The sequence below is a fragment of the Miniopterus natalensis genome, chromosome 19 (genome assembly GCF_054644295.1).
Source record: "Miniopterus natalensis isolate mMinNat1 chromosome 19, mMinNat1.hap1, whole genome shotgun sequence".
Classification (NCBI taxonomy): domain Eukaryota; kingdom Metazoa; phylum Chordata; class Mammalia; order Chiroptera; family Miniopteridae; genus Miniopterus; species Miniopterus natalensis.
This window is the reverse complement of record NC_142099.1, coordinates 29,721,472-29,793,560: the sequence shown is the minus strand read 5'-3', so window position 1 is coordinate 29,793,560 and position 72,089 is coordinate 29,721,472. Positions and strand designations below refer to the sequence as shown.

General features: G+C 39.4%; 1 protein-coding gene and 1 non-coding gene across 2 annotated transcripts; both read left to right on the top strand.

Moving 5' to 3' along the window:
• Positions 1–41,049: 41,049 nt before the first annotated feature.
• Positions 41,050–71,570, top strand: CD55 (CD55 molecule (Cromer blood group)). The gene is made up of 9 exons (XM_087827729.1): positions 41,050–41,146; positions 41,924–42,106; positions 43,756–43,947; positions 45,201–45,300; positions 46,313–46,398; positions 54,277–55,350; positions 60,629–60,649; positions 67,592–67,664; positions 70,593–71,570. The coding sequence occupies exons 1-9, from the start codon at positions 41,050–41,052 to the stop codon at positions 70,750–70,752; spliced, it is 1,986 nt and encodes a 661-aa protein (XP_087683855.1). The 3' UTR covers positions 70,753–71,570.
• On the top strand, positions 46,862–46,968 carry LOC148090938 (U6 spliceosomal RNA). Its single transcript, XR_015716162.1, has one exon. It is a non-coding gene; the product is annotated as a U6 spliceosomal RNA (small nuclear RNA).
• Positions 71,571–72,089: the final 519 nt, after the last annotated feature.

Here is a 72,089-nt window from a genome sequence, read left to right as displayed (position 1 = left end):
TCAGAGATTCTGTTGGAGACACTTTCTTCTCAGAGGCCCTGATTTTTGCAGCCCTCCTTCCCATTTCTCCCAGGGCTCCCCCTATTCCAAACTGTAGAATTTGTATGGAGAGTAATCTAAAGTCGTCGTAAAGCTTATTACACAATTTCTATCTTTTATGAGTAATACGGATTCTCGGGATGATTGCAAGAAACTGTATTTTTAGTGTCTTGCCTGACAGGGACAATAGAAGAAATTAGTGGTCATCCACATAGAACCTAACAAACATCCTGCTCCCAAAGATCACAGATGGTTCTGAACACTGTTTGGGGGCATGTCTAACAGGGCATCTTGGCTTATGTTTTTATTCCTACCAAAGTGAAGAGGATCATGGTAAACAATATTGGGTAACTGCTTACCCAGAACCTATGCATGGATAATGCAATCAATCAGGATACACTTCCAAAATGCTGAACAGGGCCCAGGGGGTCTCTGATAATGTGACTACAATTGATATCCTTTAATTCCTCACCAACTGTGACACATACGCCCAGGCCAGGAGTGCATGCACCTATCCCTGCCCTTGTGCCCCAGGAAAATCAGCCCTACAATACCATCTCAGTGGTATGGATACCAAAGATGCACCTAGTAGGCTCAGAACTTGGCCACAATTTGCTATTCAGCATGGTCAAGCAGAAAATCAAATAGATAAATGTCTTTTGCAATATAATTTCTGGCATCCCTGAAGGCCAAATCTAATCAGACTAACAATTATAGTAATGTATAAAAAGAACGTGATTCAGGTTTGTAGTCACTGTTGGACATTCTCTTTTAAACATAGGTAGGTATTTTACACGGACTCAGGGCAAAAAAAATCTGCTTATGTGCTTTATATTGAATCTATCAGTTGAAAAATAAATATACTATACCTGTATTATTACAAATAATACCTTATATTTGTTACTCTGATTAATGATGACTATTCAAGTTATTGATAATAAATACAAAAAACTTCTAAATATTTACATTAATAGAAAATAGTTTGATAGTTAATATAAATATTGAGAGTGCATTATATAGATAACTTGAGGGAAAACTTTTTCAGCCAACAAACACCTAATGAAGTTAAATAATGATACAAGACAGAACAATAGATTAAATTGTATCAAAGTGATAACTTTTATAGAATTTCTTGATATAGTGGCACTCACTGTGTTAAATGAAATGAGCTTTAATAGCTGCATTGAGTCATTTCATTTTATTGAGGCCACTACATTTTTAAGAACATGTACTATAGGGACTCACCAAAGCAGAGTGGAAAGGAGAGTGTCAGCACTGGCACTTAAAATCTGACAAAGAAAAAAACAACTAAATCATACATAATATTCATGATAAAGTATTATTAACCTGAATATAATAAATTGTTATAAGTCATATGAAAAGAAGAAATTGCTAAGGAAAAATTAAGTAATCCTCAAATAGCTTGCTCGTCTTCTGACATGAGTTGAAGGGGAAGACCTATGAAGTGTCACAGGAGCAGTATACTAACCATAGAGCAATCGAGCAGCTGGCAGTGCTAAAAAATTCTTGCTCTTGCAAGAGAATATCAAACTTTAAAATTTGGCTATTAAATTTTCATAATATATTTGCAGTAATTATTAAACTGTTTGGGGTAAAACAGATACTGTTTTTTTCCTTACAGCATTCAAATGCAATTCATAATACTGATAGTAGGCCTTAGCCTCCTTTTTGATCAAATATTATACTTTAATACTTGGCCGTTCGACATTAGGCCAAAATGTATATTTGGTGCACCCCCCTAGCGACACCCTTTCCAAAGTGGTGCACTTCTAACTAAAAGCCAAATATCCAGCTTTTCCAAACTTCAGTCTGCTTCCGGGCCACCTTGCCATTAGCCTAGCTTCCCCTCTCAAGGTTCAAAATTTACATCAAGATTCCTTTTAAAAGCTCTCTTTAGTGCTCTCCACATCTGTGCTCACTGGACAGGGTCGCATAAACTGTAACAAACTGATCTGGGAAAAATTCCTTTTAGTTACCCAGAATGCAGGCAATGATAATAGGTATCGACTTAGCAGCACAGTTGTTTTCTACACCCCTTTTATCATCTTGATAACAAACTCAGGTTTGGTTGGCCACAGCTTCAAAAGCCAATGCTCAAGAGATAGGAGCTGGTTCAAGGAAAGAGTTTATTCAAGTGCCAGCAGCCTGAGAAGATGGCAGACTCCTGTCCCAAAGCCCATCTTAACACCTCCATGCAGGCCAGGGTTTATATTAGGAGGAAGAAGGAAAGCTGAACAAAGAAATCAGGGGGAGGAAGGTTGAAAGTTTTCTATTTATAAGTCAGACAGTCCATTCCAATGATTGTCTCAAAGCTGGTCAAGCAAAGGTCTGATTTTTATGGCTGAGAGCCAGCAAGTCTCCCTGAGCCAGAAAGTCTGGTTGCTGGGGTCAGCCTCCTCCCTCAAAGCTAGTTCATGGAACTTTTATACAAATGTGCCACTTATCCACAGGTTAGATATTCATGAACAATTCATCTTTAACAAAAACACTTTTAACAATATTAAAAGAATAGAGGGGTGGGTTACATTCTTACTCAGAACACACCCCTTTTATATAAAGTAATATTTTTATCATTTACACTTCACCAAGCCAGTGACCATCACCAAAACTTCAGCTTCTTGTAAATCCATGGTAGATCTGCTGAACAAATTCAAAAAGAGTTCTGGTTAGAAATAAATGACAAAGGTCTATTCAAGGGTATTAGAGTTTTCCAACCGGGAACATAGCTAGGCAAAAAACTAGAAATGTTCCAAAGTAGAAGAAAAGTTAAGCGTTCTTACAGTGTGGGTGTTGGGAAAGAGTCTCCCCAGAATGTGCCACACTGGCATGCAGATTATTTCCAGCTGAAAACAATGAAAGCCCAAGAAAAAACTCAGAAAGATTATTTTTTCTTTCCCTTTACCTGCCTAAAGAGAGTCAGAAAAACCTAGTTCAGGAAGGGAACCTTAAGATGTTCACCTAAGCACCTATGAATTAAGTGCAGCAGACAGGGCGGATCCAAGCAAAAATCTGTTTGCCGGATTCCCCTTTGTGTCCCATTGTGTCTGGGTGGCCCAGAAAGAATTTGTTTACTAAATGGTTGCTCTTCCTCATTTACCTGTGAATCACCTGCCCTCCATAGTCCAAACTTATGTATAAATAATTTTGCCTCACAGTCTTTGGAATTTTTATGCTATTTGAATTCCCCATGCACAGGTATTAAAATTTGACTTTTCCTGTTAAGCTATTGTATGTCATTTGACTTACTGGACCTCCCAGAAGAACTAAAGGGGTAAAAGGAAAGTTTTCTTGGCCCTTGACAATTATAAAAAGTGCATTCTGAGAATAATCAGCTCTGCATTTTTAGCCCTAGGATTAGTCCAGGGTTATGTCAGATGTCAAGAGGTCTGGATGGTGGATGCCACGTAATCTAGAGTTTGAGTAGCATGCACGTCATGTGGTCTGGATAATGAATGTCCAGTGGCTTGTATACGTGAGTCCTAAAGGAGGCAATGAGAGGGTTATCTGGAGGTCAGGAGTATGTCCAGGTGTTAACACAAAACAAATAATGTGTATCCGGGCAATGACACAGGACTGGAAAGTTCAAAAGTTTAAGTTCCTAGGCTAGTTAGAACAAAAATAAAATTGTTTCCTCACATCTCAACCTACTCGATTTTGTGAATTTAGCAGTGTAACAGAATGAAATGCTTGATCAAGCCTGCTTTATCCCCATGGCTTTCAGGCTAATAGTTTCTGCTTTCAGCAGAGGACTTCTGCTTGCAGCTTGAGATGATAAGGGAAGTATGTATTGTTTATCAAAGATTGGCAGGAGGTTTTCCAACATAGTGGTGGGCAGGACCGAAGGGAGGGTGAGAGTGAGTGGGTGAGGGTGTTCAAGAGAGAGCATGCACACGTGTGAGTGTGGGTGAGCATCTGTCTGTTAGTGTGGGGACTCAGAGTAGGTAGGTCAGTGGCTCCTGGTGAGGGAGCCACCGGCTGTTACCCTGCACTGCTCTGCCAGACACTTCACACCACTTGGGATTGCAGAGAGCCATTTTAAAAGATCGGCAGAGTTCCTCTTGGGAGGCTGGGGGCATTGGCCTTGATACAGCACCCTGAGGCCATAGACTGGCACCCATTGCCGTGACCCAGTGTGCCTGGAAGTATGGACCTGCCACTGCAACCCAGCATGCCTAACCCACCACTGTGACCCAGTGCCCCTGGCCACTGGGACAGTGACTCACATTGGCCTGCACCAGAGAACTCCTGGGAGGCCCAAGACTAACACACCAAGGGGGCAGAATTAACAACATCAGAGCAAAATCCACTGAGCGCCACAAACAGTAGATCCAAATACCTGTATATCAGCTGACACGATGGTCAGTGTTGAGTCTTACAGTCAGCAAGCCTGAGGGTGGACCCCACCCTCAAACAAGGCATCAGCAATCAAGACCCAAGCACAATTGTACAGCCCAAATAACCCACATAAAGAACGCTGCTAAGCATCCAGCTCAGGAGATCAAAGAGGAACCACCACTAGATCCCACAAGACACTTTCTACATAAGGCCACCCAGAGAAGACCGGGAGTTATAGCAGTTTTATCTAATACATAGAAACTAACACAAAAAGACAACTAAAATAGGGAGACAAAGAACCAACTCCCAAATGAAAGAAAGGGAAGAATCATGAGAAAAGGATCTAAAAAAATGGAATAAAGCAATTTATAAGATATAGTAGGGTTCAAAGTAATGGTTATGAAGATGCTCAAACAACTTAGTGAGAACTACAAGCAACTTAATGAGAACTACAAGAAACTTAGTGGGAACTACATCAGCATGAAAATAGATGTAGAGACCATGAATAAGAATGAATAGGAAGTGAGGAATGACATAGCTAAAGTAAAAAAATACCCTGGAATCAACAGTAGATTAGAAGAAACCAAGAACTGAATCAGCAAATTAGAAGACAAGGCAGAAAAAAAACCACCCAATAGGAGCAACAATTAGAAAAATAATTTAAAAAGCAGGATAATTTAAGGGAGCATTGGGATACATGAAACATAACAACATTGGCATCATAGGGGTGCCAGCAGAAGAGTCTGAGCAAGGAATAGAGAACCTGTTTGAAGAAATAATAACAGAAAACTTCCCTAGCCTGGTGAAGGAAAAAGTCACTCAAGTTCAGGAAACAGAGAGTCCCAATGAAGATGATCTCCCAAAAGCCCACGCCTAGACACATCATAATTAAAATGGCAAATGTTAAAGACAAAGAAAGACTCCTAAAGGAAGCAAGAGAGAGACAGAAAGTTACCTGCAAGGGAGCTCCAACTAGACTGTCAGCTTATTTCTCAACAGAAACTCTTCAGGCCAGAAGGGAGTGGCATGAAGTATACAAAGTAATGAAAAGCAAGGGACTAAATCCAAGACCACTCTATCCAGCAAGGCTATCATTTAAAATTGAAGGTGAAATAAAAAGCTTCACAGACAAAAATAAAAGGCTAAAGGAGTTTATCACCACCAAACTAGCATTGCAAGAAATGCTAAAGAGACTGCTTTAAGAAGAAAACGAGAGAAAAATTAACAAAGATATAAAGAAGAAAAATGGCAACAAATAAGTGCCTAACAATAAAAACCTTAAATGTAAATGAACTAAATGCTCCAATCAAAAGACACAGGGCAGCCCAGCTGGGCGTGGCTCAGCACTTGAGCTTCAGCCTAGGATCCAGGAGATCGGGGTTCGATTCCCAGTCAGGGCACATGCCCAGGTTTCAGGCTCCATCCCCAGTTGGGGGCCTGCAGGAGGCAGCCAATCAGTGACTCTCATCATTGATATTTCTATCTCTCTCTCTCTCCCTCTCCCTTCCTCTCTCTGAAATCATTAAAAATATATTTAAAAAAAAAAAAAAGACACAGGATGGCTGAAGTATGTCAAGTCTTATTCTTTAAATACATCATGCCCCTTTCCCTGTTCTTTTTCCAATGTCAGTGTTGCAACAAGTTGAACGATCTGACCTGGGAAAAAGAAAAAAAGGTTATCAACTTACAAGGGACATTTACTGATGTCTCACTGTTACAACCCAAACCACAGCACAACAGTCAGTCACATACAGATGACACATTACACTGGAGTTGGCCATGTTTTCCTCACAACATAGGAGAAGGTGGGGGTCCTAAGGCCCAGGGGTCACGTGAAGACACATTTGCTTTTTGGAGGCCTTAGGTGCCTGGGATATCTTCCAGCGGGGAGGCTGGAGGCAGGTGGCAGGCTTTTTCTCGTGGTTCAGCCGCAGGTGAAACTGCTCCTGCACATTGACATCTGTCCTGGCAGAGTTCTCCGTAAAAGCACCATTCCACTCCAATGCCTAGGCAGGGCCATCCCTCGGGGCCAGTTCTGGTGGCGGCTGTCATTGCCTCTGCGGCCCACCAGCACCATAGGGTGCTTATGCAGATTGTTTTCTTGGATCTCACAGATCAGCTCAAAATCTGCTGCTTAAAACCTGTAATGACTTTCCACTGCCTGTAGAACAAATTCCAAACACCATAGTATGATTCACAAGACTTCATATGATCAGAGTCCTAGCTAACTCTCCAGCTTCATTTGGAGGCACTTTCTTGCTTGCTCCCTCCAACACTGGCGTTTCCTCAGATACACCCAACGTTTTCCTATCTCAGGCCTGACATACATATTATTCCTTCTTGTTCCTCATACATGAGCTTAAGTGCCATTCAGAGAGCATGCTGAAGACCTCCCAATCTAGAGCAGCCCCCCTCTTAGTCCCTCTTTCTACCCTTCATAGATCTTAATTAGCCATTTATTATTTTGTAATTATATATTTATTTGTATATTCACTTGTTTAATATGCCCCTCCTATTAGATTTCAAATTCCATGAAGGCGGAAATCATGACTGTTTTCTTCCTTAGTCATAGCCCAGCATTTAGGATTTAGTGAGTGCTCTAAATATATTTTTTTGGAAAAATAAATCAATGGGTAGATTACAGGGAACTATTGAAATACCTAGATTTAGAGTTAAATTAGGAATTGTGTAACTGTAACAGATTGAGTGGGGAAAAAAGATTGAGATACCACGGATTATGGTGACAGTTAAGAGTTGGTCCAGTGGTTATGAAAAAATGGAATGTATGTGGGTAAAGATAGAAAGAAGCAAGAGAATGGTCCAGTAGCAAAACATAGGGGTGTAGTTCAGGAGTTTTGAGATCATTAGTGTCACAGTGTGGACACGTGGGCGGGAAACGCAGAGTCGAGGAAGATCGGATGAGCTGGAGAAACAGGAATTGGGACATAAAGGTGTCAAAGAGATCATCAACACAGTAAATACAAATAAGTCTGACCCACAGATGTTTCAAAAGGGTTAGTCCATGGTATGAATGCTAATAGCAGGAATCTGGATGGAGAAGAAAATGGGAGAGCAAATGTCATCAATAGAAGCCACAGGCACAGTGCACTTACATTTTTGAGGCGAGTTAATGTGAAGGTGAGGATTTGGAAAGACTAGCGTTGGCCAGTGTGGCTCAGTTGGTTGAGTGTCCTGCCCTGCACCAAAAGATCGCCGGTTCAATTCCTGGTCAGGGCAGAGGCAGCCGGTGGATGTTTCTCTCTCACATTGATGTTTTTGTCTCTCTCTCTCTCTCCTTTCTTCTCTCTCTCAAAATCAATAAACATATATTTTTTTAAAAAACAAAAAGAGTTGGAAAGACTTAAGAAAAGTAAATTTATGGGTGACAGGCACAACAGGATGTGATTTTTCCCCCCCATCATAAAACAAGTGGGAGTGGAGGGTGGGGATTTCATAAGAAAAGGCAATAAGGCGTAAGTGTCGTCAAGATAACAGGGTTTCTGTTGAGATAAGAAGAAATGAAAGTGAACCTGTTCAACAGGTGAGCTGTGGTGTGGGCCTGGGAGGAAAGTCTGATGATGGAGAGCAGGGTTCAAGTCACATATATTATTTTGAAGGAAAAGCAGGGGTGATGTTTGGTGTTTTTTTAAATGGTAGGAGTAAATATCAGGGATGAAGGAAACTGAAGACTTAAGTAGGAGGCTGGGAACAAAATTTGGTACTAGGGCAGGGAAAACAAGCCGGAGTGGATCCTATTGGGTAAGGGCATTGGAGGTGGGTGGCAGTAAGATCCCTAATTGATATATTTCCTCATGTGGGCATAGTTTATTTTATTTTATTTTATTTTTTAAATATATCTTTATTGATTTCAGAGAGAGGAGAGGAGAAGGAGAGAGAGATAGAAACATCAATGATGGGAGAGTCATTGACCCCAGCCCGCAACCCGGGCATGTGCCCTGACTGGGAATCGAACCCTGATCGCCTGGATCCTAGGTCGATGCTTAACCACTGAGCCACGCCTGGCCAGGCCATAGTTTATTTTAAGTAAACACTCCTGAATTTGATTAGATATTCAATAGAGCTGTTTCTTTTCCTAATGAATAGAAAATACTTTGTTTTTGTCTGAATTCATGCTATGAATTCCACGGGATCAATAGGTCAGAAGCCCACATATGGCTTTTCTCAGGCTTCAGAGGCCAGACACGAGAAGTGTAGTCTTTTATCCCAGTTCATTCACCACTGTTTTTAAAGAAGAAGATTTTCTTGCCATAATCCAGCAGGTTCCTTTTCCTACTCACAAGCTTCCTGACATTTGTCATTCAGTCAGAGTGAACTTAGAATGACGAATACACACTCTTCATAATGACCAAATATCAAATCCTCTATTTTGGGAACTTGAGCTTGTCCATTGCAAGCCCAGTTTCTCTTGACTCCACATGTCTTCTCCTTGCAAAGGCAGATTCAACCTTATCAAACAAATTCAGGATTCTGTGTAGGTTTGGGCAAGCTGATCTCACAAGAACAGAGAACAGGAAAAATTTTAGTGATGGAAATCTTATACAAATAGATCAGAAGTAGTCATTTTACATAAAAACTATAATGGTGGAAAAGTCAGCAAGCCTCTTTGCGTCAATTAACACTCTAAAGGCATAAGCCCACTGATGAGCTGCTGGGTAAGAAAAAATTAGTAATTTCCATTGTTAATTTTGGGGTGGGGGTAACTTAATCTGATTTTCCATAGCTGCCCTCATCTCCTCACCCATTCTCATTGTATGGACATGGGAATGGTGTGTTAATTCATTGTTTATGTATTTTATATTATTGAACCTCTAAAATACAAAGGCATCTTCTGGTGTATGGGGGTGGTAAGGAAGGGGGTTGTCCATGGCATCAATCACTTGACTAAAATGTGTGTTTCTCTGGTCAGGACGTAAAAGGAGACCTTGTTGGTGCTGGTGGGAAGGGGAAGGGAGAAATCTGGTAGTTGAGTAGAAATATCTCTCTCTTGACCTTGACCACAATGTTGCCAAGATGTCCAGAAAGAGATTCAGGATGTTCAGATGATTTTCATCATAGGAAGCTGAGCAGGCAGTCAGGACACAGATATGATGGGGTTTGGGTCGAGCTGCCCTAAACTGCGGCACCTCGGCACACTGAATAGCTTCCCCTAAGGGAGTTTGAGGAAAAGCAGAATCAGGAAGGTCACTCTGACTGCTACCCTCACATTTTTTCCCCCTGATAAGCCACCCTTATCACCAGAGAGCATCGAGGATTGAGAAAACAGTATAAACAAACCTTGTTACTTCACCATTTCACTAGCCCACATTCCTTCGTCTTGTCAAATTCTTCACAAATTTATTGTTTCTTTGACTAAAAGGTATAAAAGCTTTCTGTTCTGGTCACTTCTTTGACTCTGCATTCTCTTGTGAAGGTTCTCACGTACGTGTAAACATTTAATAAAATGTGCATGCTTTTCTCCTGTTGATCTGTTTTTGTCAGTTTAATTTTTAAATCCAGCCAGGAGCCCTAAGAGGATCAGGTAAAATTTGTGTCAGCCATTTAGGGTTAAGTAAAACCATCTTGGAGAGGGTGTAAAACAGGACAAGGTCTATAAGCCCTGGGTACACAGCAGCATATGAAAAGCTAGAGAAATTGTATTTTATGTGTTTTCATGTATTTATATAGTTTGTGCTCCTTTTCTCTTTTTGTTTTAATTGCTATTTAGAAAAGGTTTTGTGAACATTCCAACCTGTCTTAGCCATGTTAAGGTGGAGGAACAAAGAACTGAGCTTGTGTCCACATTTTGTCCAAAATTAAAGGGCACAGAGTTCAACTAGGAGTCACTCACTATCTGGTGGCAGAAACACCCAAAATGTGACAGCCTCGAGCAGAAGGTGGATTGGGAGGAGCAGAGCCACTTGGCTACGTGTGGGCCCATTTGAAGATCCCCTTACAAAATGAAAGCTTAGAGGAGCTGCATTTCCTTTTACTGATGGATGGAGCTGCCCCTTTCCAGGTGAACCCAGCCCTCGAAAGTGAAAGTATCATAGTTGCAGGAAGTCATTGCAGACCTTCAGCTGCTCTCATTCCAGGATACTCTTCTCCAAATGGCTGGGGGAGATAACCTCTCCCTTGAAAGGTAAAACAGCACTGAATGCTTTGTGCAACATTCACCACTTAGCTCTGCCACAGACATTTGTCTCAAGTAGTGTTGGCCTCTTTAAAACTCACTGTCAGCAGTTGCTTATCTTAAATAAAAAATGCAAATTTTATGTATTCACCTGGATTGGGCTAACGATTGAATTTCTGTCATTAACAATGTATTCGTGTTAACTACCACTCTTTTTCTGCATCTTCTTAAAAGGATATTTTGCTCGTAGGGGAAAATAGATCTTTTGCCAAGATCTATTTGTAACAGATGTTTTTCTGGCGTCAGGAATGGTGCTAGAGAAGCGGCCTATTTGCGGTGGAGAGAGCATGGAATTGAGGGTAGGGCATGCAACAAGGAGTACATGAGGCACACTTAGGGCTTTCCCCATGTTTGGTCTGCTCAGAACGGGTCATAGTTGTTTTGGTAAAATCCGATTTCTTTTCCTAGAAAGAGTATTAACAAAGCTTTTTTTGTCTTTTTTTTTTTTTTTTTAAATATCTTTATTGATTTCAGAGAGAGGAGGGAGAGGGAGAGAGAGACAGAGAAACATAAATGATGAGAGTCATTGATCGGCTGCCTCCTGCACGCCCCCGACTGGGGATCGAGCCCGCAGCCCGGGCATGTGCCCTGACCCGGAATCGAACCATGATCTCCTGGATCCTAGGTCGATGCTCAACTGCTGAGCTAACAAAGCTTTTAATCCCAATTTAATCATAATTTAAGTAATTTCATACTACTGTTTTAATTTGACACTGTAGTTGGAAAATAAGTTCTGTGTGAGGGCTGTTGCTAGTTGAAGAATGAGCTTGGCAAGAGCAAGCTGAGCCACTAGTGTTGAGAATATCACTGGCTTGCTCTTCCCAAATGAGGCCTATTTGATTTTACTGCAGTCAGACTTGTGAAGGTTAAATACTCAGAAACCTAAGCATATACGTTCTTTTTTACAGGCAAAAGGAAAGAAACCATTATTTGTACAGTTGATCCTGGAAAATATATGGAGTTTGTATGATGCTGTCTTTTAAATGCCGTCTTTTAAAGGTTAATAGCCAGAAATACAAAAACAGTTTACTGTTAGTTGGACTCCAGAGTGTCAAATGTTGAGGGAATCAGTTCAGTCTAATGGGACTGTTAGAAGAGAAGGAGGGAGGCTGAACTGTTCATTAATTAAGCAAGCACTTAATGAGGGCTTAATATAGGCTTATTAAAGCAGGTGTTACTAAGAAATAAAGGAAAAGCTAAAACAAGGCCTCCTCCCTCTAGCAACCCAAAAACCACTTGGGGAGACAAGACAACTTGCCAGAAAAACTTAGCAGAAAAACCAGGCAGGGGTCAGAGCTGTTTTGGTCAACTGTCAGTGCCGTGTATAGGATTCAGGCTAAGACAGATACGTGAGCTGGACGGTTTTGTGGAGAAGGTGGAATTTTGGTCACGAACTTTATATTTACTAATTGCCTCTTTCCACTGAGCAAGCCTAAGAATGTTGACTATTGTCATTTGCCAGGCCCCTGTTAGTTCAATTAAGGATGGAACAGAAGCAACTTGGTAGTTCTATGGGCCTACAGGATTGGTAGAAGAATCAATACTCTTTTGACTTGTAACTGACAATGTTATTGATGAAATAACTGACTTTTTTTTTGTTTTTTTGTTTAACATTTACTGAGTTCTGTTGATGCTCAAGCCTCAGGAGGAAAACAGTTTTGGGTTTTTTTCTTCTGAGGAATATTTAGAATAAAGCAAAAAACATCTCTCTATGAATCTGAGAATGTGCTTACACACAGCTGGCCCTGCTCCACCTCTGCCTCCCAGCTGTTCCTGGAGCTCGGCCCAGGGCATTTTAAGGCATCCAGCAGCGTCTCCTTCCACAGAGGGAATGAAAACCAGGCCTCCTCTCCTCTCTGAACAGGAACCCGTTCCAGCGTGAAGCTTGCCCAAAGCTGGGTTCTTCAGATGTTGGAAAGAGATATGTGGATTTTAACGACATGAGATTTCAACATGTGCTGGGCACGGGGCACAGGAATGCTAGGGATGCAGCGAGAGCAGTAAAAGAATTTGCAGAAAGAAAATGATGCCTGGCCTTGCAGGAAATGCCTGTCAAGTGCACTATCTCTTACTCCTAAAACAATGATCACAGGCCATGGTCTCAGAGGTATCGGAGCTCATACCTGTGCTTGTGTTTTTAATGTTCTTTTTCACCTTTTCTCTGCTCTAATAAATAAAACCCTCTCCTGACCTCAGGGAAGAACTTGGGTCAGAGTTATTCTTTTGGGTATGATATGCATCCAGCGTAGCACCCTTTATAAGCACTTTCCCTTAAGCAGCAGATAATAGATGTCTCCCCACTTTCACCAGCAACTAATATTTCTTTTCTGTATTACAGGGTGGGGCAAAAATAGGTTTCCAGTTGTAAGTATGTGAAATACAGAGTTTATTCTTATATTATAATTTATTAATTATTGTATTATTTTCCACACGAGCACCTATAAACCTACTTTTGCCCCACTCTGTATTATTGGCAGGCCCCAGAGACAGGAGTGTTCCCAGAACTCACCAGGTTTAGCAGAGGCTGAGCCACTGTGAGCTTCCTGGTTGAAAGTTCCAGGTTCTCACCAGAACCTGCCCTTCCCAGAGCTTTGCCCTCTAAATATTGTGGTAAGGGACTTCTCAGACCACAGTACGATGTCTCCACATGAGAGAAAATGTTAACTGAATCAGTGAACTAGAAGGATGTGGCACTTGGTCAGTAGTTTCTTTGTGGCTTAGAGTCAATAGTGACAAGATTCTCAGCTTTCCCTTTCTGGCAGCAAGACTGCTGATTCCAAAATGTAGCTTTATAAAGCACTTATATAGACACAATATGAGTGTGAGTCACTTTCTAAATTCCCTCCTACGGAGTCCTTATTTCTCCTTATGCATTCTCTTTTTGGATGTTGGTGTATTTGTTTGAAAGAATTATAAATAAAAAACCAAGCCTTCCCCACTAATTATCCCTACAAAGCACAGATTTTTTAAATATATTTTTATTTTTATTTTTTGATGAGAAAGATGTCTTTCCCACAGACTCTTCTGGTTTACAAATGACAAAGGACTTGCTCAGCACAATGTCTTTGAGTGGGCTGGTCACATTCAGAGATGCCCGAAACAGGAAGGATGCTATTGCTACTCTGAAATATTTTGTATTTTGGTTCTGCATCAGCTATGTTTAAATTAACAAGAAAATGAATGTCTTAGTGTTTTTAGTGTCCATAGTTTTGCTCCAGCTGTAATATATTAATGCTTCCAGATTTTGGAACAAAATTTATTAGCATAGCATACACTTAGCTGTGGAATGGGGAGAGGTTCCCAAACAATTTGGAGCTGACAGCATGAATAAACAGCTGTCACCTGATTTTTTATAAATCGGTTGCATTTCTCTTCTTTATAAAAGCTAGATGAATTTGGGTACTTAGAGATGATATCACCACATTACAGCGTTCCAGTAGTCCTAAATCAACTGATAATTTAACAATGTTTCTTCTCCCTACAAGACATCCCCTCCAAAGATAAAATAAGTTCACTGTCAACTCTCCCATTTTCCCAGTAATATTGGGGGGAGGGATTCTGTAAACCACAGAACAGTTTATAGGCCTTGATGTATCCAAAGACTTGTTAGAAGCTGTCAGTTAATAATGACATCTTAATATTTTATACCATTTGTGATGTCAGTGGTTGCACTTGACATGTTGCTCCAATGCCCCTGGACACTCACAGATGTGGTACATTTGAGTCTATGGCAGAGGTTAGAATCCATGTATCAGCTTCAGGTAAATCGAAGACAAAAAACTTCTTCTCTCCCCCTCAGGCGGCTGCTGAGCAACTTTGGAGCATCCCAAGGGCAGAGGCAGCCGGCTGGGTTAGGCACTCCACCACGGGGACTCTGCAGAGCAGCACAGCCTACAACTCCCAAAGTGAGAGTCCAAGAGGGAAAGGGGAAATAAATAGGCCTCACTGAAGTACATTCTACCAGTCATAGCTCCCTTTGGAAGAAACCAGCTCAAAATATCCCTGGGAGCTACTGAAGTTAAGAGTCCAGCAATTACCCCAGGAGGAGAGGAAAACATAGAGGGAAGGTAAAATTTGGTTGAAATGCTCTTAACATGGCCAAGGTCATTGCCCAATAGGCAATTATCTGGAGGAAAGCTTTACAAGTGTGGTCTGTGTGTAAATGGGAGATATATAGTTTAGCCTTTAAAAAAATTGTTCCCAGTGGTGACCATCTCATGAGCCAGAATGAGAGTTGCCAAGCAATGAAAGAAACAAAGGCAAGTTCCAAGAAGTTCATTAAAATCCACAGCTGCAGGGCTTTGCTCGACTGTTCTCCACCCTAGAGGAGGCGACATATCCAGTCAAGCTGGATCCCCCTTCTCTATCTCTCTCCTCCCCACATCACACCCCTCTGAGCTCCTACAGCATTCTGTTTATACCGTTAGCATGGAATACATTTTGCCTGTACCATAGCTTTTAGTATGTCTGTGTGTTTCCCAATTATATCACTGGCCCTTTTAAGGCAGGACTCATGTCTTTATTCGTCTTCTTACTAACTTAGTGCCTAAAACAATATCTTTCTATACATAATATGGTCACAATTAATTGAATGTTAACTATACATTAATTATCTTTGCCTTTTGAAGTTCTAGCCTTGCTTTAAGGCCTATCTCAAATGCTCTCACTTTCAAGAAGTCTTTTCGGATCTCTGATGTGTTGTCATTTCCCTTTGAATTCCTACAGACTTCCTTATACCACTTCTATAACACTTATTTTGCCTTGATTATAGCTATTCTAGTTTGGCCTTCACTGTGTGCTCCTTCGGGATAAGCACAATGTATGTCTTCTTTGGCTCTAAATCCTTGGGTGCAAAGTCTTACACACAGCTTTGCTCATTCATTTATCCATTCATTCCATAAATGCAACTGGGAATCAACTATGTGGAACCTGTTCTAGGACTGGGGTATAAAGCAAATAAAAGAGACATGGTTGTTGTTCTCATAGAGCTTAAACACTCAAGGGGAATTTTGACAAGTAAATAGGAAATTAAAGTTCAGTGCTTTGATGTGATACAGAGATTATGAGATCTTGATCTGATTCAGGGAACCAGAGAAACTTCCACGACAAATGACACTCATGCTGAGGCTTAAAGAATGAAGGAACAGCATATGCAAAGACCAGGAAGTGAGGGAGAGACTGGCATATTTAAGAAGTTAAAAGAAGTTCAGAAGTTCAAACAGGCTCAAATGAAAAATGCTTCATATTTATGTCATATTTTCTGTCTAAAAACCTGAAATCTACAGGGACAAGACACAAAAAGGGATAACCTAGTTAAACGAGCAACAAACTCATGTATTCTGCCTCCCAGATCAGTTCTCTTTCCACTAAATATTTCTTTCTATTTCTGCATTTCTTTCAATGTCAAGCCTCTTTTTCCATCACACTCACTGAAATCTGTTGATGTAGGAGACAAATACATGCACACATTTGATATAGTTTATGTCTTCTTAAGCCATTAATACATTTCTACATTTTAGTTAAACAGTGTTCTCTGATTGTTCATCCTTAAGTAAGAGAATAACTTAAGTCCAAAAATCACGTGTGGAAACTTTGCCACCAGTAAATAGGCAAATAAGTACTTACACGTAAATAAGTAAATATTTGAGGAACAATTTCACCCTCTGGAAGAACACAAACCCCAAAGTGACCTGGACAAAGCTGGTTTCAGGAAATCAGTGTTTACAAGGCTTTGTTTTTGCCCATCTACAAAGTTTCTATGGGGAGGAGGAAATGGAGCTGCAAGTAGGGTGACCATATAATTTGTCATCTGAATTGGGACACTCTGAGAGTAAAATTGCAAACTCATAATAACTATGCACTGAGAAAACAGGAGCAAACTGAGACTATCTAGATAAACTGGGACATGCAATCATTCCATCTATAACCAAAAATTTCACAGATTTAGAAATCTTAATGTTCAGAGTTTCTCTTCTATTTGCCTTTATTCTAGGTCACATTTTATTTAAAATGCTCTGAAAATAGTTGATCTTCAAAGAATGTTGTTAACTACATCTTAAAAACAGGAGAACCATCTCCCGTTCCCTCATTTCTAGCAAACTGGGTCCCTCATCTCTAATTTAAAAATCTCTAGATATTGGCCAACTGCACAGCCAATTTTCATGAGTATGAAGTAATAAGTATATATATGTGTGTGTATATATATGGTTCTCTGCCCTGGTTTCTGTTAATATTGGTCTTGGACTCTCATTTCTGACATAGAACTTCTAAAACTCTTGAAATTTCCTGAGTGATAAGAGCACCTGACACAGAGCTCCTAAGTTCCTTGTAGTTTTCTGGGTTATAGGAGCACCTTTTGTTCTAATGAAGTGACTCTGAGTGGGCTCCTGAATGGGCACTGGTTACCAGAAAGATGAAGCCATGATGAGGAACTTGAGAAACTTTTAGCCCCACCTCCCATTCTCTAGGGCTCTAGGAAGAGGGGGTGGCTAGAAATTGAGTTAATTATCCATCAAGCCTACATGATGAAGTCTCTCTAAAATCCCTAAAGTATGGGGTTCAGGGATTGCCCAGGTTCATGAACACATCCATGTGCTGGGAGAGTAGTATATCCCAACTCCGTGGGGATAGAAGCTCCTGAGCTTGGGAAATTCACAGATCTTACCTTATGTATCTCTTTAAGTGGCTGTTCAGTTGTAACCTTTAAAATATATTTTTGTAATAAGTCAGCCATAGCAAGTAAACTGTTTCCTGGGGTCTATGAGTTGTCTAGCTAATTATCAAACCTAGGAAGAGGGTGGTAGTTAGAAGCTGTGGGAGACTGGGGAACCTCTCATTGCAATCGGCATCTGGAGGAGGGGCCAGTCTTTTGTGACGGAGCCCTTGGCCTGTGGAGTCTGCACGAATTCCAGGCAGTTAATGTTAGAATTGCTTGGTGTAAAAACCCAAACATCGGGTGTCAGAAGTGTGAGTATGAGGAGAGAAAAAACAGTGAGTTTCTCCCAGACAGTGAGCCTATAGAACTACCTAACACTCTAGATCAGCATTGTCCAGTAGAACAATGCTGGAATGTTCTGTACGCGCACTATCCAGCGGAGCAGTGTGAAAATTTATAGCAGACCTTAACAGAGACAGGAATTGGGAGGGGCTATGGGAGAAGCTATCACGGTCAAGAAAGCCCTACAGAAAGAACCTTCTATGGTTTCAGCAGAGCTCTATGATATAACAGCCCCTCCCTTTAACTTCTTCTTTCCCTCTGTATAAGGGACTTCCTGTTTTTTCTTAGCTCTAATTTGTAAATGTGACTCATTATGTCTGCATGTACGAGAATGCAATCCCTTCTTTTTCCCGAATAAATCATTTTTGGTGATGGGCTACGTAGTCAGTCGGCTTTATTTTTATGGTTGGCAGTAGCCACTAGCCACATGGGATATTGAGGAGTTGAAATATGGCTAATGTGACTGAGGAACTAAATTTTAAATTTTAGTTAATTAACATTAATTTAAAAGTAAATTTAAGCAGCTCCATGTGACTAGGGGCTACCACATTGTATAGATCACTGGGAATAACAGGGCAGCAAGTGTATGGTACTAAGATAAAGCCAGAACACCTTACACCTTCCTTCCTTCCTTCCTTCCTTCCTTCCTTCCTTCCTTCCTTCCTTCCTTCCTTCCTTCCTTCCTTCCTTCCTTCCTCCCTCCCTCCCTCCCTCCCTCCCTCCCTCCCTCCCTTCCTCCCTCCCTCCCTCCCTCCCTCCCTCCCTCCCTCCTTTCTCTCTCTTTCTCTTCTCTCCCTCTCTGTTTCTTTTTTGTCCAATGTACGTACACACAGCCAGGATCCTAGTAGGCCAAAGGCTCAGTCGTTCCTTTTGTTTAACTCCACCGTGAGAATCAGTTTCATCTCTAGTAAACGCAGGGAAAGGAAAGACCTAAAAATATAGAGATCAACAGTATTTGCAAAACAGAGCATGACCTGTGTGTTCATTCTACCTGAATCACTAAGGAAAGTATTTATACTAGTGGGAATGACAATGAACGTAATCACAAGACTTCATTCCATCATAAGCAATGCTTTAAAGAAACCCAGAATTTCTAACGTCTTATATCTGCCAGAGGCTTGTATAAAAGGATCTTAAGGTCCGAAAGCTCTATCTCTAGCATGTTATTCCCTTTAATGCAAAAAAAAAAAAAAGGAACAAAGCCAAAGTAACTGATATTAGATCTCTCCATCTCATCAAATGTGTTTCTCTGTTCTGTTTTCTCATTAAACTCTTTGTATCTGTTCTTTGGCTCTTATTACTTCCACGGATGCCAAGGAAGACAGATATAATAACCTCACCTATGCTACTGGACAGTAAGTAGTTTGAGGCTAAGGACTGTGTTTTTAACAGGACCAAGCACAGTCCTTGGCACATAGTAGGTGTTCAGGAAATGCTTAATAGTTAATTTAGAAGTGTTTTGTGTAGATTACTCACATTCTGTAAACATCATGTTTCTGAAGCATGAAATGAGGGCAGGTGACTTCTTAACTCTGATCGCAAGCCCGCCGTCAGAGAGTCAGGGCACCTCAGGAGTGCCTCCCGCCGACGCGCCTCATAGATCAGGAAAGCAGACGTCGTAACTGATCATAGCTTTGAGAGTATGGTAAACCGAATTTTTCTTTAAGGATTGCATGCTAGTACAATTTTTTTTGGAAGTCAATATGGAAATTTCTATCCAAAGACTTTAATGTAGCCTTGGCTGGTGTGGCTCAGTGGGTTGGAGCATAGTCCTGTGGACCAAAAAGTGGAGGGTTTGATTCCCGGTCAGGGCACAGTCCCCGGTCGGGGGGTGCAGACTGATGTTTCTCTTAAGTCCCAAATTGAAGAGTGCCAAAAATATCAACACAAAAATGAGTATATACACACATAGAATATGAATCACTATGTATATTTATTTTTAAAAGTGGGCCTTTGTAAAAGAATAAATATTAGCCTCTCAGGAAAACAAAAGTTAATATAGGCAATGGGGACAAGGGTATATTTATATCATAATGTAAAGCCTTATGTTCCAGCGCAAGTGTTGCCTCCTCAGACCTTCTTATGATAAAACTTATTGCTTCCTGCCCAACAGGTTCAGAAACGGGTCAGTGTTTGTACAGCCCAGAGAGGAAAATCAAAAGAAAATAGCGAGTGGGAGAATGGGAAGCTTGGGAAAGTCCAGATGTGGTTGGACTTTCATCCCCTGTAGCTCCGGCAACCTGTTTGGGAATTTGAATTCCCATTCATTCAAAGTTCACTCCACACAGCTTTGCACAGAGCAGGTCCTCTCTAAGCACTGAATGAATGAAAAGCACAGGGAGTTGCTATTTCATTTACTCAGCTATTTGTTCTTTACAGTTTTCTTCAGGTGAAACTTGCCCTTTTCCAACAAGGTGTAATTTTCAAAGGTAGCAGCCAAAAAGGAGTTCAAATGGGAGCAAAAGCCGAGAAAGGTCCCAGCACAGTATTTTCCTGGAGGATTTGTCATTTAAAACTGCGGCTGTTTTTAGTGCCAGGCATCCTTGGTGGCCGGTGCCTCATGAAAGCTGGAGAGAAGAGGGCTGAAGGTCCCCCTGGGGCACGAGCTGTAGCTTTCCACTCACTACGGAGTCAAACCTTGAGGGCCAGGCCCAGGCCCCTGCCTGAGCCGGTGCAGCCCCGCCAGGGTGAGAGAGGAACTAAGAGGGTCTGAAGGATATTAAATGGAAGACACTTGGACAATGATTAAATTTAAGGGATCCAATTTATTTTTAAATACATGCCTCCTTTGCACATGAAGAAAGGAGCCAGAGAACGTACTATAGGCAGGCAGCTAGGCTGAGGAAAGGGGGAGAAGAGAAGGTGGGGTGAGATTTCCCATGCAGGATTCCTGCAGGTGTGAGGCCTATGGGTAGCTGTCCAAATTCTTTCACAGTCCGTTTCAGGGACATCAGAAGGATGTCATTGCTTTGCTTCTTCCCGATTTTTACTCTATTTATCTCCTAGGTCCCTGGGGGAAGTACAGTGGTGGTCATAATTATGTGGAACATTTCTAAAACACTTTTAACTTAACCAAGACTGTTTGCATGGACAGAAAAAGGGTGTTGGAGCCAGATAAAGTTGAATCTGTTTTCTCCCTCACTACTTCTAAATTTTGAGTTCTCGGGCAGCAGATTAACCTCTCTGGTTCTCAGTCTCCTTAGATAAGAAAGGGGGCTCAGTGTTACCCAGTTCTAAGGATTGTTGTATATGGTAGCCCAGCGCACCCTAACCGCACAGTGTGTTCCAGTTGTTAACATATACTCAACAAATAATGTTTCCAGATTTTTATTTACTTAATATACACTATATACTTAGAACAGAGGTCTTGCCTTTAAGATCAAGGTAATACAATATAATAAACCATCCTAGACAATTTAAAAAAGGAAATAATAAGGATAACAGTAAATAACATAGGAACCTAAGGAGGAAAGATCATAGGGGCAAGCCACTTTCAGACCGCCTATTTCATTTGACTCTCGTTACAGTTGTTATGGAGGCAGGTGAAGTGATGAATGTATTTGACAGAGTGGAAAAACTGAAGCACAGACAGGTCCCAGCTCCGTTTCAGCTGCTGTAAAATAAACTGATGGATTAAGGAAACTCTGAAGTTTCTTCAAAGGCTGCAATTCTATTATTCTTTGACTTCCCTAAAGTAAGTCTGCTCGTTACTATGAGATTTGATACCAGAATTCATGTTTCTTGTTTCTCAGCCCAGGACGTTGTGCCAAGGCCAGAAGTGCCTGGGAAGTAGGAAAAGTTGGCCTCAAAGACAATGAAAATTGCAGCTGTGCAGAAATATCCTTCCTTTTCTATGGCATCATTTTTGCATGGGCTTAAAATCTTAATACAATGGCCCTTGCAGTGTGTGTTCAAGGGTGTTCATGCCTAAATAAGAGTTTCCATCTTTAGACATCAAGTCACTTTCACCCTGTTGTAATTACACCCAGTTCCTATGAACTTACTGATGTTTATTCAGGTCCCCCAGCCCCCGCCACACTCAAGCTTTCCTCCACGCCAAGAGAAACAAAGTTTTCAAGTCTTGGTCTTACTTCTTTGCTTTTTAGTTGTTTATTCCATTACTCTATGAAAATAACTCAATTTTTTTTTTTTCCAAATAAAGTTGAAGTTCTACTCTTCTGTCAAAAGATAAAATAGACACCCCAGCAGAAGAGCTAATTACACACTTAGGATACTAACAGTGGAAACCAAGTAGTTATATTTGTGGGTGTCTCAGTGTATTTATGAACATACACGCTGCCTCTGGTTTACTGTATGGTTGACTTCTTTAGACTCCAGTTTCACCTGAAGTCCAAAGTGGCCAGCTCCCCAAAGACCTTGGGGCCTTATTTGGCTCCAAGAGACAATGCCATAGCAATGTCATGTTTGCCTGGTTACAAAGACTTCCACAGAGGCCAACATATTCCAAGCAAGGTTTAGCAGGCACTGAATTTGAAGTAAGTATAGCATCTCTGTTGTTTGGTTCTGACTGCTTTTATTTCATGAACCTGTCAAGGATGCATGGTGGTAAATCCCTATTCCATGATTAAGGGCAAATATAGTTGACTTACTTTTTTAAGTGAATAAATTACGTTTGCATTAAAGGTAAATAATTGCTTTTGAGTGTGCTACGGCGGTATTTAAAAAAAATCTACTACTTTATTATACTCATTAGATTATAAGCAGCTTCAGGTGTCTACGTTGTTCGCATTGCCCTCAACCGGCACCTAGAGTAGAAGGTACAGAAGGGATGCTACGTGACCCATCTAAATGCTAAGAGCAGTCTCCTAACAGAGACTGTGCAGTGGAAAACTAGAGGGCTTGAATGTTTGTAGGATATAAGTTCTTTTCATTAAAAACTGCAACCTGACCAAGTCACCAATTTCCTCCTATGTAAAGCGGTGATGATAACATCCTCCAAGTCTTCTGTAAAGATAAAATGTAATTATGCCTGGATGTGCCCAGCATAGTGCTTGGCACATAACATTTAATAAAGTTTATTAAATCTGAACTCATTGAATTTAAAAGGACATATTGGAGAAGAGTCATGAGAAGTTTCTTGGAGGATAAGAGCATTGAAAAGCAAAACCAACAACTGAGGCAGGACGTAGTTTTGCACTTGGGATACAGGATGCTGGCGACATCTCGGCGGTAAATGAGGCCGGAAGGGAGAAGACGAGGGGAAGCTTGGCAGGGGTGGAAAGTGGGTCCAGGTGAGGGGCTACGGATATTTTAAGAGTGTTGATGAAAATTTGTGCTTGGTGAAGCCATTTTCTGTAAAACAAATTAATAAAGTGATATTTATAATTGTATATAGATGCGATTAAGCTAAAATAAATTTTAAAGTATTTCTGAACTCATGGTAGCTTTATTGTTATTATATATTTTTAATCAAAGAATACTAAAAACTAAAACTACTATATATATAAGGATTATATTTTGACATTCCAAAAGGGTTGCAGTATTGGGTTGGAAACCACTTGTTCAGATTGATAGCAACTGGTCGAGGGGCTATAAAACCTAGTATAAGTTCTGTCACACCCAAGAAACTCCTTGATTCAAGTTAGACGGTCTATGTGTTCCCCAGGAAATCTAACAGCATCTTTTCATAGCAGCATCCACAAAGTGTATGTTAATTTTACATATTTATATGTTAAATTTAAAAATTTTCTCTACTGAAGACGTGAAATGGTGTTGTATTAATTATCACAAAATGTAGCAACCACCCATGTGGATCTGAGGCCAAAATAGACAAACTGTGGCATGAGTCATTTTTGAAAAATGAGAGAGCAGAGAGGTTGAGAAGTCCAAATTCCTGAAGGGAGACCCTTCTTCAAAGAAGTTGATTCTCTGGGTGTCGGTCTCTTACAGAGCTAGACTGAGTTGGTTCCTCTGATTTAAAAAGTTGTTTATTTTTTGCGCGCAGGTTTTAGGAGGCCACAGTGGGAGTTCCTGGTCTTGCAGTCAGAGCAAGCAGTAGGAGTCAAAAGCTTAGTGTTCTACATACTTGGTTGAACTGTATCTTTATTGTTCATACATTTTTCCATGTATGTGTTACGTTTCCCAGTTTAAAAATAAAGAGCATAAGTTTGGGGGGGAAAAGCTTAGGGTTCTGTTATCATTTGTAACTCTGCTGCCAACTCCTACTCTCCTTTCCCTGCTAGTTTACTTTTTGGTAAGAGATGTGTAAAAATAGCTGCCTTTCAAATTTTTAAGCTCTTTTAATGAGGATGTATTTGTATATGGTAATAGGGAGGGAGTAGCCTAAGTAAGTTATAAGGGATAGTAACAGCAGCTTGGTTCCTGTTGCTAAAATATGTATTAACTTGCTATTAAGTATAGATTTATGGGGAAACTTCAGGAACACAGCACTCTGCAGTGATAATGGATACATGACAAGATCCCCATTTATTCTGCTTGTCATAAGTGGACCAAGAACTTCCAAAGAGTAAATGGACATTGCAGAAGGCACACTTCAACTCCAAAGGGACTAGGTGAGGGGCTAAGGGAAAAGAGGTGAAGGCAAAGGTGGCCTTGCCTGTGTTTGTCAGAAGAAAATAAGAAATACCTAATATAGCCTGGCTGGGCGTGGCTCAGCAGTTGAGCACCGACCTAGGATCCAGGAGATCTCGGTTCGATTCCCAGTCAGGGCACATGCCCGGGTTGCGGGCTCGATCCCCAGTGGGGGGCGTGCGGGAGACAGCTGATCAATGACTCTCTCATCAGGGATGTTTCTGTCTCTCTCTCCCTCTCCCTTCCTCTCTCTGAAATCAATAAATACATATATATTTTTTAAAAACAAAATCCAATATACAACTTATACACCCCAAATCAACAGCAAGATGTTTTTTGTTTCCATCATTCCCTCTTTTCTCTCTTCTATGGCTTCAGGCATTTAATGAAATCTCAGCGTCTCTCAAGCTTCGTGACAGGTCTTAGATTTTAAGAGAGAGCAAACCAGACACGCCCCTTCCCTCCTGGGGGTGAAAATTGTTCCTGGTCATTTCCACACATGGGTTGCCTGGAGGCCAGGGGCTGGATTTCACAGCCAGACCAAACCCCAAGGGTATTTAAACTGGGAGGGGATGTTCACATTGCTGATATTTGAAGAAGCAGGAGGTCCCTGAAGCAGGACTGATCTGTAGCCCTACGGGGCAAGGGCAAGGTCATTAAATGGAGTCTGTCTATGCAGGTTTTTCTTGGGAATAATTCAGCCTTTCCTTCTCTCCTCTTGGACTATGGTTACTAGGATGTTTGGCCAAGAATTTTTGTTTTGTGTTTGTCTGTCTTTTCCATTTCTCCTTACACAGCAGGCTATGTTTTTTAAAAATTTGTTTTTAGTGACTTTAGAGAGACAGGAAGGGAAAGGGAAAGAGAGAGAAAGAGAAACACTGATGTGAGAAACATCCATCTGTTGCCTCCCATATGCACCCCAACTGGGGACAGAAGCTGCAACCTGGACACGTGCCCTGACTGGGGATCGAACCTGCGACCTTTCGGTGCATAGGATGACATCCATCCAACTGAGCCTCACCGGCCAGGGCCACAATTGGATCTCTTTACCACTAACTCTTCAGAAAAAATTTGATGTATCAGGATAGCTTTATGTGATAGTATTGCAAGAAATAAATGGATGGAGAACTTAAAAAATAGAAAAGCACGGCCTTCTGCACATTCGCCCCTCTGCTGAAACCTGGCAGGACTGTGAGGAGGCTGCGTCCACGTGCTCCAGGCGGTGGCCGGCAGCAGAGCCTTTCCCTCGGGGGAGCCGGGAGACGTTAGGAGAAGCAGGCAAGGCAGTGGAGCAGCTTCCAGGGCTCGAGAGACAAGGCCTCCCTCCTCCTAAAACGCTGGCGCAGTGAACCTTGAAGAGTGTTTGCGGGGGGAGGCCGATGCCTTGTATCTGCTAATTAGAAGGAAAAATTCTCTACAGAAAGTTAGGGAAAGATGTGTAGGGGGGAAGGGCTAGATATTTGAGAAAAGCAGAAAAAGTGTGAAGTAGGTGAGAGAGGATGGCAGAGAGTTGATGAAAACAGGTGTTGAAAGTTCGGTCCAGATGGTTTAGCGTCCATGTGTTATCTTATTTTCTCGGGTAGATCATCTGAAGATTGATTTAGAGATGCGCAACAAGGCAGCTCCTCCAGCTTTGATGTTTGGCCTGGCAGGTACAATGAAAGAACAAAGGGGTAAGACAGTGAAAGGCATTAGAAGGAAAAGGGGAGAAGTCCTGGGCCACAGGCTATCTATCAATCGAGAAAGGAAGAGATGAGACAAACAGGAGCTAGGAGAGATAAAGGCCAAGAAATCTGTGTGCGGGCCAGGCGGTCTCAGGGAGGACACAGGAGAGTGGATCGAGAACTGACGAAAGGTTATTTCAGGATCTGAGGTGTGAAAATATTTTCAGAGCTGGAGCAATTCCAGGTGATGATAAGTTCCAGGGTGTGTCTGTGGAAATGGTTGGCTAAAGTAGAGAAGTCACTGGCAATAAATGTCCAGAATATCAAACTTGAATATGAGGTTATCCTAAAAAAAGGGCGGATGGAAAAGAAGTTTGCAATGAGTCAAGTGCAGTGGTGAAAGGGGTCAGTAGTTGACAGCAAGCAGAAGACATGGAATAGTGTTGAAAACAGAACCATCTCCATAGGGGCAGGGCCATTTTTTTTTATAAGAGAGTGGAAAAATTGACATTGTGGGACAAATGTCAATTTGCCTGAAATTCACAGTGTGGAACCAACATACTGTTTACTAACAGAAACCACAGAATTGGTGAGGCTGAGCTGGTACTTTAAAAATTTTCTTTTACAAAGTTTTAAATAGAAAATGAGTTAACATCTTGAAAAGGACATGTGGTTTGTTCTCCTGTTTGTATATTTTCTTTAAGTCATGTTTTCTGCCCCTTAATTTATCATAGTTTTAGGCTCTTCGTTGCTCTGCTCTGTGCCTGGTGGACTAGCTTGTTGGTACGGCTCTGTAATATATTATGACAGAGCATATAATGTACCACACCCAGAGCCTTGTGACTCACAATTTCTAGGAAAGATTGAGGGCCATTTACTCAGTGACCCACAGTTAAGTGACCTGGGATTTTGTTATTAAAAGCCCATGAGATAATGATTACTATGTATGCAACCCCTGAAACAGGGCTAATAAAAGGAAAGATAGTTGAACCACGTCTCTTCCCTCGCCAACTTCACTTACTTACCAACATGTTCATGTTTATTGAATATACCTAGAGACATAAAGTTAGTTGCTAGGGACAGAAAGGTGATTAATCCCTAATTTCTGTCCTTGAGAGACAATGGCCTAGTGACATAAACAAATAATTACAGGTCTCTGTTAAGGGCTGTAATAGAATACTGCACAAAGTGTTATAAATGCCTAGGTGGGAAGGCTGCGGAGAGCCTCACGAAGCTGACAATAGTTAAGCTGCATTATGAGTAAGAGAATCTTAGGTAAAGGGCCTAGCAGCTGAAGTGAAAAAGAGCACAGCGTGTAGGAAAGAATAGCTGGTTGAGCTAGGCTTTAACATAGGGTGCCTGGAGGAAAGAGGCAAGAGGTATCAGTGGGAAAGTACAGCGGGAGCAGATCCTCAAGGGCCTTGAATGCAATGCTAAAGCATTTGGATTCTAATCTATAGAAAGTCAAGGCTATAGAGGATTTAAAATAAATATTTTTAGATGGCAACATGAATTGAGAATAGAGTAGGGGTAAGGGTAAGGGAAACTCAAGGTTAGAAGATCACTTAAAAGATTATTTGGAAAAAAAACACTGGTGATAAAAAAAAAAAAGAATAAGAGATGGTTAGAAGGTAGAACTCAACGGACATGATGAATGAAATGTATATTGGAAATGAGAGAAAAGTAGAGAAATACTAGAATGACTGCAAGGATCTTACCCAAATGTACTTGGTGTCTTGTAGAGCCAATAACTATGATTAAAAATACTGGAGGAGATGGAATTTTGGTTAGAGGAGGAAGAAGAGGTTACAGTTGCTGGTTAGAGAGGGAGAGAGATGAAAATACCACTTTTACAGAAGAATTTGAGATGGCTCTGAGAATTCCCAGCTGTAGTCTCTGCTAAGTAGATGGCTACATTAGTCTGGAACTCGGGAGAGAGTTCAGGCTGAAAGGATAAATTGAAGTCAGGGGAGTAAGGGAGAACAGGGTCCTACAGGATCTGGGGCCACAGTGAGGGTCTGCTATTTTCCTGAGGGAGACAGAAAGCCAAAGTATATTTGAGCTGAGGAGTGACTCTGTGCTTATTATGTTGAGAATATACTTCTACAGGGTAAAGGCAGGAATCAGGCAACCTGAGAGGAAGCTACCGCAGTAACCCAGGCTAGAAATTACAGTTACTTAGACAAGATGGGTAGGGATGGAGGTAGAGAACAGAGTCAGATTTGGGATATACTTTGGAGGTAGAGAAAAGAGAATTTGCTGATAGATTCTACATGGGGTATGAGAGAAGTTGAGGCATTGAGTAAGACTCCCAGGATTCTTGTCTTGACCTGGAAGGGTGGATTGTCATTAACCAAGATAGGAAAGCTGTGATCTTGGGATGGGGTGAAAAATAGGAGCTCAGTTTTTTACCTGTTAGGTTTGAATGAGAGGTAACTTTCTTTTATTTGCTTATTAATATATATACTTATATATATAGTCTAAAATTCAAATTTAGAAACCACATATAAAGCCATGTAGAAGAAAAGATTTATTTTGAATATTTAGTAATGTGTGTACAGCACATAGTATAGTGTTGATACACCATAAAGTATTGATAAATTCCCAAGATTTGCTAGCTTGTGATATAAAGGTAGTCTCGTTAACAAAACAATCAATAACTAGCATATACATTTTATTTATCATTCCCTAGTAAAACATTCTTTGCCATGTGTTGTGGAAGATATAAAAATATGAAACATAATCCTTATACTAAAATAACTTTTAATGACATCCATGATAGCTAATATTTAATTGGCAGTTAGTTAATGCACAACAAGCATTGTTCCAAGATTTTAGTCATATGTATTATCTCACTTAGTTCTCTGAGATAGATAGATACTATTATTTCCTCTGCTTTATTGATGAGGCAATTAAGGCCCAACCAAATGAAGTAACTAGTCCAGGTCATGGAGCTAATAGGAGACGAAGGCAGGATCCAGACCTCAGCGGAAGGCTTCAGAGTCAGTCTTGGTGTGCTCTTTGACAAATTATTTTGTAATCTAGTTGAAAGAAAGAAAGAGCAGAGATAGATAACCTTATCAGATTTACTGAAGAGTTCAACATAGTGCAGGGAGAGCTGTCACAGCGAATGTAAGCATACTTTAGGGAAATTAAGAGTATGCCTTCAAGAGCTCAGAAGAGAGTGAGAACCCTTCAAGTGGATGACCAAGGAAAATCTGCAGGGGTCCCTCCCTATCCGAGTGGGGTACATTCCAAGATCCCCAGCGGATGCCTTGAAACCACAGATAATCCCAAGCCCTATATATATTATCTTTTTTCTTACACATACATACCTATGATAAAGTTGAATTTATAAATTAAGCACAGTAAGAGATTAACAACTAATAATGAAATAGAACAATTATAACAATATACTGTAATAAAAGTTATGTAAATGTGATGTCTCTCAAAATGTCTCACTGTACTGTACTCACCCTTCTGATGATGACAGGAGACGACACAAGGCCTATTGTGATGCAGCGTTAGGTTATTATAAGGGTGACTTGAACACAAGCACTGCGATACCTCCGGAGTAGACCTGATACCTAAGTGACTACCAAGCAACTAACGGTGAGTAGTGTACGCCGCGTGGATACACTGGACAAAAAGATGATTCATATCTTGGACAGGAGGAAACAGAATGACGTGAGATTTCATCATGTTACTCAAAAAGGCAGGCAGTTTAAGACTTAGGATTGCTTATTTCTAGAATTTTGAATTTGCTATATTTGAAGGGTGGTTGGCCCCGGGAAGGAGGTGGACCGCGCAGGTGGGGAGGGGATCTGTGGGTCAAGATCGCAGGTGGAAAGCACATGCCAGAGGTGAGCAAGGAAGGCGACTTCCCCGGGCTTAGCAAATGTTCACCCACAGATAAGACCAGTGAGGGCCAGGCACGAAAGGGCTAATGTCAAATTACAAAGGACCTTGATGGCGGAGTAAGAAGACTGGTTTATCCCGTGAAAACAGCGAGTAATTGTTGATCATGTGGGAGCTTAATCTAGACATTGCGCTTGTAATCCGTTGACAGGAGCAGAAGAGGTGGGAAGGAGAGGTAGGGCTTGTTGCGACAGTCTACTGGAGAGTTTCTGTCTAGACTGGGGTTAGTGAGAGTGGAAAGAAAGGGCTGAGTCCTGGATGGGAAGGATCACTGACGTTAAATAAGATTTTCAAGCTAGAAAGGATGGAACAGGTGTGATTAAAATGGAATTAAATTGCAAGAAGTTCAAGTAGAATATCTGTGGTTTTTTAAATTAATTTTTTTTTAAATCTGTCTTTATTATAAAGATTTCAGAGAGTGGAAAGGAGAGGGAGAGAGAGAGAAAAACATCTATAATGAGTCATTGATCAGCTGCCTCCTGCACGCCCCCTGCTGGGGATCGAGCCCGAAACCCTGGCATGTGCCCTGACCGGGAATAGAACTGCCATCTCCTGGATCCTAGGTCAATGCTCAACTGCTGAGCCACACCGGCTGGGCAATCTGTGTGTGGATTTTTTCAGTAAGTTTAAATCACTAGATTTAAACAAGTTATAACCCAGAATTATCAAATATTTAGCAATTATGATCTTGAGTCAGCTAATAAAATTTAAAATGAAATAAAGATTTCTAGAATGAATGCTCAGTATGGGAAGTGAATAAAAATAGAAAGAAGAAAAAAAAATCAGTAAACTTACTTCACCCCGCCTCAGATTTAGTTAACATTTTGGTTTATTTTTTTCAATCTCTTTTAAGTATAACTTTGTTTCCATGTTGATGCATAGTCAGGTTGGCATTATTTTATGTATAGAATTTATAATTTTCACTTTGCTTGAATGATTAATATCCTAATAAATCACTTCATATTCCATTACACATTCATTTTTATATATAACTCTTAATGATTGCATAGCATTTAGTAATATGAGTATATGTACTAAAAGGTATTTAACCAAAAAGAGTTGGATATTAAGCACATTCTAAATTTTCTTTTTACATTAATGTAATATCTTTTTGCTTAAATTCTCTTTCTATACTGTGGATTATCTCCTTGGGCTATTCTTCCAGATAAAAATCTTTAAGAAAAACAACAGAATGTGAAATAAGTAGTCAGTTTAAACATAATTTTTTAAAGAGGGGGATGAAAGAGTTCATCTACAAAACCTTAGTGAGTAAAACAAAAAAAGACCGTTTTTTAACCACACTGCTGCCCGGAAGGACAACTGATAATGACACTTGGGAAATAACCATAGTGTGAAAAACATCTCAGGAGGCATAAGTAAGGTCTGATAATTAACATCAGAAGCACAGCACAGTTATATCTATATTGGTGGTGTTTTTTATCTACTTATATGTATTTAAATCTACTTATATGTATTTCTATTTAAGTTAACTGGGAAAATGAACATACATTCTGAAGTACAGGTATAATTGTTCTCTGAATTCATCATATTGTTGTTTTAAAATTCTGAATTAATGGAAACTGTAGACAATATTAAAAAGGGATATCTGAACCAGTTAATACCCACTGACACTTAGAGTGAAATTTCTGGTGCTTGGAGTGAGCAGACCAGGTACATGGCACCCTTTGCAACAGGGGTGGGGAACATCTGGCACGGGGGCCATACACAGCCCATGAAATCATTTGGTCTGTCCCTGCCAAGGCCTCACCAAAGAGAAGCGGTTCCAGCCATCACACTAGGAGCGAATGAATTAAATATTCGACCAAATATAGCAGGCTAATTTTTAAGTGAGTAATTTTGTATGGCCCTCAAATGATGTTATAAATTTCCAAATGGCCCTTGGCAGAAAAAAAGTTTCCCCACCCCTGCTTTAAACATGGTACCTACAGGGGTCAGCTATTGATTTGCAGTTAACATGACGTGTGAGTGGTGTCATGAACTAAGCACAAAATCTGTAGTTAGATTAATTGGGTTTAAGTTTCGCCCTGATCATTACCCGATGTATAATTTAGGACTAGTTAGGTAATCGTTGAAATGCATAACACTTACCTCACAGAGTGGATCTGAGAGTTACTCAAGGTATCAGTGAAAAACACCCCAGAGAATGAAGTACTACTCACATCTAAATTCTTGCTGTCGTCGCTTCTGTCCTTCACATGATCCTGGCACAAGATTTATGAGGACTCACTGAGCAGGGAAGGGATCGTTGCAGGAGAGCCAGAAGCTCTCCTCACTAGCTCTGAGACCATGTCACCAGCTCCTCAGACGGAGCAGTTCGAGCAGGCTGGGGTCAAAACTGTACAGATAACGGAATCTGCCTGGTGCTCGTTTGGTGGGAAGTTGCGCTGGAAGTTCCCATGGATATCCTGGGCATGGTGAGCACCCTGATTTGGAGCTGTGCTTCTCCCAAGAGGGTAAACAACCAGGGTTATAGTATCCAAATTAAAAGGTCGATCTGACATGCTTTTATAACTGTCTTTGTAATGTTGTCAATTTTCTCATATACATAACAACTCTGTTGTTTTTGAAGTCAGAAAAGTCTACTAACGTTGCTCCGTATAGGCTAAGATTATTTCACAAGCCATGTTAACTCTACTTAAAACTAATTACTACATTGGGGGACAAAAGAGAAAAGGTGTAGTTAGTTGAGCGTGCTATCCTTGACTTATGACCTGTGTGGTCTTCTGTTGCTAAACCCCACTGACTCCAGAACTGAACCCTCTGATCTCATTGTATGGTTTTTAATCAACTTTTTAAAGGTGTAGTTTACATGAAACAAATGGAAATATTTCAGGTAGTCAGTTTGATGGGTTTTGACAAATGTATACACCATGTAACATCCCTCCCAATCAGTATAGAGACCACTTTTGTTGCCCCAAAAAGTTCCCTCTTTACCTTTTTCAGTCAGTCCTCCTACCCCTTTACATTCCCTACTCTCCACAGTCACTAATTTGATTTCCACCACTGTAAATTGGTTTTCTACGTTCTAGAATGTCATATAAATGAAATGATATAGTATGAACTCTTATGCATCTAGCTTCTCTTGCTCGGCATGTTTCAGAGATTTGTCCCTGTTGTGTGAATCAATAATGTGTTCCTTTTCAGTGCTCAGTAGTTGCATAGAGGTAGCACAATTCATTTACCCCCATTCAGCTATTGATGAGCATTTGAATTGTTTCCAGCTGAGGTTATGATGAATAAAGCTGCTATGAACATTTATATATAAGTCTTTTGCAGACAAATTTTTATTTTCCTTGAGTCAATACTTAGAGATGGAATTATTGGGTTATAACGTATCTATTGAATTTTATAATAAGTTACTGGAGTATTTTCCAAAGTGTTTGTACCTTTACATCCTCATAAGCAATGTATGAGAGTTCTATATCCAACTATTCCATATCCTCACCAATGCCTGTTTTTTTCAGTCTTTTTAAATTGTAGTCTTCTAGAGGATGGCTAATGGAATCTCATTGTGATTTTGATTTGCATTTTCCTGAGAGTAATGATGTCCAGCATTTTTTCCCTGTGCTTATTTTTGCCATTCCAATATCTTCTTTCATTATATTTCTCAAGTAATGGAAGCAATAGGTGGGGCTGCACCTAGGCGTGGGAGACCCATCTTGGAGGTTAAGCAGGTTTGAGATAGAGAGAAAGATGAACATGAAAATCATTCTGGAAAATTCTTTCCTCTCTTTCCTACCTATTGAAGTTCTAATCTGGCATAGAGGTCAGTGAAGGTTCACCTAAACTATGAATTAAGAGAGAGAAATGGCAAAGGTTGAAATGATGCTTTTAGTTACTTGTTTAATATACTTACAGTATTTATTGAACAAGTCAATGAGCTCCATGATCATAAAGAAGATAGACTGGTAAGTCCAGTTTAACAAACATTTATTCAGTGTCTACTATGGGTATGAGTAAGAGATAAATTAGATATTATGTCTGGCTTTAATACAGTCAACCCCTGAGATTTAGACTTACAGTTCAGTTAGACCATAGGTGGTGGAATGGACTAAGAAAGTACCAGCAAAGAGATGATATGTGCCTTGGAAACCCAAGGATTGATGTACAGGAAAGGGAAGGAGGGGATAATACAGAAGCCTTAGAAGAGGGGGTAATAGGTGGGGACCCTGAGGAAAGAGTAGCCTTTTCAATATTAATTGCAGTTATGCTTGTTTAAGGTAAATTGCCTTCTTTATAGCAAACTATTTCGATTTATATGAGGGAGATGCTCAGTTTACCCTAGGGAGATGCTCAACATTTAGGTAAATAATTTATTTGACAACTGAAAGAAAAGTGGTAGGGAAATATTTACCTACTCACGAATACTTCTGAGAAATATCAAGGAAACACTTAGCTTTAATTATGCACCAGCAAATTTAAGGTAGCACATTTAGTGGAAGGAGCATACTCTCAGACCTACTCAGATTTGGGTTCAGATGTTGGCTTTGCCATCTGTATGCTTTGGTCCAGTTGTTTTCCCCTCTGAATCTCTCTTCTATCATGTGAAAATGGATGTAATAAAAGTTTATTCATGGCATTGCTGTGATGGTTAAGCAGTGAGGTTAGGTCTCAAACTAAGAGCAGCACATGGTATGTGATCTTTAAATGTAAATTTCTCTTTCCTCACCCTTGAGCTCACATGGTAATTCTGCTTCTTAATTGGCAAGATCGTAAGTCAAGGCAAACAAAATGCAGAGGGGACTACAGTGGAGGGAGGAAAAAAGGCCGATGTTTAATCTGGAACTTTGTAAATGACTTAATCTTTGCCAAAAAACAAATTCTATTGGATGGGGAGAGAATAACTGAATGATCTCAACACTATTAGCATCTCTTTTGGAAATTTTATATCTCTTTTATAGATTTTTTTCAGATTCTGTATCATGACATGTCCTCTTTTATAGATGACATGAAAAAGGGGCAAGTCCTGGTACATGAAGTACATTCATGCCAGTCGTTACTATCAATTATTGCTAATATTTATTGAATATTTGATATTTGCTGTGGGTCAAGCAACATACCAAATGTTTCACATACATCATCTCATTTGTCCTTCATAGAAACTCTCTGGGGCGGGTCATGTTATCACACCCATTTTATAAGTGTGGACTCTGTGGCCCAGAGCAGTTGAATATCAGGCTGCGCAGAAAGTAAGGGAGCAATGGAATCGGTCGGTATGTGGCCTAAGTCAGTTGGACTCCCAAACCCTCCCACTCAGTCTCTGGGCTGTGCTGTCTCCCATCACACAGTCTTACACACACACACACTCACACACACACACATACAACACTCACATACACTCACACACTAATATACACACACATACCTATACTCACACACACAGTCACACACACATATATTCACATATACAACACACACACACAACCCTCACAAATACATATACTCACACAGTCACACACTAATATACACATACATATACACATATGTACATATACTCGTACACACATATATTCACATATACAACACACACACATACACCCCACACACATTTTCTGGTTCCTGAATCTACCTCTGCTTAGTTGAAAATTCACTGCTGTCTCAGAAAATTCGGATTTGGCAAAGAATATTGGCTCATGTGAGTCAAACACTACATTTCCATTTGGGTGCTGAGCCTTCCCTTATAACCATAGGGAAGCCAGAGGCAGGGCAGGATGCCGGCATGTCAGGTCCAACCGTCACCTGGTGTTCGCGTTCGGCCACTTTTACTAGGTACCTCTAGACATGCTTCTAGTGGAAAAAAAAATACTATATTTGATGTATGCGTTGATTAGTGAGTTCCTGGAGAAGGAACTTGCTGTATAAAAAATTAGAAATCACTTTGTAAATAATATAAGTGTTTAACCACTCTACTGCACAACTGAAACTAATATTGGATGTCAACTGGAAATGAAAAAGAAAAAGAGAAATAGGAGCCCACTCTTTTGTTTTCATTTATTTTTAGAAAATACACTACTTACTCTGCAAAGCACAATTGCTCTCCTTTGCAGCTACTTGACAAACCCATCTCAACAAAAATGTTTTTGTTCTCCTTGGCTACTTTAAGATTACTTGAAATAATTCTTGACTGAGTTATGAACGCAAATATGAAGCAGGCTGACTCCTTAGGCTTGAGGCACTGACAGGCACCCTGAGGACTTTCTGACCCTGGGGGGAGGGGGCACAAGACAATGTGGCAGAGGGGCTAGGACCCTCAGCTCCAGCTCCCTCCTCACAGGCCACGTGGTGGAGGCTGCTTACTGAATTTTCCTAAATACCAATCGCCTCGCCTCTCAGGAGGGCAATACCATTTGGCTCGTGGTTTTGTATCCGTGGACTTACAGGAAATTGCATTACCCTCTTCGCTTTCACCAACGTTTTCCTTCTTTCATTGTTTGTACTCTCATTTGAAGGTCCTCAAGGCTCACCCCTGCGGCCTCTTGAAACTTGTTGAACTCTTCCCCTTGGTGACCTTGCTTTCAGCCATGTCACATCCATGCCCCAGCTCAATCCCTCCCACGTTTCCTTCCCAGGCCCTGCACCTCCACACAGACACCCCGCCGAGGCGTTTTCCACCAACAGCTGCGCAGCCAAACTTGGTGTTTCTTCCCTACGTTTCAAAACAGGGCCCCTCGTCTCACACACACCAAACCTCTGAGTCATGTTCGCCACTTTTTTTTCTCGTTTCTTATCTAATCAGCCACCAAATTCTGCAGGTTCTTCCATCGAAACCTCTTTGGTGAGAACAGACACGGACACACAAATGGCTGTAATAATTGTGTCAAGGGGGGTGGTTAGAGTGACAAGACTGTTTCCTTAATACAGATTTATTAATTTAAAAATAGAATTAAAGACATTTCTGGGTCTTTGCTTCCAGGGACTTCTCCCTTTGCAGCATCTTGTACACACCTCCCAAAATGATCTTGTACACTTGCTGCTAAAACCTGTAAAATGCACTGTGTTTAAGGCTCTCTCCGTATCTTGTCAGCCTGTCTCTTAGCCTCTTCTTTCGTTGCTCATGTTAAATTCCCCCTGCCCAGCCTAAAATAATTCCTTACCATTCTTGGAATCAGCTGGCATTTTCCTGACTCCAAACTTTTGCCATACCTTTCTTATTTCTTTTCATATTTTTTTCCCTGTTGCATTGACATATTTGTCATTATAGCCAAATCACTAGGACAATAGTCTCTTCCACCCAAATTGCCAAGTTTCTTTCTTTTCTGAACACCCACACTATATTAGTTGAGACATTTCCATGGTATTTATCACATAAAACCTCCCTGCTGGAACTTATTAAATTCCCTGACCGGATTCCAACATGGGGGAGGGTGGTTCTCGCAACACCAGCACACAATTCTGAGGACTCTGACACTATCCAGAGATAACACGATTATCACACAGGTTAAGGATTTAGTCCTACAAGACTGTCCCACCAACCTCCTGGACATACCAATAATTTTTTCACATCAGCATGGTGTCCAAGAAGTCAACTCAATTCTGACACTATCTGCCTAGAGACTAAGATAGCATCAAAGTCCACAGGCTAAGGGTTCAGTCCTACAAGACTGCCCTTCCCTCCAAACACAAACACACTTCAGATGAATCCTGTGCTCCTGACCAACTGGCTACAGACTGGAGGTCCCAACAAACCTCTCCACTTGAGAATGCCAGTCCAAGTCCAGATTGTTACCTGTGCTTCTAATCAACTGGCTATAAATTAGAGGTTCCCACAACCCCCTCTAGAACAGGTCACAGAACTCAGAGAAGCATGTTACTTATTAGATCACTGGTTGATGGTAAGAGGATATAACTCAGGAGCAGCCAGAAGGGCCGCATAGAGTAAGTTCGGGGCAAAGGGCATAGTTTCCATGCCCTCTCCCGCTGCACTTCTCTTCCTGCACCAACACGTGTTCACCAACCCTGAAACTTCCGAACCCAATCTTCTTGAGATTTCATGTAGGCTTCATTACAGTTATGATTGATTAAATCATTGGCCATTGGTAATTAATTTAACCTCTAGCCTCTCTTTCTTCCCTGGAGGTCCAGGGGGGACTTAAAGTTCTAACCCTCTAACCACATGGTTGGTTCCATTGGCGACCAGCCCCCATCCCTTTGTGGAGTTCAAAAGTCACCTCATTTAACATAACAAAAGACAACTTTTCCAGTCTCAACACTTATAAAATTCCAACAATTCTTGAGAGTAGTGAGCCAGGAATCGTGGACAAAGGCCAAATATATATAAGAAATATATTTAGGTTGTCTGAATGACTCAATATACATTTCTTATAAATCACAATTTCTTATATATCACAATTAGAGATCCTTGAAAGCAAGTGTTGGCCCTTTCTTAATGTGCTTCTGAGTACTAGATGATCCCCAATTTATTAAAAGCCTGTGATGTAGTCGTCGTATGGTTCCTGGGACAGGGGTGAAAGCTATGTTCACTATTTTCTACCAAAATCATAGACCTATTTTCTAATATTTAAAATGTATTTTTTAACCTAAACTTATCATTTTGGAATTGGAAAGCTCTATAGAGGTGATTTTAGTTCTAATCTCTTTCTTAACCAATGTGGAAATGAGGCCCCGAGGGATAGAGTGATTGGGCTTAGAATACATAACTAGTATTTGGTAGATCAAGTATGAAGGCTCAGGTCTACTGTTGACACCAGAAGGAGTTGGTTCACAAATCGACCTCCCCAAATATCTAATTCAGTGTCCTTTACATAGACGATATCTTTGCTGACTGACTGCAATAAAAAGAATGCAATATGGTAGAGTAAAAGAGGCAAGTATAGGTTTGGAATCAAACAAATTTGAATTAGATTCTGGCCTGGTCACTTAATTGGCTGCAGAGATTTTGGTTAATTAACTTCTCAGCTTGTTTCCTCTTCTATGAAATGTGGGTAATTATCTCCAGTTGATGAAGTTGTTTTGGTGAAAATGTATAATGCATACGAAGTGATTGAAACACAACAATTTGAGATCATTAATTAAAATCTTTAGTAAGTTACAAATTTGTATATTTAATGTTTCTTAATAATGCATACATTTCTATCGTAGAACCTTTTTCTAAATTGAGTAAATGACTAGTGAATTTTTCTTTTTTCTTTTGCCTTCAGAATGTTGAAATTTTGGGAGCGGCCGTAAGTGTTACTAAAGAGTCCATCCAGTTATTTCTTGTAAAAGTTCCTTTTTTTTTTTTTTTTTTAATGTAATAGCGAGAACTGTGTTTTAGAAGGCGAATGTCTAGAGCATCCACTGTAGCTAAGCTGGGTGGGTGACAGATAATTTTTTTGACATTTTGCAGAATTCATTCTTTTTTTCTGGATTAAAAAAGCTATTACATTTACCCAATAGACACTGCCTTCTAAAGTTAAGTCTTCTGACAGCTCCATACCTTCAGCTCTTTTTCATGATGCTGCTCCCTTGCCTTTTGCACCAATTCTATGAGCTCAAGCAGAAGCAAAGTCTACCTGCCCATAGTGGCATGGCAGAAGGGTGTGGTGGGTGAGGTCACGGGAAGCTCTTAGGGAGAATAAATGAAGGCCTGGTATCAATTCTAAAACACTGGTGGGCCCTGATAAACTTTGTGTTTTTATAGCAAATATGAGAGTGAAAGTAAGGCCGTTAAACATAAAATATGAGAGCCACACTAGGTGATTTACAAAGCCCAGCTTCTCTACTCCAACCTGTTTTAATCCCGACAGGTTTTTATGAAAGATTAGAGGAGTTAGTTTCCTGGAATCCCGGAAGGATCAGTCCCAGAGTGGGCTGACACAGGGTTCTGTTCAGTGTAGTGCTCATGAGTCAGAGAAAATGCTACTGTCGGAAAGTGCTGTTTTCCTCTTTATAAAGCTCATACTAACCCATAAAGAGTGATCAAAAAGCATATTGGAAAGAATATCATGACAGGATGCAACCATTAGCCCCAGAGCTGGTCCATGGCCTAAGACATAACTCCAAGGCATGGATTTTACTTAACCAGGTCAGGTGCTTGAGGGACAGATAAGAAAGCTAGGCTGGGACTCTGCTAAGCAGGTAAATTACTAAAGGGAAACGATTTCTTGGGGTTACTCTCCATGAATGTGTCTGGCCTTTCTGTTTATGACCTTTAGTTTTTTGACAGGCACAGTGCTGGGCTGAGTGGATCTTTACTCTGACCAGTGCAGTAGAAATTTCTCCACCTGACTGCACAATGAAATTACTTACCTGAAGCACTTTAAATAATCCTGATGCCCCTATCCCACCCCCAGAAATTCTAATTTAACTCGTCTGAGGGGCAGATGGAGCATTTCGATTTTTAAAAAGCTTCTATGCGATTCTAATGTGTGGCCAGCCGCTCAAGCCACTGGCATATACTTAAGACCTTCTAGCAAACCTCCCTCTTCAAATCCACCTCCCTATCGTGTAGCTTTTTGGCGCTGGGTTTTTGTTTGGTAATCTCTTTCCGCCCGACACAAGGTGACCTTCTCTCGGCAGTCAGACTAGAGGCGTCTCCAAGTGGAATTTCAGGCGGTGCGCTGAGTAAAGTAAAGAGAAGGCTGGCAAGAGACTGGTGCGCGCCCAAACCTGCTATTTCAAGTCCCTCGGCCGCCTCGCCCCGCCTGCTTCTTGGACCCTTTCCCACTCGCTGTTTCCCGTTTACCGAGCGATCTGGGACACAACACACCGCCTCGTTTCTTCCCTGGCCCCTTTTGGCTTTTGCCAGGCCTCCTGGGTGCAGGCACCGCGTCCCTGGGTGGGCACCGCCTCTCAGCCCCAACCCCCGCATCCACCGCACGCGCCGCTCCGCTGGGCGGCGCCAGGGGCTTAAGGTCCTCTTAAGCCAATTCAGACCCCCGGGGGGCCAAGCCCGGCCACTAGAAACACCCCCCTCTCCTCCGTGGCCCCCAACATTTTTGTTTACTTGGAAAGCAGATATTTACATTCCAGATGGCAGCTCAGGCCCCACCCCAGCAAAGGGAAGTCCCAGCGTCGGTCTCCAGACAGTGTCCCCCTGCCCAAGGGTGCAGAGGGGCCACTGACGCCAGAGCCCCCGCCCTTGCGCCGCCCAGCACCTGGAACGGGCAAACCTCTCTTCGCAGCCTCTCTTCGCCCCACCCTTTGGTGATTCAGAGCCCTGGAAGCACCCAAGGAGCTAATTTAAATTGATTTGCCACTCTCGTCTGCTGCTCTTTAAAGCTCTTTGCTGGAGTCCGCTCGATCCTGTCGCGGAGTCGGCCGAGTGCGGGCGCGGGGTCCCTGTCCCCGCGCCGGGTCCCTGTCCCCGCGCCATGAGTCCCGCCGGGCGGGGCGCCCCCGCAGCGCTGCGCCTCCTCCCCGGGCTGACGCCGTGGCTGCTGCTGCTGCTGGGTCCACACTCGGCGCGAGGTGAGTTGGAGCCTGGGACCCAGCCCAGGTGGGGGAACCCTTCTGCTGAGTGGGACGAGCTGGGTCAGTCTCCGTGGCAACCGAGAAGTCTGGGGACCTGTGGGGGGCGAGGGATGTGGGCGTCGGTCACTATTCCCGCAACCCCCTAACTTTAAGGCTCAGAGCTCCCACTGGCCCTGTGCCGTGGGAAAGGACGGGGGTCGTCGCTGCTGACGAGCTCTCAGGGGGCTCGCTGGGCTGCACCCCGGCTGGCGTGGCTTTGGGGGTGAGGCGTGGAGACTTGAGGACGCACCGGCTGAGTTTGCAGAGCAGCCGCACCCTGGGAAGCAGAAAGGCAGGGCTGGGATAGGGGGACCTGTCAGAGCCCCGACGCCCCCTTCAGAGTGGGAGGCCAAGCGCTGTGACCCCTAAACAGAGCCCAGCTGCGTGCAGCCCGGGGCGCTGCAAATGTACCCGTCTGCGGGGGTAACGTCCCAGCGGGGCCTCCCTCTTTATTGCGTGCCTGGCAACAGTCTCTAGGGGGAGATAGATACTAAAGCACTTTTTTTAAAAAAAATGTAATGAAGAGGAGGGGGTTGTTCTCGACTTATTTTACCCTTGAATTAGCTGTCAAGACTGGAAGCCTAGCGAGGTCTTGGTACGTCGGTTCGGCACTGGATGGAAATGTTCCAGGGGCACCAAAAGCCGTTGCTGCTCCCGGGACTGCCTGGGGAAGGAACGGTGCTTGCTATAAACCCAAAAGGGTATTTCCTTCAGTGCCATGGTTTCCCCCCCTAGGTGACTGCGGCCTTCCCCCGGATATTCCTAATGCTCTACCAGCTTTGGGAGGTAGCGCAACTTTTCCTGAAAACAGCATAGTCACCTACAAATGCAATGACGGCTTCGTAAAAAACGCTGGCAAGAAAGACTCCGTGATCTGTCATAACAGCAAATGGTCCGACCTCAAGGAATTTTGTAGCCGTAAGTTCTTCACTTCTTTTTAGAAGAGTTACGGGGCCCTGGCCAGTGTGGCTCAGTTGGTTGGGTGTCACCCCGCGCGCCAGGAGGCCCGCGTTTAGGTTCCCGGTCGGGGCACGCGCTGGGGTTGCAGGCTCCGCCCCGGTAGGGGGCGTGCGGGAGCCAGTAGATTCTGTATTTCTCTCCTTCGGGGGTTCTCTCCCTCTCCCTCCCAGCCCCCCCCTCAATTAAATAAATTATTAAATACATAATAAATAAAAAAATTTTAAAAAAAAGTTATGGGAATGGAATGTATCTTAAGGTAAAATGCATCCCTCTTTGGCGTGGCTGGCAATTGATGCTTTTCTAGCATTATTAAACCCTAGGGTGTACCTGCTAGCACTTCACTCCCCAGCTAGTTAAGGGCGTTATTTCCAGGGATAGATCCTGCTTCTTCATTAACAACCCTCTACCCCCACACGCTGTACCTACTGAACTAACAGAACATAACCAATAGGTACTGCTGTTGCCTAGGGAATAAATTAAATATGAACGCGTTTGGCAATTACATTGAGACACATAGCATAGGTGCTCTGTTTCCAATTTGATTGCCTCAAGAAGGAGTTACCAAGTGCAACTCTGTGATGGCATTTAAAACGTATCTCTATCTGTACCTCAAAATCTATGCCTCACCCTAGACATATACACGTAGATATAAAGATAAGACCCGATTCCTGCCCTTGAGCAAGTTGGAGCAGTGGGAGCTATGGTAAACAGAGAAACTGCCACCACAGTATTTTGTGAAATGGGCTTTAATTTTTTTTTAACCTGTCCATGGTAGGAGGCAGTGGGTTGAATGAAGTACATAAGCTTTTGCACGTGTATCCTGTTACAGAGTTTATAACTCTGCTACATCTATTACTTCCTCTCATCTAACCCTCCAGACAATTCCATGAGGTGAGCAGGGGCTCATCCTCATTTTACAGCTGAGGAAACAGGCCCCAAGAAGTTAAATAACTTCCTTGAGACCAGCAGCTCTTATGCAGAAGAGCCAGGGTTCAAACTTGAGCCTTTTGACTATAAATCCAACTATTTCTTACCTCTATAAATTCATATTTGCCCAGATGTTTAAAGTTTGTAAATACTTGTATGTACACATTGGCTCGTCTGACTCTTGTCCCAATGGGTTGTTGTGGGGTTGAATAAGTTTGTATGTATAAAACATTTAGAAGTATTCCATCAATATTAACTATTATTGTTACTATTGTTGTTATTGTCCAAGACATTACCGCAGCAGTCAGCGAATATCGGTTCTCATCTACCCCTGTGCTACATAGGACAGGGTAAGGGAACTGGCATTTATTGAGTCAGTGCCAGAATGGTGCTAGGCAACTTAAATGGGCTTTATTTTTCAAATTGTTGGCATAGTGACATCTATGTACCAAATCTACTTCTTGGGCCTCTAGTAATTAGGAAATGAAAGCATATATTTGAATATATTTGATAAAGTATAAATGCCATGTTGATATTAATATAGTTAAATACCAAATATGTACAAAGAAGTACAGAAAAGAGGGCGATGTAAGGACCAGAGGATTCCAAATAATTTAATATAGATTATAAAATAAAGTGATATTACTTTTTGTTGTTGTTGCTTTTGTTAATACTTTTAGGTAGCTGTGATGTTCCAACCAGGCTGCGTTTTGCATCTCTGCAAAAGATTTATATCTCACAGAATTATTTCCCAGTGGGATCCGTTGTGGACTATGAATGTCGTGTGGGCTACATTAGGAACAATTCCCTATCATCAAAACTAACTTGCCTTCAGAATTTTACATGGTCCATACCAGATGAATTTTGTACAAGTGAGTATAATTTTAATGAGTATTCTTAATTCTGTGGTATTTGGGGAAATAGTATTTCATCTTTGATTCATGCTAGAAGTCTATGTGTACATATTATCCTGTGTACATATTATTATTTAGAATGATTCTTAAAAAGAATCAGAGTCATTTTATTTTAAACTAGGCAAACTACTTGAGAGACAGGAATATTAATGGACTCACAGATTTCACATTTAGTTTAAGGTTACCTTAAATGAAATAAAATAAGTATATATTCTAAATATGTTACTTTTTTTGAAACTTATCTATTGATGGGCACTTGGTTTGCTTCCATATCTTGACTATTGTAAATAACACTGGAATGAACATAGAGGTGCATATATTCTTTTGAATTACTGTTTCTTCAGATATATACCCAGAAGTGGAATTGCTGGGCAGTTCCACCTTTTAAATTTTTTGAGGACCCTCCATTCTGCTTTCCTTCGTTGCTGCACCAGTCTGCATTCCCACCAACAGTGTACTAGGGTTTCCTTTTCTCCACACCCTCACCAACACTTGTTGTTTGTTGGTTTATTAATGATAGCCATTCTGACAAGTGTGAGGAGATATTTCATTGTGGTTTTAATTTGCATTCCATACAACGGCATACTACTCAGTTATAAAAAAGAATGAAACCTTACCATTTGTGACAGCATGGCTGGACCTAGAGGATATTATGCTAAGTGAAATAAGTCAATCAGAGAAAGACAAATACCATATGATTTCATTCATATGTGGGATCTAAAGAACAATATAAATAAATAAAACAGATACAGAGTCACAGATACAGAGAACAGACTGATGATTGCCAGAGGGGAGGAGGGTTGCGGGACTGGGTGAAACAGGTGAAGGGATTAAGAAGTACAAATTGGTACTTTCAAAATACTCACGGGGATGTAAAGTACAGCATAGGGAATATAGTCAATAATATTGTAACTATGTAGGGTGCCAGGTGGGCACTGAAAATATCAGGCAGAACACTTTGTAAAGTGTATGATGGTCTAACCACTGTCTGTGCACCTGAAACTAATACAAAATAATATTGAATGTAAGCTGTAGTTGAAAAATAAATAAATAAATATAAAAAATAATAAAAAAAAGACGTGGTTCTATTAAAAAAAATGACTAGGATCTAAACAGTTTCAGGATAAGAGATTACCAGTGGTTCAGATGATGCATTTGCATAGATGTGCCTGATAACTTAATGAAAAAAAACAATTTGTACTGTCCTCTAGGAAAATCATGTCCTGACCCTGGAAAAATAATAAATGGTCAAGTCATTATAAAAACTGACATATTATTTGGCTCATCCATCACCTTCTCATGTAACCCAGGGTAAGTTCTCACATACTAAACACTCTATATTTAACAAATGAAAAAACAAATTAGAATTTAAGATGGAAATTTTTAGATGTGTGGCCATGTTTACAAGCTAGTAGCAATAAAACAAGTCCTCTGTTCAAAGGTTTTGCTCATGAGCTTATCACAGGTAAATTTAGTAAAATGGGCTAAGAAAGGAAGATGTCTTATACCACCAATATCTCTAAATTCTTAGGTTTCAGTACATGTGACTCATTATAAAAATTTAAATGTCATTAGTAAAGGAAACTACTTGCAGAAATGAAATCCAAGTGTTAAATGAAACCAGTCTTTAATTTACCTAAATAATAAATTTGCATATTTTTTTTTCTATATGCAACTTATCTGTTACAGAATATCATAGGTTAAAAACATTTATTCCTAGTGTTAAAATATCATCTGACCTCAGGTCTTTTATTAGTCTTCTATGTAGAGAAATGGAACTCATTTATTAAGTATTATCAGTGTCTCAGACACTGCTGAAAACTTTATATTTATTTTCTCATTTAATATCTGTAAATTGAATTATGATATTTGACTCTGTGTTTGTCCATTTTTTATAAAATAAAAATATCAGTATCACTTATCTCCTGTATTAAACACAGATGTTTGGATCATTAATATCAAACCTGGAAGTACTTTGAACCCTTTCAATATAAAAGTACATTCTATTATTCTATGAAGATTGTATTGATCTTCAGAACTGAGGAATATAAAATATTCAAGCATCTGTCATTTAAAATGTTTAAAACACTAATATTTTCTAACATGCACCCCACCCAAATAAGAAATGTTTTGCATGTCTTATACTTGTTATTTCTTTGGATGTCACCTTTTAAAATGTAATCTTTTTTCTTTTTCTTTAAACTGCCATATGAACTTTTATCAACTATTGTTTTGTCTCCATCTACTGGTATAGTAAATATTTTAAGACGATAATCTGGAGAATTTAAGAGAACGCAACTTTTCTTTTCCTCTCATTGTTTAGGTACAAATTAGTTGGTACAGCTATTAGTTACTGTCTTCGTAAGGGAACGGATATTGGTTGGAGTGCTCCGTTGCCAGAGTGCAAAGGTAAGACTGAACGAATCTAAGTGCTAGCATTGTGGGACTGAATTATCAATGACATTACTTTCTCTGTGTTAAGGATTATTTACAGTGTATATCTGTAGCACCCTCACCTTCTAATGTGCATCTTAGCTAATTTAAAGAATTTTACTTATAATAGTCCATAATTTATTAGCTTTGGAGATAAAGGATCCAAAACAAACTAAAGTTTGTGTTGTGTTTGGTCATTTATTATCTGGCCATTTCTTCTACTAATCAGACAAAATAGATACCAAATTCCCTGGCCTAAGACCCAGTCTTTCTCAAATAGATGTCGCCTTCTTGCACTGTGAAGGGCCTCTGATGTGTGTCAATGGACAACTTGGTCTACACATCCAAGTGCCCTATGACCCTTATCCCCACTCCACTGAACTTTGGGCTAGAGGCATGCACATCAGCAGTATAGGCCATCCTCGAGAGTATGGACCGTGTGTTCCCTTCCGCAGCACATACACTAAAATCGTAAAGATATCAAAAAGATTAACATGGCCCTTGCATAAAAATGACCTGTAAATTTGTGAAGTGTTCCATATGTAAAAAAAACAAAAACAAAAAGAATATGGGTTAGGAGTAAGGACTCTCTTAGCCCCTGAAAGGGGTGTTGGCACAGGAAATTCTGGGTGCCAGTCCCTGAAGCATGATTTAGAATGGGGTTGGGGGAAGAGCTCTCAATGAGCACATCCTTTGGGCCTTGCATATACCCGGTCTAGTAGAGAGAGGCACAGCCAGAGAAGGGCCAGAGCACCGCATTTTATTATTTTATTTTATTTTATTTTATTTTATTTTATTTTATTTTATTTTATTTATTTATTTTATTATTTTATTTTTTAAAAAATATATATCTTTACTGATTTCAGAGAGAGGAAAGGAGAGGGAGAGAGAGATAGAAACATCAATGATGAGAGAGTCATTGATCGGCTGCAGCCCTCAACCCGGGCATGTGCCCTGACTGAGAATTGAACCCCAATTGCCTGGATCCTAGGTCGACGCTTAACCGCTGAGCCACGCCCGGCAGGGCAGAGCACCGCATTTTAAAGTGTGGAAGCCAGGGCAGGGGCCCCACTTGCCTGAGTTCAAAGGTGATACTGATGGCAGTGGCCTCCCGCCTTCATTCTTGCACTCTATTAATGTTTCAACTATGTTCTACCTGGATTGTTCCATCTGAAACATGAGCGGGACTTGTCCTTCCTTCTTATAGCTTATTAGTGCCTCTTGATCACTTACAAAGTCCAAACTGGTATAATGTCCAGGCTGGCCATGGGCTACCTACTTCTCCATGCTCATGTCTGGCCCCCATACTTCATGCTCTACCCACGCAAACTACTGTAGTTTTCCGTGCACTTCAAGCTCGTCACGTCCCCACATCCTTCCTTATGCTGCTAACTCTGCCTGATATGTCCTTGAGGCCCTTCTTTGCTTGACTGTTGGGTTTTTTTCTTCTTAGTAAGGGTCTGCTCTGGTAGTCTTTCTAGAAGCTTTGTCTGACCTCCCAGGCTGGTTTACTGTCTTTGTCTCTTTCCGCACCACTGTGCATGCCTCTGTGATGACCCTCACCATTCTGTGTTGAATCTATGTATTTAATTATCTTTCTCCACTGTGTTTGGGGACATAGGAATGATATCTTATCCTGTTTTGTACTTCTACTTATAAGACAATGCCTGGTGTGCATTAGGTGCTCAAGAAATGTGTGAATTGAACTGATGGTGATTTGTGTAGTCATCACACACCCCGTTCCAGTGTCAGTCAGATGACTCCTGGTTTGCTCCTTCCTTTGATTAATGGCCTAAAAGTACTTTATAAATTTGTTAGTATTCTCTGGGTACATAAGGACATTCAGTGCAATATAATTTGATGTATACATGTGGTCACATTATTTTTCTGCTTAAAAAAAGAGAAAAAACATCATGTCTCTACAGAATGGGGAATCACTGAAACTTTTATCAGGGCAGCTGCTGGGGGAGGCCTCTGCTTATAACATAATGAGAGTAACTCTTCTTGTATATGTATTACTTCCATATCCTGGCTAGTAATTAGTAAGTTATGCTGCAGTAAACATAGAGGTGCATATATCTTTTCGAATTAATCTTTTATTTTTCTTCAGATAAATACTCAGAAGTGGAATTGCTGGATTATATGATAGATCTATTTTTAATTTTATATGAATCTCTATTCTGTTTTCCAAAGTGGCTGTACTAATTTACAATCCCACCAACAGGGTACAAGAGTTCCCTTTTCTCCACAGCCTTCCCAACATTTGTTGTTTGTTGATGTATTGATGGCAGCCATTCTGACAGGTGTGAGATATCATTGTGGTTTTAATTTGCATTTTCCTGATGATCAGTGTTGTTGAGCATCATTTTACATGTATATTGGCCATCTGTATGTCCTCTTTGGAGAAGTTTCCATTTAGATCTTTTGCCTATCATTTAATTGGATTGTTTGGTGGGTTTTTTTGGTTTTAAGTTGTATGAGTTTCTAATGCATTTTGTTTATTAACCTTTTATTGGATTTATCAGTTGCTGGTGTCTGCCTGCCTCCTTGTGCAGTGCCACAGGCCTGCCTGCCTACCTGGCTTACAGCCTTGATGTAGTGCACCTGGCCCAATGCCTCCCAAACACACAGGCCTGCCATCAGGACCTGGCTGCCAGACTCAGTACCCTGGACTACCAGAAATGGGGCCTTGTTTACACTCTGCAGCCTTTACCTGGTACCCCTTGAGAACAGGCACAATGAAATGAGGAGACAAAGAAACAGCACCCAAATGAAAGAAAAGGAGAAATTGCCAGAAGAAGAACTAGATGAAATGGAGGCAAGCAATTTATCAGATTTAGAGTTCAAAATAATGTCTATAAGGATGCTCAAGCAACTTAATAAGAATCAACTGGAAGTGAAGAATGTCATAGCAGAAATAAAGAATATACTGGAAGGAATCAACAGTAGATTAGAAGAAGCTGAGGATAGAATCAGTGAATTAGAAGACAGGGTAGAAAAAACACCCAATTGAAGCAGTAATTAGAAAAAAAAAATTAAAAAGCAGGAGGATAGTTTAAGGGAGCTTTGGGACAACATGAAACATAACAATATCAGCATCATAGGGGTACCAGAAGAAGAATCCAAGCAAAGATTAGAGAACGTGTTTGAAGAAATAATGACTGAAAAGTTCCCTAACCTGGTGAAGGAGAAAGTCACTCAAGTTCAGGAAACACAGAGTCCTAAACAAAATGAACCCAAAAAGACCCACACTTAGACACATCATCATTAAAATGGCAAACATTAAAGATAAAGAAAGAATCTTGGAAGCAGCAAGAGAGAGACAGAGCATTACCTACAAGGGAGCACCCAGTAGGCTGACAGCTGATTTCTCAATAGGAACACTTCAGGCCAGAAGGGAGTGGCATGAAGTATTCAAAGTAATGAAAAGCAAGGGACTAAATCCAAGACTACTCTATCCAGCAAGGCTATCATTCAAAATTAAAGGTGAAATAAAGAGCTTTGCAGACCAAAAAAAGGCTAAAGGAGTTTATTACTACCAAACCAGCACTACAAGAAATGCTAAAGGGGCTGCTGTAAGAAGAAGAAATGCAGAGAAAGAAAGAATGACAATAAATACATACCTATCAATAATAACCTTAATGTAAATGGCTTAAATGCTCCAATCAAAAGACATAGGGTGGCTGAGTGGACAAGAAAACATGACCCTTATATATGCTGCCTACAAGAGACCCACCTGAGAACAAAGGACTCACACAAGAGAGTGAAGGAATAGAAAAAAATTTCCATGCAAATGGAAATGAAAAAAAAAAAGCTAAGGTAGCAATACTCATATCTGACAAAATAGACTTCAAAATGAAAGCCATAACAAGAGACAATGAAGGTCACTACATAATACTAAAGGCATTGACTCAACAAGAGGATATCACCCTGATAAACATATATGCATCCAATATAAGAGCACCCAAATACATAAAAAAAAACTTCTGGAAGACTTTAAGGGAGAGATTGACAGCAATACAATCATAGTGGGAGACTTTAGCAGCCCACTGACTTCACTGGGTAGATCTTCCAGACAAAAAATTAACAAGGACACTATGATCCTAAAATTAACAAGGACACTAGATCAAATGGATTTAATTATTTACAGAACATTCCATCCCAAAATACAGAATATGCATCCTTCTCAAATGCACAAGGAACATTCTCAAAGAGAGGCCACATGTTAGGACACAAAAGAAGTGTACACCTTCAAGACGATTGAAATCATATCAAGCATCTTCTCAGATTACAATGGCATGAAATTAGAAATCAGCTACAGTAAAAACACTAATCGTCAAATGACAAGTGCTGACCAGGGTGTGGAGAAAGGTAAACCCTGGTACACTGCTGGTGGGAATGCAGACTGGTGTAGCCACTATGGAAAACAGTATGGCGTTTCCTCAAAAAATTAAAAATGGAACTGCCATTTGACCCAGTGATCCCACTTCAAGGAATATAGCTTAAGAATCATGAAACACCAATTAAAAAGAACTTATGCCCCCCTATGTTCATAGCAGCGTTATTTACAAGAGCCAAGATCTGGAAGCAGCCCAAGTGCTCATCAGTAGATGAATGGATAATAAAAGCTGTGGGACATTTACACCATGTAATACTATGCAGCTCTAAAGAAGAAGAATCTCTTACCCTTTGGGACAGCATGGATGGACCTGGAGAGGATTACGCTGAAATAAGCCAGGCAGAGCAGACAAGTACCACATGATCCCACTCTTATGTGGAATCTAATGAACAGAATAAACTGATGAACAAGATAGATACAGAGATATAGAAACATGGAGCAGTCCGACGAATTTCAGAGGAAAGTTGGGGGGGTTGGCAGGGAGAAAGATTAATCAAAGAACTTAGATGCATATATACATGACCTATGGACACAGACAATAGTGTGGAGAAGACCTGGGGTGGGCGGGTGTTGCTGCCTGGTGGAGTGGTTCAATGGGAGGGGAAAAGGGAGGACATCTGTAATACTTTCAATAATAAAGAAAAAAATTTTAAATATGCTTATTTAAATAACCAAAACAGAATAACCATAGTTCTGTGTTAGTCATTATTTTATAAAAAAGTTATTTTGTGAAAAAATATAGCTAGTTCTATTTACAGCTCAATCATATAAGTGCTTTCCCTTGCGATAACAGTTTTAACTTCATTTTGTGATCCTCGGTCAGGTCACATACAAAATGTTTTTTATGCATACTTCTGATTTCATCAGATTATTATAAGGCATATATAAGGTTGAGGCTAATACAATTAATATATTTTGCTACTTTAAAGAGGATACTCTCAAGTGAAAGTGTTATTTTCTACTGCAATTTCCCAGCAGTGACAAATAAAATGACTACTACCATAAAAAATACATATATATTTTTGAAGAGATATTTAGAAGATCAATGAAGTTGGGTTCTAAAACTACACAGTACCAGTAGGTAACATTTGTTTAAGCAGTGTCATATTTAAATGCCAATGTGACTCAAGCAAGTGCTGCTTTTATAATTATACTTGAAATTCTGTCAACATGAATTTTAAATATCACTGCTTATTAAAATAGTTTTTATTATAGATGGTATACATAAACATAGAGAAATAATATTAAAACCATGAAGATGAGTATAAAATGAGAAATGAAAATCTCTCTATCCCTAGTCCTCCCTTAGAAGTAACCATTGTTTCCAAATTTTTGTGTTTTATTCTAGAAAATAAATACACATATACATACTTCTTTTTTAATCACATCAACTGTATAGATATACACCAAGGTTGAGGGTTTGATCCTCGGTCAGGTCACATACAAGAATCAACCAATGCATGCATAAATAATGGAACAACAAATCAGTGTTTCTTTCTCTGTCTCTCTCTCAAAAAGTAAATAAAAAAAGAGAAACATAAAATAGATGGGTGAAATACAATACTTATAGTAATGTGATCGATCCAAGCCCAGCTATATCAGAAATTACATTAAGTGTGATTTTACTAATATTATCATACTAAATTAATAAAGTAAAATTAACTGCTGTTCATAAGAGCCATAGTTTAATGATAAGAATATTGAATAGGTGAAAGTAAAGGGTGGAAAAATTTACCATGCAAACTTACCAGAAAAGAAGTTGGTGCAACTCTTTTAATATCAGAGTATACTTTAAAATAAAACAGTTAATCATCATAAATATTAGGAATGTTCAACAGGAATATATCACAATCTGAAATCTATGTGCACTTGAAAAAATAGCTTCAATCTATATGTAGTAGAAATGGACAGAAAGAAAAATAGAGAAATCCACAATTATAATTTGAGAATTCCATGTATCTTTCTCAATAGCTACTAGAATAAACAAGCAAAAATCAGAATATAGAAGATCTGAACAAAAACTAAACTTGAAAAAAATGACAGATAAGAGCATCGAACCCTATAAGGGAAGATGGCAATTTTTTTTTTTAAGTATACATGGAACATTGGCTGTATGCTGGGCTCAAAATCACAGTGCATTTCAGAAGACTGAAATTATTCAGAGCGTGCTTTTCGACCACCATGGAATTAAACTCGACACCAAATAAAAAGATAACTAGAAAAGTAACTTCTAGGAGATTTAAACTGCAGTGCTACAAAGTCCTTTGGATCAAAAATGAGAACTTGATAGAACAAAGAATACATTTTATATATGATGGCCTTAGATGAAAAAGTCAATCTAAAAACTTCACTTACCCTAATCATAAAATCTATCATTTTTTGAGTGCCTGCTATGAGTCGTGTTACCTGCTATGTATTTTACTTGAGTTGTCCCTTATAGAGTCCTGAGGGCTAGGTAAAGGATACAGAAATAAATGACACAACCTCTGAGCACCTAGAGCAGGATGTGTGCTGACTGCGTTGGAGGTGGAAGTGCTGAATGATGTAATATGTTGCCTCGGGGACAGACACTGTGTTAAATAACTTACCTAAAATTATTTCCCTTACCCCTTACAGTAATGTAATGACATCTGCTCCGTTTTTACGCTCCTTTTATAGGTGAGGAAACCAAAGTTCAGAGGGATCAGAGAACTTGATCTCTAGGATGTGTAGGCCTAAGCACTACTCAGTACTGCCCTAAGAGTGAGTTTGCATGAGCAATCCAAAGTCAAAAAGGCCTCAAGACCTAAAATGTTACTATGTTGTTATTTGTGAATCTCAGAATAAGGTCTTAACTGCAGCTGTGTCTAGGCATTTGTTTGCTCACCTAAAATCCAAAGAGGAATGAAACTAATGTGTGTAAAGCTGGTAACCAGCACAAGAGGAGAAAAAGGGAGTTATTTTATTCTGACTTTATTACTTTAAAAAAGAACTGAAACAATCTAAGTTTCCCAGGTCACTAACATATCCTGAAAGCTGCAGAAAAAGAAAAAAGTAACTCTGTGATTCTCTCTGTTGTGATAACCCCATTGGCCTAATTTTGCATCCTGCTGTTCTTTGGTTTGGGCATGAGCAAAGAAGACAACTGATGTGAGAAAATACTCTACTGGGGGGGTGTCACAGAATGAGATCACTGCGGACTCTGACTTTGGTTTTCTTTCTTGACGTAGAAAACGGTATAAGTGTCTCAGTACTACTTTGGTGTATTTAGTTGCCTTTAGGTGTAATTTATATTGAAGCAAAAAACAGTGTAGCATTTTAGTTCCTTGGGAAATGTACAAGAAGACTTGGATTACTAAATGTCACATTTAAGTGTTTGGGGGCGTTGAAAGAGAAGAGTCATCGAGTAAGCAGTTGGTTCCTAAATCTTAAAAGCATTATTTAGCTAATGTTTTAAACGCATTTTTCCTCCACAGAAAGTTCTCCAACTTCCAAGGTCACACCAACTCCTCCGAAACCCACCACAGTGTATGTTCCAAGAACCAAAGCCCCAACAACTCCTCTGAAACCCACCACAGTGGATGTTCCAAGAACCAAAGCCCCAACAGCTCCTCTGAAACCCACCACAGTGGATGTTCCAGGTACCAAAGCCTCATCAACTTCTCAAAAACCCATCACAGTAAATGTTCCAGCTACAGAAGCCCCATCAACTCCTCAGAAATCCAGCACAGTAAATGCTCCAGCTACAGAAGCCCCATCAACTCCTCAGAAACCCACCACAGTAAATATTCCAGCCACAGAAACCCCATTAACTCCTCAGAAACTCACTACAATAAGTTCTTCAGCTACAAAGGCCTTACTAATTCCTCATAAACCCACCTTAAACTTTTCAGCTACAGAAGCCCCATCAACTCCTCAGAAACTCACTACAATAAGTTCTTCAGCTACAAAGGCCCTACTAATTCCTCATAAACCCACCTTAAATGTTTCAGCTACAGAAGCCCCATCAACTCCTCAGAAACCCACCACAGTAAATATTCCAGCCACAGAAGCCCCATCAACTCCTCAGAAACTCACTACAATAAATTCTTCAGCTACAAAGGCCCTACTAATTCCTTATAAACCCACCTTAAACGTTTCAGCTATGGACGCCCCATCAACTCCTCAGAAACCCACCTTAAACGTTTCAGCTATGGATGCCCCATCAACTCCTCAGAAACCCATCACAGCAAATGATTCAGTCACAATAGTCAAAATATACCCTGTGTCAAATGCTCTGTCTACAGAGACCCAACCAACAGCCCAGACTCCCATCATGGCAAATCCTTCTGCTGCACAAGCCACACCCAAAACCCAAAGATTCACAACAGCAAAAGCTTCATTTACACAGAGTCTTTCAGTAACACAAAAGTTCACTCTTGTACATGCCCCAGCGACTAAGGATCACCATACAACACAAAAACTGACCTCTGCTCATATTATAGCAGCACAGAGTCAAGCTGTTCCCAGGACAACTGTCACCTCTAAAGGAAGTGGAACCCTTTCTGAAGGTGAGCTGACACTGTTCAGGTTCCAGAGTATGGATCTAATGTACTATGGTGGAAATTTCAACTTGACTAGGATTACATAATTAAATAGTCTGAGATTTATTGTAGCTAGAGTTTTGTTTCATACTAATGTTCTGGACTTTCTTCAGAGGCAGAGTTGGATTGTGGTAGGGCAAATCTTTAAAAAAAGAAACCTTTTGCAATATTATAGAAAAAGGTGTGGCCCCATAAAAACAATGTTAAGTTAAGGTTGGTGAAGAAATTCTGTGTTATACATTAGCTTTAGGGGGTCATTGAATTTTTCAACAACCCTTCAAAGAACCAAATATATACCATCCTTAAGGTTGATTTCTGGGTCTGTTTTGCTAACACAGACCCATCCCTCCAGCATGCTAAAGGATCTCTTCAGATTCCCTGGAGTTGCTAATTTGGTATATCATCTCAACAATGTCTTTTAAGTAATTGAAATCACACAGCTCTTTGAAATAGTTCACATTCATACAGGACTCTTTAAATAAAGGCACTTGAAATAAAATAGGCTATAGACTTTGGAACTACCTGTTGAGTGACTAAATGAAACCCATCTTCTGAATTAATGCTGCCTCAGACCACTAGGATGTCTTCTTGTCCCACAATCTGCCTCATGTACAACCATTTTCATACACATTCTTCTTGGCCAGTAGAGATACTTATTTTGTTTTATTTAATTTTTTCCTTGGGAAATCTCAGTAGAACTGAGCCAGAAGATAATTTTTAAAAAATTATTCTAACATTTTCATTGAAGTCAACACACACACTGGAAACTGCATGAAACCAACATGTGTGGCTCAATAACTTTTCTTTTTTAAAAAATTAAATTTATTGGGGTGACATTGGTTAATAGAATCATATAGGTTTCAGGTGTGGATTTCTGTCACACAATCTGTATATTGCACAGTGTGCCCACCACCCAAAGTCAAATTATATACTGTCACCATATGTTCGGCCCTCTTTACCCCATCCCACACCCTTTGCCCTGGCAACCACCACACTGCTGTTTGTGTTCACTGGTTTCAGTTTTATATCCCGCATATGAGTGAAATCATATGGTTCTTATCTTTTTCCGCCTGACTTATTTCACTTAGCACAATAGTCTCAAGGTCCATCCATTTGGTCAAAAATGGCAGTATTTTACCTTTTCTTACGGCTGAGTAGTATTCCATTGTGTATTTGTACCATATCTTCTTTATCCAGTCCTCTATTGCAGGACACATTGGTTATCTCCATGTCTTGACCACCGTGAATAATGCTGCAATGAACATAGGGGTGCATATATCTTTGAGAATACATGTTTTTGAGTTTTTTGGGTATGTACCTAGGAAAAACATTGCTGGATCATATGGAAGCTCTATTCTTAATTTTTGAGGAGCCTCCAAATTGTTTTCCATGGTGGCTGTTAGCAGTTTACATTCCCACCAGCAGTGAATGAGGGTTCCTTTTTCCCACAACTTCTCCAACACTTATTACTTGTCTTGTTGAGAATAGCCATTCTAACAGGTGTGAGGTATTTTCTCATTATAATTTTTATTATCATTTCTCTAACTGCTAGTGAGGTTGAACATCTTTTCATATATCTGTTCGCTGTTTGTATGTCTTTTTGGGAGAGGTGTCTGTTCAGGCCCTCTGCCCATTTTTTAATTGGGTTGTTTGTTTGGTATTGAGTTTTATGAGTTCTTTACATATTTTGGATATTAAACCTTTGTTGGAGCTCTTGTTTGCATGTATCACCTCCCATTTGGTTGGCTCCTCTTGTTTTGTTGTTTTTTTTGCTGTGCAGAAGCTTTTTAGTTTGACATAGTCCCATTCATTTATTTTTACCTTTACTTCCCTTCCCTTTGGGGTCAAGTTCATAAAATATTCTCAATGACCAAAGTCCATAAGTTTAGTACCTATGTTTTCTCCTATGTAATTCATTGTTTCAGATCTTATATTTAGGTCTTTGATCCATTTTGAATTAATTTTTGTACATGAGGACAAACTGTAACCCAGTTTCAATCTTTTGCGTGTGGCTTTCCAGTTTTCCCAGCACCATTTATTGAAGATGCTTTTTTTTTACTCCATTGTTTTTTTCTGGCTCCTTTGTCAAAAATCATGTGGCCTATACTGAAAAATATTCCATGTGCACTTGAAAATAATGTACATTCTGCTGCTTTGAGGTGAAGTGCTCTAAAGATATTAATTAAATCTATCTAATGTGTCATTTAAGGCCATTATTTCGTTGTTGATTTTCTCTCTGGAAGATCTATCCATTGATATTAATGAGGTGTTAAAGCCCCCCACTATGACTGTATTACTGTTGATCTCTCCTTTTGTGTCCTTCAATAATTGTTTTATATATTTAGGTACTCTTATGTTGGGTGCATAAATGTTTGCAAAGGTTATATCCTATCTTTTTCAAAAATTTATCTTTATTTATTTATTTATTTTTATTGTTCAAAATGTTACAGATGTCCCTGTTTCTCCCCATTGACCACTTCCACCCTGCTCCCACATCCCTCCCCAGTCCCTCACCACCCTATTGACTGTGTCCTGGGGTTATGCATATATGCATATAAATTCTTTGGTTAATCTCTCTCCACCCACCTCCCTACCCACCCTCACCTTCCCTCTGAGATTCATCAGTCTAATCTATGCTTTCATGTCACTGAATATATTTTGTTCATTAGTTTATTAAGGTCTTTAGATTCCACATATAAGTGAGATCATGTCTTTCTCCCTGGCTTATTTCACCTAGCATAATATTCTCCAGGTCCATCCATATTGTCTCAAAGGGTACGAGATCCTTCTTTTTTCCAGCTGCATACTATTCCATGGTGTAAATGCCCCACAACTTTTTTGTCTACTCATCTACTAATGGGCACTTGGGCTGTTTCCAGGTCCTAACTATTGTAAATAATGCTGCTATGAACATGGGGTAAATATATTTTTTCTGATTACTGTTTCAGGATTCTTAGGATATACTCCTAGAAGTGGATTCACTGGGTCAAAAGGCAGCTCCATTTTTAATTTTTTAAGGAAACTCCATACTGTTTTCCAAAGTGGCTGCACCGGTCTGCATTCCCAAGAGCAGTGTATCAGGGTTCCCCTTTCTCCACATACTTGCCAGCATGTGTCATTTGTTGATTTGCTGATGGTAGCCATTCTTACAGGTGTGAAATGACACCTCATTGTGGTTTTAATTTGTATCTCCCTGATGATTAGCGACATTGAGCATTTTCTCATGTGTCTCTTGGCCATCTATGTGTCCTCTTTGGAAAAGTGTCTATTCAGGTCCTTTGCCCATTTTTTAATTGGATTTTTTGTCTTCCTCTTATTCAGTTGTATGAGTTCTTTGTACACTTTGGAAATTAGCCCCTTATCAGATACATCCTTGGCAAATACGTTCTCCCATATTGTGGGTTTCCTTTGTATTTTGAGGCTGTTTTCTTTTGCTGTTTTCTTTTGGTAAAGTGATCCCTCCCACTATGTTCTTCTTTCTCAAGATGGCTGTGGCTATTTGGAGTCTTTTTGGTTCCATGTAAATTTTTGGAATATTTTTTCTAGCTCTGTGAAATATGCTGGTATTTTATGTTGGTATTTTAATAGGAATTGCATTGAATCTATAAATTGCTTTGGGTAGTATGGACATTTTAATGATATTATTTCTTCCGATCCATGGACATGGTATATTCTTCCACTTGTTTATATCTTCCTCTCTTTCTTTTTTCAGTGTCCTGTAGTTTTCCGAGTACAGGTCTTTTACATCCTTGGTTAAATTTATTCCTAGGTATCTTATTTTTTAGTGGCAATGGTAAATGGTAAATGGTAAGTGGTATCGTTTTTTTAGTTTCTCTTTCTGAGAGTTCATTAATGGTGTATAAAAATGCCATTGATTTCTGGAAGTTAATTTTGTATCCAGCTACCTTGCCAATTCATTTGTCAAATCTAGTAGTACTTTAGGGTTTTCTATGTCATCTGCAAATAATGACAGTTTTACTTCCTCCTTTCCAGTTTGGATACCTTTTATGTTGTCTTCCTGTGTGATGGCTGTGGCAAGGATTTCTAATACTCTTGAATAAGAGTGGTGAAAGCGGACATCCTTGTATTGCTCCTGTTTTTAAGGGAAATGATTTTAGTTTTTTACCATTGAGTATGATGTTGGCTATAGGTTTGTTGTATATGGCCTTTATTATGTTGAACTATGTTTCCTCTATTCCCACTTTGCTGAGGGTTTTTACCAGAAATGGGTGCTGGTTTTTGTCGAATGCTTTCTCTGCATCTATTGATATGTCTTTTCATTGGGGCATTTAATCCATTAACATTCAAAGTGATTATTGATAGAAATGTTGCTATTGTCATTTTATTATTCATATTTATGTTGAGATGAAATTACTTATGTGCAGTTAATTTAGTCTTTAAATATTATACCATTTCTTGATTTTATTGAAAAAAAATTGTATCTCCTACTTATTGAGTATCTACTATAGTGGCATGTTCCATACATCTTCCATTTGTTGACAATAGTCCTTACAACAACTTTGCAAAATAAATATTTTTAGTTTCACTTTATAGATGATGAATTAGAGGCTTAGAGATTAACTTATATTATTCATATATAATGCATAGTTAGTAGAGAGAAAATTGGGGTTTAAACAGATATTTGCTGGCTCCAAATTATATGCTTTTTCTGCTATGGAATATTGCTTGTTCAAAATGGTACTTTGAGTAAAATTTGTTCAGCCCTTAAGAGGCAACGTATTTATTGTTACAAATATATTTATCTGAAAGTAAAGTTATTTTTGCAATCCTTCAGTCATGGTCATTTAAAGGTTTAAATAATAAGGTGATACAATAATTTAGGTTTTGCTAGTCTGCTGAAAGAAACTTGAGTTTCTGAGTCATTTCTTGATTGTAGGATCAGATCAGTGGTTACTTACTATTTAAGCTTTTGAACTTGTTTCTTGTCATCAAGTCATATAACCAAATTTACATGGCATTTGTTTCCATATTTAATAACTCCTTATCATATTTTATACTTATAATGTTAACTCATTGAATAGATATAGGCACTGGTGTGTAAGTTATTGGATTGTTCATAATGTATAATTGTTCTCATAAATTCATTTATAATTATTTCTGTTATAGAAACCTGAGTTACTTTTGAACTTTCAAGTATAGTTTATATATATTAAATTTATAGCAAATTGATTACTTTAAACCTTTTTTTATTTTTGTAATTCTTTTTTTCCTTTTTCTTCTTTAGGGGCTAAAGCAATTACATTTGGTAAGTTTGGTTTTTTGGCAGTTGAAAGAAATTGTTGTCGCTGTAGAATGTACAATTCATATTTCTGCAAGAGAAAATTGCCTTTTACCAATTTTAGGAATACTATTAAAACATGGTGTTTCTTAGTGCCAAAGAGAAAACGGGTAAATGTATTTTATAAACATGTCTGGACACCATTACGTACTAAGTACTATTCCAACTATGTTCATTTTCCAAAGTTATTTTAGGACAACTTCAAATCATTGGGCCAATCACTCAAGTATTATTGTCTGCTTATTGTTTCAATGCATCATTCTAGGGACTGAAGAAAAACGAGAAAAGACAGTTATTAATACAGTTTCTATCCTCAAGTATTTTATAATTAATCAGAAACTACTTCTTGACCATTTCTAGATTTCTGTCCTACCCACAAATAAAATAAAGAGTGTTATCTTTGATTACATGTTCTTTCTTTTCCCTTCCCTATCAGTGATTGAAAGCAGTTATTTTTTTAAAAATATTCTGTTGCTTTAGGCATGAGGCTAAAAACATATCTGTATTGCAATTTCTTTTTGCATTTAGCCCAGTCCTTTTTTTCTGTCCATAAGTATATTATTTGGTGTTATGCTTTAACAAGAAGATTAATAAACTTTTAAAGAAGATGCTAAGAGAAACGTTTGTTAAGAATTAGCAATACAGTTAATTTTCATATTGATAAGTAACATTTGATAGAATACGCTTTTATAAAAAAGTGTATATTTAAAATTATGTCCTTATAGTCTGGAAACTCCTGTCTTATTCGTGTATGAATTAGTCAAAGTACTATAAAGCTGAAAACAGGTATTTTAAAATTATTTTAAAAAAATTATTTATGACAGTTCTTCTATAGTTGAATAAACCTCTCCTACACTGAAGGATTTGTCTTGAAAGATCAAAGAGTTAAAATTCAATTTGTTTATTCTATATTTTAAATAGAAATAAGTGTATTATAAATGAATATCTCATGATTTAATGATTTAATGATAATAACAGTGATGTGTTAGTATATACTATGTGATTTCCTAGCAAGCTTTTCTTAGTGTTAGTTATAATTCCAAATGTTTTCAAAAACAAAGAGGAGCTTCTCCCCTTTTAACTCTGACACATGGTGATATTTTTATTTGTGATTCTATCCTTGTAAAATATAAACATGAAAATTGTCTTCATTTCTTTTTTTTAGAGTGGCAATTTGTTTTTTTAATAATTAAAATTTGATTTTAAATTACAACTGACATATAATATTATATTAGTTGCAGGTGTACAAAAAGTGATTAGACATTATATAAGTTACTAAGTGATCACTTCGATAAATCTAGTACCCATCTGACACCATACATAGTTATTACAATATTATTGACTATATTGACTATTCTGTAACTACCAATTTATACTTCTCAGTCCCTTCACCTTTTTTATCCATTCCCCCAATCCCCTCCCATCTGTCAACCGTCAAAATGTTCTCTGTATCTATGAGTCTGTTTCTGTTCCACTTGTGTATTTATTTTGTTTTTTAGATTCCACATTAAGTGAAGTCATATGGCATTTGTCTTCTTTTGTCTGACTTATTTCACTCAGTACAATACTCTCTAGGTCCATCCATGTTGTTGCAGATGGGGAGATTTCATTCTTTTATATGGCTGAGTCAAATTCCATTGTATTGATGGGCACTTAGTTTGCTTTCATATCTTGGCTATTGTAAATAATGCTGCAATGAACACATGGATATATATATATTTTTTTGTTTCAGTGTTTTGGGTTTCTTTGGATAAATATCCAGAAATGAACTTGCTGGGTCCCCCTTTGTCTCTTCTTATATAGCCTTTGTTTTAAAGTCTATTTTGTCTGGTATAACTATTGCTACCCTAGCTTTTTTGTTTATTTGTTTCCATTTTCATGAACTGTCTTTTTCTATTGCTTTACTTTCAGCCTGTGTCATGAGGATCTTGTTTTGTTATCCATTCAGCCTCCATATGTCTTTTGATTAGAGCATTTAATCCATTTGCATTTAAAGTAATTGATGATAGATATGTATTTATTGCCATTTTGTTATTTATATTTTGAGCTTTTTTCTTCTTAAAGAAGATCCTTTAATATTTCTTATAATACTGGTTTGGTGGTGGGGAACTCCTTTAGCTTTCTCTTGTCTGGGAAGCTCTATCTGTCCTTCAGTTCTAACTGATAACTTTGCTGGGTAGAGTAATCTTGGTTGTAGGTCCTTGCTCTTCATCACTTTAAATATTTCTTGCCAATTTCTTATGGCCTGCAAAATTTCTGCTAAGAAATCAGCTGACAGTTTTATGGGAGCTCCCTTGTAGGTAACTAAGTGCTTTTCTATTACTGCTTTTAAGATTCTCTCTTTGTCTTTTACTCCTGGCATTTTAATTATGATGTGGGCCTCTTTGGGTTCATCTTGTTTGGGGCTCTCTGCTTCCTGCATTTGTATGTCTATTGCCTTCACCAGGTTAGGAAATTTTTCTGTCATTATTTTTTCAAAATGGTTTTCAATTTCTTGCTCTTTCTCTTCTCCTCTGGCAACCCCATAATGCAAATGTTGGTACACTGGAAGTTGTCCCAGAGGCTCCTTATACTATCCTCATTTATTTGGATTTTTTTCTTTTTGCTGTTCAGATTGGGTGTTTCTGCTTCCTGTCTTTCAAATGTCTGATCTGATCCCCTGCTTCATCTGCTTGTGTTAGAGATTTTAGGAAAGTCTGAAGCACAAACAAAGGCAGGCCATTTGTATGGAATGGCCACTGGAAATGGCTTAGGTGGGCCTGAAAGTTGGGTGGGATGCATTCTCAGGGAATCATCAGGTTGGGGTAAAGTGTTAGCCAGACTGATGGTCCCTCAGATATGGAGTCCACCTGCCTTCTGTGAGGGAAGAGCCCAGAAAAGGAACAGTGGCCTCTGCCAGCACTTCTGTCTGAGAGAAAGCTGCCTCTCCTGCTCTCATTCTGATACCAGATAATTCATTTCCTCCCCACATGTTCATGGTGTCTTTCAAGCTGTTGCCCTAGTATTGGAGCTCTGAGGGAGGGAGTCCGAGTAATCGTGTGTGCAGGCCCTTTAAGAGGAACTGCCTGAGTCTCCAGCCGCTTTTGTCTTACTCAACCTCAATTCCTGCTGGTTTATATGAGCCAGAATTTATGAGGACCTCTCCTCCTGGCACTGAAACCCTGGTATGAGGAGCCTGGTATGGGGCTGGGACCCCTGGGCCCTCAGGGGGGACCTCCATTGCCAAGATATTCCTCCCAGTTTTTAACAGCCACACGTGGGAATCTTTGCTCCTCTTATCAGTCTCGATGTGGTTGCTTCTTTTAATCACGAGTTGCAGGACTTCCATTCAGCTAGGTTTCAGGTGGCTCAGAATGATGGTGGTTCTCTAGTTTAGCTGTAATTCTGATACGGTCTTGGGAGGATTCAAGTACCACATTTACCTAGGCTGCCATCTTGACCAGAACCCTTAGTTTCTTAAAATTATTCTGTTAATCAGGTCACTTGTCATTTTGATTTTTTTTTTTAATCCTCACCTGAGGATATTTTTCTCCATTGCTTTTCAGAGAGTGAGAGAGAGAGAGAGGGAGGGAGGGAGGAAGGTGGAGAGAAACATCGATGTGATAGAGACACATTGATTGGTTGCCTCTCACACGAGCCCCAACCAGGGCCAGGGATGGAGCCTGCAACTGAGATATGTGCCTTGGCCAGAATCAAACCCAGGACCCTTCAGTCCAAGGGCCGACACTCTAACCACTGAGCCAAACTGGCTAGGACCACTTCTCATTTTAAAGATAAGCAAACTCTAATGCAAGGAAATTGACTTTGTTGATTATGATTATAATACAATTAAGTGAATAATATAGATAATATTACAACTTTGAAAGTATTTGAAGTTTTTCCTATTTAACTCTGGTAAAAAAAAGAGACTAACTAATCTTCTCAGGATTTCCTTATTTGCTATGTAAATGAAGCCTCTATTGTTAATTTTAAAGATATCCAGATATCCTTTTACTGGTTCTATATCAGTGTTTCTCAATTTTATTTTCATTATCGCCCTCTCCTCCTCAAGGAGCTCTTTCAACTTTTTAGACATTTTATCAATTTTATAATGTAGCCATGCCCCAGTTTTTTGCTGAGAGAACTGTGGTTTTGCAAGATTTATAACTTGCCTAAGGTCACACAGCTAAGTGCTTAAATAGAGGCCCATGACTCATGTTTCTAGCACTAGGTACTTGAAGGGATATAAGGATTCCGGTCCTAGTGGCAGAACAAGAGCTGCACAACTCAGATTTTACAATTAAGTTATCCCTTATTCTTTACAAGTATCCCACACCCCCACTCCCGCCCCGCAGTTGCTTAAGTGTATTGTGACATTCACAAGTCCCTTATGGGAATTAATAGGTCAATTGAAAGAATATTAAAGAGAAAATTAGAGAACAGTCAGTAAAACAGCTAAAATACTTTTCTGTATCCTTTAAATATTACATGTGTATTTACTATGCTTTATATATCTCCCTGAATGTGGCATGTGTAACAGACTAGCCCAAATTGAAGTGTATTTTCAGGAGCCTTGAGTCATCCGTGGTGATTTAAAATGCATGATATGCTGATATAGGGTTTTCGCTGTGTCTTAATACGCGTCTATGCATGACAAGCTTAAATCTCATTATAAGGTGACTTTAATTACATGCTCATGATTCAGAGTTAAGAAGTTAAATAATCATTCAGTTTTTCAGCAATCTTTTTAGTCTGGAAGTGAAAGCATGTGAACTTTTCTTACTTAAAAAATTTGAGCCCAACTAGCGTGGCTCAGTGGGTGAGCACCGACCCATGAACCAAAAGGTCCCTGGTTCGATTCCCAGTCAGGGCACATGCCCGGGTGTCGGGCTCAATCCCCAGTGGGGTGGGGTGCAGGAGGCAGCTGATCCATGTCTCTCTCCCATCAGTGTTTCTCTCTCTCTGTCCCTCTCCCTCCCTCTCTTTCTAAAACTCAAGAAAAACATATTAAAAACCAAAAAAGAAGTGAAAGAATTATTAGATGAGGCATCAAGAAATGTAGGCTTTAGCCTTAAAATTTTTTTTTTTGAAGAAATACAAAGGCCCTGAAAGTCCAGTGATAATAGCAAAGTACTTAAAGGGTCCTGGAGATGTTGCTGAGGAAGGAGTGTTGACTCCTGACTTACAAATCTGATAATTTAAGGTTTACTCAGGCATATTTTTTCTCTTCTGCAAAAATCTCTTTCCAGTGTGACTTCACTTGTCCACAGACCTGTCCCTTTATTCTGTTATATTAAATAAGATTATAAGGAAGAACAAAACCTATCCACAGCTTTCTTATATTTTAGAGAATATGGAATGCATTTCTAGTGTATTAGATGTAAGTGAGACCTTTTAAGTGACTGGGTGAACCCATATTTCTTCAAAAAAATGAGACAAGCATCGTTTAACACCAGATCTTGTAGGTAGAATTCTGACTTGGGTTTTTCAAAAATAAAGATGATACTTTGTATATTGTTTCAGTTTTCTCCGCTACAAAAAATATATATATATCATTCAATGCAATTTGATAAATATTAACTAAACACTTTCTACTATTTTCCAAGCACTGTGCTAGTTATTGGAGGTGATTAAATGAGATAATAGGTGACAAACTGATTTGCAACATTTTAAACAGTGTAAAAATAGTTCTACATCAGGGAACATTACTAAAATACTCCTTTTCTTGGAGAAAACCATTTAAAAAAAAATTTTTTTTAATTATGTAATTTTCCTACCTCAGAGTTCTCCAGTTAGTGACTAGGAACATTGGAATCACAATCATAATTTTATTAGTAATCTATAGTTTCATTTATCCCAAGTCGCACAAATATTAAATTGACTCTAATTCCCCTTTGGGATGGTTTTCTATAGGTACCAAGTGGATTTCGAAGTCATAAAGCATTGCCTTTGTACCTTAATTTTTCTTCTTCTTTCTAATTTATGAGATAATACTCTCTTATTAATTAATAAAGCAATCATTTATGTAGATTTGTTTCTCAAATTGCTGTATTTCGCTCTGGTTTTCTGTTAAGCCATCAGTCTTCACACAGTTTCTTCTAGGATTACATATATGTACTAATTAGAGTTCTAGGACTACTTTTACTTCTGTCATGTAGCTATTTTAGATCACTTTTCAATTTCTATCTTCATTTATCATTCAAATTGAAAATGGGATGTTTTTGCTACATTTGGAAATGGTGGAATTAATGGAATGTGGTGAAGGGGGAAAAAAACTCAAAACTTTTGAAGAGCCGTGATTTATTTTATGAATATAGCCTTTTCAAGCTAACGATGTGATGCTAGGGCATACGTTAAAGAAACTGATTGGGTAAAGTACTATAAAAACTTATCTGTGGTGGAAATAGCTGTTTTTTTAAAATCACTTGCCCACATGGTAGTGCAAGTGTGTGATATCTATATATTGCTCATTTGGAACCAAATACACTTATTAGACAGATTAGCTTCAGCTTGCTTTTCCAGGATCATCTCTAATTTCCTTTGTAGTATAGATCCAAAGAGTGTGTGGGTGGGGGGGGAAATGCATGTATGAAAGATCAGTGATCAAAGCATTTAAAATGAAGCATGATGGGCTTAAAATACTTTATAATCTTCTCATCAAACAAATTTTATTTGATTATTATGACACTTTATTTTTAATATTTTATTTCCTTTTTCTTTGAAAGAAAACAGGATAAAGGGTAAATAATGCACAGTTTTTACTCTCAAATTTGGAACGTAAGGAAGCCAGACACAAAAATATAATTTCTGTCTTCCATATTTTCATTATATTTGCCTCATAACCTGTACGTTTATCATTGTGAAATTACCCTGTATATGTTATTGTTTATGTTTTTATTAACTGTGTTACCAAAATTTTCCCCCCTCAAGGAGTCGGTGGTGCTACTGTAATAATTAGTATGCTAATTCTAGCCAAAATTATCCTGGACTGTGGAAAATCAGGGTGAGCAGAAATTCTGATGATTCAAAACATTTGTTCTTAGCTTCTTTCCAATAAAACTCAATACTTGATCATGAATAGTTTTCTTCACTTAATTGTCTTTTTAGGCATGCTCTCTCTTTATTCCTATCTATAATCACTAACCCTGCGTGAACAAACTTTGTGTCTTTTTTTTCTTTTCAATTTCTCAATATATTCAAGGACATTAACCACCTTTGGAAGGAAAATGATTTGAAAGCCAAAGTCTCCCTTTGCAGTCTATTAATCAATTTACCTTTCCCTTAGTACAACTAATGGTAGCATATGTGTGTTGTACAAAAGCAAAGAAATGTGGGGGGGGGGGGGGGGAGCCAGCCTCTAACATATTGTTAAATTGCCTATAATTAGGCCTTTTTCTGAGTTGTGTTTATTGGTACATGACATTCTAGCCAAAAACAGCCCAGTGGTTAAGAGGACAGGCTCTGGGACCTGACTGCTTGGTTCCATCCTGTGCCTGCTGTTCCTGTGCCATGTCACTATAAACAACTTAACCTCTCTGTGCCTCAGTTTTCTCACTTGTAAAAAGCGGGAGATAGAGAACCTATGGAATTGTAGTGGGGATCAAATGAATTTCCACCTGTAAAGAAGTTAGAACATTGCTTGGCACGTAGTAAGCCCTCAGATGGTAAAACAGTAACACGTAGGGAAAAAAATCAGTATTATTCAAAACATCTGGCCTGCCTTGAAAATTCACATGTGAGGTATATTGTCATGGTTGGCTCTGACATGTTCGGTAGATAAACAGGATTATTTAAATTGACCCTCTCCTAGCCCTCTGGGCAGAGGAAACAGCATGTGCAAAGGCCCCGAGTTAGGAAGATGCTATGAATGGCTGAGAAACAGAAGGATTTTATCTCATGAGTCCTTATAAAACTCATGACATATTAAAAATAAATAAATAGATAACTAAATTGACCCTCTTTTGTTTTCTTGTAGGTTTTATTGCTCAGAAAACCAGTTACAAAGTTCATATAAACTTTTGAGTTATTTCTATACTTCCCTAATGCCTACGTTTTCATTAATTAATTAGGAACAACTGTATTTTAGTGCTGTTACTAAATTGCCTGTTTTAATTCTTTGGGTGATGTGAGCTATCTACTTTTGGCCCTAAAGAACTCTTTCCTTTCTCCCTAACTTAACAAATATTGTTAAGAATATATATTCAAGCCCATTATAAGCTAAAGTATGTGAATGTTCTTTAAATCACTAAGTGGCTCAGTATTTTAGTAAAACTATTAGACCATCGGGTCCTGGATTTTTAAAATAGTTTTTACTGTTCATAAAGTAGCCTCGAGGCTGTAACAGCAAATGTAGTAAAATATTACTCGCTCTTCAGATTTTTCAGAAACTTTTTAAGAATGGGACTTTTGGAGAGATAAAGAACATTTGTAATATTTTAAATAAAAATAAAAATAAAAATAAAAAAGAATGGGGCTTTTAAAGCCCAGCAAAAATGAAAAGAAGTCTAAGTCATATAAAATGACTTGGTACAGATGCTGCGGCAAAACCACTCAGGACAAAAAGTAAAGCACCACCTCACGGCCTTCCTTGCGTCTGTCCCAGCTCTTCTGTCCCCCTTCCGAAGCCAGAGCCGTGGGGCTCGGCAAGCGACGGTGGAAGGCGACGAGTTTGCAGGGCGCCGGCACTGGGCCCCATCAGTTCCTTCACGTTCTTTGGTGAAACAATTGGCCGTGGTATTTTTAATAGGATGAAACGTGCTGAACCATAGAAGGAGGGAATATTTGTTTTGAGTTTTCTTGGGGGTTTTACAGCAAACCTAATTCCTCTATTTCTGAATAAGAGGAAAAGTTCAGGCAAAAAGCCCTGAGAAAACATTCTGCCTTTTAACAACACTCCACTTGCCTTATTTGAGAAGTAAAAGCCCTTGAGGGCGAGAGCTAGCTTTATACATGCCTGGTTATTCTCCTGATTTCATATCATTTTTAAAAATTTTATATCAGCTTCATTAACAAATCGGTCTTAATGAGGACAGGGGAAAGAGTCAGTGAGCCCGAGGGCGGTGACGCGCCTTCGCCCGGCCGTCCTTGGTGTTGGCCTGCCCGGGGACTGGCTTCTTTTAGGAGTGTCGCCTTCCATGGGGCATGCTAGCTATAAAAAGGGTGTGACTGTAAGCAGCTGCTGGTATTACTTTGGGATTCAGGTTTAAATAACGTAATTCAATTAGTGTTTTCCTTCTCTACTATTCAGCTCTTACTACACTCACGAGAACAACAAAGCACCCAATGTTATGTTTCATGGTCTAACTGAGACTGGTGACGGTGCCTCAGAAGTACGAAGTAAATCATGAAAGGTACACGGTTCTATAAAATCCCATTTCTTGCAAACGCCCATCCGTGCTGTTGGCTCAGGATTTATCTGGTACTATTCAAGGATACTAGAGGCTTCGCCCTGGACTGTTGTCAGAACTGTTTTTCTTTTTTGAACGAATGACTAACATTGACTCTTGAGGATGACATGCCATCTGTCCTTCAGCAACGCGCTCGTCACCTCTCCCTGTCTTGCGCTCAGTTTATTGTAATGATTAGATGCCAGCCATGACATAAATATTTGGGGGGAGACACAAAAGGTTGATATGTTAGGGCTTACCAGTAAGAATGCCTTTATTATTATGACTATTTGACTCAGGAGGTGATTGGCTTGTATTGTATTTGTTTCTCCTTTTGGCTTGGTGGCTTTCAGAGTTCCCAGTGTCGAGGGAATACTAAGATTTGTTGTAAGGTATACTATATAACTTACTAACTTTGCATTAGTTTGACACCCCAAACTAACCGATTAATTCTTCATAGTCTAGCGCATGGTAACTTAAATCTTCATGTTTATTACCAGTAAATAAAATTATTTTGATTTTAACTTCTTTTTTTTAACTTTCAGGACAAACATTTATAACATTGATAGTTTTGCTTATGACGCTAGTAACCACTGGCTACCTGGCTTAGCCACAGAAGAAAAAAGAAGAAAGCTTACACAAGTATCCAGGATACTTCTAGTTTCTTATAAGTTTCTGGAAGCATGGACACAATATATGCAGTAGTGCTGTTCAGTTTGCATGCTCTCAGTTTCGTTAAGGTGCTAAGAGTGTCACTGAATCAAGAAGAAACAAATCTGTCCCAGAATCATCACGTTCGCAGCACTTCCAAGCCTCTTAAAAATAAAACAATTCGCAGGACCGGGACTAATTACTTTTCGAAAAGTGTAGGAAAATGTAGGGATTTGTTCATGCTTAGAAGTGCACATGAAGAAAAGGAAATAAGCGATTCTTCCCCCCATTGGATTCGTAATGTTATTTTTACTTACAAGAAAATTAAAAATTAAAAACCATTCGTTGGATATTGAAAACAAACAAATTTATTGCCTGGCCTCTCTTCTGAGCAAAATTGCCAAAGTGAGATAAACCATGTTATAAAATAACCCTTCTTGACTCTAAGGCATTTTATACTTTCTTATTCCATGGAAATGCATTTGACTGGGTTGGAAAAATATTTTAAATGAAAAAGATGTTAATGAACTAGAGAATCAAGTTTCCTGGGTTAGTTGGTGGCAAAGGAGAAGTATAGAATGAAGGAATAATTCTTTCTTTGTCACCTAAGTACAGATAATTAACAAGATTTAACCCTTTACTTGTAAGATGGATCAGTGACAATTTTAATTTTGTTCTTAGGAAAAATCTTTCTTTTTGTAAAGGAATCTGTGAGAGGATGAGAGGGTCTTTTTATTAACTTAATGTCTTTGAAAGTATCTAGAGATATTACAAGATTAACAGGAAAAGATTCTATATTTCTGAAGTGATTCTAAATTATAAATCTTATTTTTTGTAATATTATGATTATTTATATCAGTGAACACACTGGTTTTACATGTATAGGAAAAAAAGTTCAAGATGATATGTAAAGGAAAATTTATTTTCCCTAAATGAAATAAATAATTGATCAAATTTTTGCCTCCTGTAGTATTTGAAATTTACTTTCTTAAATATAAATAATTTATTTCTAAATAGAATATTCTCCTTCTGCCTCCCATAAGTAGTTGAGGATATCCTTTTGGTTATCCTAAATGTTTGGGGAAACATTTTTGGTGACTTTTAAATTATACTACGTTGTACTTTCTTAAGCATGTCATACTCTCTCAGAGTATTATATGACTTGTTACTGGTTTATCTAAAGGTAATCGCATTAATTTCTAGATTCTTAATATATTCTTGTCATTTTAAGTGTTGGAATAGACTAGAATATGCACATAACTAAATATAATAATAACTTGTCACATTACGTCATCTGCTTTGTTGTTGAAGTATTTTAAAGTAAATTCCATATGCACCATGGCATTTCACTGTAAATACTTCAATATGTATTGCTAACAATAAGGATATTT

Excerpts from the sequence above, each read along its gene's own strand:
- CD55 (XM_087827729.1), top strand. The coding sequence starts at position 41,050 with ATGAGTCCCGCCGGGCGGGGCGCCCCCGCAGCGCTGCGCCTCCTCCCC. Across the intron at positions 41,147-41,923 it reads GGGTCCACACTCGGCGCGAG|GTGACTGCGGCCTTCCCCCG; the intron begins GTGAGTTGGAGC and ends TTCCCCCCCTAG. Across the intron at positions 67,665-70,592 it reads CTGGACTGTGGAAAATCAGG|GACAAACATTTATAACATTG; the intron begins GTGAGCAGAAAT and ends TTTAACTTTCAG.